This window comes from Rutidosis leptorrhynchoides, chromosome 6 (assembly GCF_046630445.1).
Source record: "Rutidosis leptorrhynchoides isolate AG116_Rl617_1_P2 chromosome 6, CSIRO_AGI_Rlap_v1, whole genome shotgun sequence".
NCBI lineage: Eukaryota > Viridiplantae > Streptophyta > Magnoliopsida > Asterales > Asteraceae > Rutidosis > Rutidosis leptorrhynchoides.
Genome location: NC_092338.1, coordinates 44,463,486 through 44,535,574, shown reverse-complemented (window position 1 = coordinate 44,535,574; position 72,089 = coordinate 44,463,486). Strand labels below are relative to the sequence as shown.

Sequence of the window (72,089 nt, the reverse complement as noted above, 5' to 3'; positions counted from 1 at the left end):
TCACTACAGTACCTACCCGTTAAATAAATTTCGTCCCGAAATTTTAAGCTGTTGAAGGTGTTGACGAATCTTCTGGAAATAGATGCGGGTATTTCTTCTTCATCTGATCTTCACGCTCCCAGGTGAACTCGGGTCCTCTACGAGCATTCCATCGAACCTTAACAATTGGTATCTTGTTTTGCTTAAGTCTTTTAACCTCACGATCCATTATTTCGACGGGTTCTTCGATGAATTGAAGTTTTTCGTTGATTTAGATTTCATCTAACGGAATAGTGAGATCTTCTTTAGCAAAACATTTCTTCAAATTCGAGACGTGGAAAGTGTTATGTACAGCCGCGAGTTGTTGAGGTAACTCAAGTCGGTAAGCTACTGGTCCGACACGATCAATAATCTTGAATGGTCCAATATACCTTGGATTTAATTTCCCTCGTTTACCAAATCGAACAACGCCTTTCCAAGGTGCAACTTTAAGCATGACCATCTCTCCAATTTCAAATTCTATATCTTTTCTTTTAATGTCAGCGTAGCTCTTTTGTCGACTTTGGGCGGTTTTCAACCGTTGTTGAATTTGGACGATCTTCTCGGTAGTTTCTTGTATAATCTCCGGACCCGTAATCTGTCTATCCCCCACTTCACTCCAACAAATCGGAGACTTGCACTTTCTACCATAAAGTGCTTCAAACGGCGCCATCTCAATGCTTGAATGGTAGCTGTTGTTGTAGGAAAATTCTGCTAACGGTAGATGTCGATCCCAACTGTTTCCGAAATCAATAACACATGCTCGTAGCATGTCTTCAAGCGTTTGTATCGTCCTTTTGCTCTGCCCATCAGTTTGTGGATGATAGGCAGTACTCATGTCTAGACGAGTTCCTAATGCTTGCTGTAATGTCTGCCAGAATCTTGAAATAAATCTACCATCCCTATCATAGATAATAGAGATTGGTATTCCATGTCTGGAGACGACTTCCTTCAAATATAGTCGTGCTAACTTCTCCATCTTGTCATCTTCTCTTATTGGCAGGAAGTGTGCTGATTTGGTGAGACGATCAACTATTACCCAAATAGTATCAAAACCACTTGCAGTCCTTGACAATTTAGTGATGAAATCCATGGTAATGTTTTCCCATTTCCATTCTGGGATTTCAGGTTGTTGAAGTAGACCTGATGGTTTCTGATGCTCAGCTTTGACCTTAGAACACGTCAAACATTCTCCTACGTATTTAGCAACATCGGCTTTCATACCCGGCCACCAAAAATGTTTCTTGAGATCCTTGTACATCTTCCCCGTTCCAGGATGTATTGAGTATCTGGTTTTATGAGCTTCTCTAAGTATCATTTCTCTCATATCTCCAAATTTTGGTACCCAAATCCTTTCAGCCCTATACCGGGTTCCGTCTTCCCGAATATTAAGATGCTGCTCCGATCCTTTGGGTATTTCATCCTTTAAATTTCCTTCTTTTAAAACTCCTTGTTGCGCCTCCTTTATTTGAGTAGTAAGGTTATTATGAATCATTATATTCATAGATTTTACTCGAATGGGTTCTCTGTCCTTCCTGCTCAAGGCATCGGCTACCACATTTGCCTTCCCCGGGTGGTAACGAATCTCAAAGTCGTAATCATTCAACAATTCAATCCACCTACGCTGCCTCATATTCAGTTGTTTCTGATTAAATATGTGTTGAAAACTTTTGTGGTCGGTATATATAATACTTTTGACCCCATATAAGTAGTGCCTCCAAGTCTTTAATGAAAAAACAACCACGCCTAATTCCAAATCATGCGTCGTATAATTTTGCTCGTGAATCTTCAATTGTCTAGACGCATAAGCAATCACCTTCGTTCGTTGTATTAATACACAACCGAGACCTTGCTTTGATGCGTCACAATAAATCACAAAATCATCATTCCCTTCAGGCAATGACAATATAGGTGCCGTAGTTAGCTTTTTCTTCAATAACTGAAACGCTTTCTCTTGTTCATCCTTCCATTCAAATTTCTTCCCTTTATGCGTTAATGCAGTCAAGGGTTTTGCTATTCTGGAAAAGTCTTGGATGAACCTTCTGTAGTAACCAGCTAGTCCTAAAAACTGGCGTATGTGTTTCGGAGTTTTCGGGGTTTCCCACTTTTCAACAGTTTCTATCTTTGCCGGATCCACCTTAATACCTTTTTTGTTCACTATGTGACCGAGGAATTGAACTTCTTCCAACCAAAATGCACACTTTGAAAACTTAGCGTACAATTCTTCCTTCCTCAATACTTCTAACACCTTTCTCAAATGTTCACCGTGTTCTTGGTCATTCTTTGAGTAAATAAGTATGTCATCAATGAAAACAATGACAAACTTGTCAAGGTATGGTCCACACACTCGGTTCATAAGGTCCATGAACACAGCTGGTGCATTAGTTAAACCAAATGGCATGACCATAAACTCGTAATGACCGTAACGTGTTCTGAAAGCAGTCTTTGGAATATCATCTTCTTTCACCCGCATTTGATGATACCCGGAACGTAAGTCAATCTTTGAATAAACAGACGAGCCTTGTAGTTGATCAAATAAGTCGTCGATTCTCGTTGTGGGTAGCGGTTCTTGATGGTAAGTTTGTTCAACTCTCGGTAGTCGATACACAACCTGAATGTACCATCTTTCTTCTTAACAAATAAAACAGGAGCTCCCCACGGTGATGTGCTTGGTCGAATGAAACCACGCTCTAAAAGTTCTTGTAATTGGCTTTGCAGTTCTTTCATCTCGCTGGGTGCGAGTCTGTAAGGAGCACGAGCTATTGGTGCAGCTCCTGGTACAAGATCTATTTGAAATTCAACGGATCGATGTGGGGGTAATCCCGGTAATTCTTTCGAAAATACATCGGGAAATTCTTTTGCAATGGGAACATCATTGATGCTCTTTTCTTCAGTTTGTACTTTCTCGACGTGTGCTAGAACAGCATAGCAACCTTTTCTTATTAGTTTTTGTGCCTTCAAATTACTAATAAGATGTAGCTTCGTGTTGCCCTTTTCTCCGTACACCATTAAGGGTTTTCCTTTTTCTCGTATAATGCGAATTGCATTTTTGTAACAAACGATCTCTGTTTTCACTTCTTTCAACCAGTCCATACCGATTATCACATCAAAACTCCCTAACTCTACTGGTATCAAATCAATCTTAAATGTTTCGCTAACCAGTTTAATTTCTCGATTCCGACATATATTATCTGCTGAAATTAATTTACCATTTGCTATTTCGAGTAAAAATTTACTATCCAAAGGCGTCAATGGACAACTTAATTTAGAACAAAAATCTCTACTCATATAGCTTCTATCCGCACCCGAATCAAATAAAACGTAAGCAGATTTATTGTCAATAAGAAACATACCCGTAACAAGCTCCGGGTCTTCTTGTGCCTCTGCCGCATTAATATTGAAAACTCTTCCGCGGCCTTGTCCATTCGTGTTCTCCTGGTTCGGGCAATTTCTAATAATGTGGCCCAGTTTTCCACATTTATAACAAACTACATTGGCATAACTTGCTCCGACACTACTTGCTCCGCCATTACTCGTTCCGACACCATTTGTTCCTTTCGTTCTATTAACCCCTGGTCCGTAGACCTCACACTTCGCCGCGCTATGACCATTTCTTTTACACTTGTTGCAAAATTTGGTGCAGAACCCCGAGTGATACTTTTCACAACTTTGGCATAGCTGCTTCTGATTGTTGTTGTTGTTGCGGTTATTATTGTTGTTGGGATGATTGTTGTAGTTGTTGTTGTTGTTGTTGTTGTTGTTGTTGTTGGGCCGTTTGTTGTAGTTGCGATTGATGTTGCGATTGTTGGGATAATTGTTGCGATTATTGTTGTAATTGCTGTTGTTGTTGTATTGGTGATTCTTATCACCGTTTTCCTCCCACTTTCTTTTGACTTGCTTCACATTGGCCTCTTCAGCAGTCTGTTCTTTAATTCTTTCTTCAATCTGGTTCACTATTTTGTGAGCCATTCTACATGCCTGTTGTATGGAGGCGGGCTCGTGTGAACTTATATCTTCTTGGATTCTTTCCGGTAATCCTTTCACAAACGCGTCGATCTTCTCTTCCTCATCTTCGAATGCTCCCGGACACAATAGGCACAATTCTGTGAATCGTCTTTCGTACGTGGTAATATCAAATCCTTGGGTTCGTAACCCTCTAAGTTCTGTCTTGAGCTTATTGACCTCGGTTCTGGGACGGTACTTCTCGTTCATCAAGTGCTTGAATGCTGACCACGGTAGTGCGTACGCATCGTCTTGTCCCACTTGCTCTAGATAGGTATTCCACCATGTTAACGCAGAACCTGTGAAGGTATGCGTAGCGTACTTTACTTTGTCCTCTTCAGTACATTTACTTATGGCAAACACCGATTCGAACTTCTCGGTCCACCGTTTCAATCCGATCGGTCCTTCGGTTCCATCAAATTCCAAAGGTTTGCAGGCAGTGAATTCTTTGTAGGTGCATCCTACACGATTTCCTGTACTGCTAGATCCAAGATTATTGTTGGTATGTAGCGCAGCCTGTACTGCGGCTATGTTTGAAGCTAGAAAAGTACGGAATTACTCTTCATTCATATTCACGGTGTGTCGAGTAGTCGGTGCCATTTCCTTCAAAATAGTCAAATGGAACAAGTTAATCATACAAAATATTAAGAGTAGTTAATAGTATTTCGTAGCATAATATGAACTCATTTATAAAAGCTTTTTCTTCATATTAGCGTTTTATAAGTTTAAATTCTGGTAGTACCTACCCGTTAAGTTCATACTTAGTAGCTAATATACAATTCAACTACTACAATTCTATATGAAAAACTGATTATAATAATATTTCGCGTTCAAACTTTTATACAATATTTTACAAACTTACAATACCGCTTATTTTACATAAAGCATGAAATATAGCACACAATAACTTTGATACAAGATAGTTGTGAAGATAATTCTAGCTAGTACACAAGTCGTTCAGCAAAGGCAATAAAGACACGTAATTCATACGTCCAGAAACAAGTCATGCATTCTGGTTTTACTAGGACTACTTCCCATCCTTGGTCTTGTGGAACATAACCGTTATGGCCGTTGATAAGACAGCGTGTTGTAACGTCGTCAAAGGGACGAGGGTTACGTAATGTCCAACAGTCCCGTAACAATCTAAAAACCTCATTTCTTACCCCAATTACCGACTCCGTCACTTGTGGGAACGTTTTGTTTAATAGTTGTAGGCCGATGTTCTTGTTCTCACTTTGGTGAGAAGCGAACATTACTAATCCGTAAGCATAACATGCTTCTTTATGTTGCATGTTAGCCGCTTTTTCTAAATCACGAAGTCCAATATTCGGATATATTGAGTCAAAATAATTTCTTAACCCATTGCGTAAAATAGCATTTGGGTTCCCCGCAATATATGCGTCAAAGTAAACACATCGTAACTTATGGATTTCCCAATGTGATATCCCCCATCTTTCGAACGAAAGCCTTTTATAAACCAAGGCATTCTTGGAACGTTCTTCGAATGTCTTACAAACTGATCTCGCCTTAAATAGTTGTGCCGAAGAATTCTGACCGACTCTAGACAAGATTTCATCAATCATGTCTCCGGGTAGGTCTCTTAAAATATTGGGTTGTCTATCCATTTTGTGTTTTTATACTGTAAAATAGACAAGAGTTAGATTCATAAAAAAAAAATATACTTATTAATACAAGCAATTTTTACATATATCATAAAGCATAAGCACACTATATTACATATATTACACCACACGAATACAACTATCTTATTCCGACTCGCTTGTTTCTTCTTCTTCGGTTTTGGTTCGTTTTGCCAAGTTTCTAGGGATATATGATGTTCCCCTAATACGAGCCGTCGTTTTCCACATTGGTTTAGAAAAACCTGGTGGTTTAGAGGTTCCCGGGTCATTGTTACAACTTAAGGACTTCGGGGGTTGACGATACATATAAAGTTCATCGGGGTTGAAATTAGATTTCTCTATTTTTATGCCCTTTCCCTTATTATTTTCTTTTGCCTTTTTAAATTCAGTTGGGGTAATTTCTATAACATCATCGGAATTTTCGTCAGAATCCGATTCATCGGAGAATTGGTAATCCTCCCAATATTTTGCTTCCTTAGCGGAAACACCATTGACCATAATTAACCTTGGTCGGTTGGTTGAGGATTTTCTTTTACTCAACCGTTTTATTATTTCCCCCACCGGTTCTATTTCTTCATCCGGTTCCGATTCTTCTTCCGGTTCCGATTCTTCTTCTGGTTCTGACTCTTCTTCCGGTTCCTCTTCGGGAACTTGTGAATCAGTCCACGAATCATTCCAATTTACATTTGACTCTTCATTATTATTAGGTGAGTCAATGGGACTTGTTCTAGAGGTAGACATCTATCACATAATATCAAACGCGTTAAGAGATTAATATATCACATAATATTCACATGTTAAAAATATATAGTTTCCAACAAAATTTGTTAAGCAATCATTTTTCAAGTAAACACGGTCGAAGTCCAGACTCACTAATGCATCCTAACAAACTCGATAAGACACACTAATGCAAAATTCTGATTCTTTAAGACCAACGCTCTGATACCAACTGAAATGTCCCGTTCTTATTGATTAAAAACGTTCCATATTAATTGATTTCGTTGCGAGGTTTTGACCTCTATATGAGACTTTTTCATAGACTGCATTCATTTTTAAAACAAACCATAACCTTTATTTCATAAATAAAGGTTTAAAAATCTTTACGTAGATTATCAAATAATGATAATCTAAAATATCCTGCTTACACACGACCATTACATAATGGTTTACAATATAAATATGTTACATCGAAATCAGTTTCTTGAATGCAGTTTTTACACAATATCATACAAACATGGACTCCAAATCTTGTCCTTATTTTAGTATGCAACAGCGGAAGCTCTTAATATTCACCTGAGAATAAACATGCTTTAAACGTCAACAAAAATGTTGGTGAGTTATAGATTTAACCTATATATATCAAATCGTAATAATAGACCACAAGATTTCATATTTCAATACACATCCCATACATAGAGATAAAAATCATTCATATGGTGAACACCTGGTAACCGACATTAACAAGATGCATATATAAGAATATCCCCATCATTCCGGGACACCCTTCAGATATGATATAAATTTCGAAGTACTAAAGCATCCGGTACTTTGGATGGGGTTTGTTAGGCCCAATAGATCTATCTTTAGGATTCGCGTCAATTAGGGTGTCTGTTCCCTAATTCTTAGATTACCAGACTTAATAAAAAGGGGCATATTCGATTTCGATAATTCAACCATAGAATGTAGTTTCACGTACTTGTGTCTATTTTGTAAATCATTTATAAAACCTGCATGTATTCTCATCCCAAAAAATATTAGATTTTAAAAGTGGGACTATAACTCACTTTCATAGATTTTTACTTCGTCGGGAAGTAAGACTTGGCCACTGGTTGATTCACGAACCTATAACAATATATACATATATATCAAAGTATGTTCAAAATATATTTACAAGACTTTTAATATATTTTGATGTTTTAAGTTTATTAAGTCAGCTGTCCTCGTTAGTAACCTACAACTAGTTGTCCACAGTTAGATGTACAGAAATGAATCGATAAATATTATCTTGAATCAATCCATGACCCAGTGTATACGTATCTCAGTATTGATCACAACTCAAACTATATATATTTTGGAATCAACCTCAACCCTGTATAGCTAACTCCAACATTCACATATAGAGTGTCTATGGTTGTTCCGAAATATATATAGATGTGTCGACATGATAGGTCGAAACATTGTATACGTGTCTATGGTATCTCAAGATTACATAATATACAATACAAGTTGATTAAGTTATGGTTGGAATAGATTTGTTACCAATTTTCACGTAGCTAAAATGAGAAAAATTATCCAATCTTGTTTTACCCATAACTTCTTCATTTTAAATCCGTTTTGAGTGAATCATATTGCTATGGTTTCATATTGAACTCTATTTTATGAATCTAAACAGAAAAAGTAAAGGTTTATAGTCGGAAAAATAAGTTACAAGTCGTTTTTGTAAAGGTAGTCATTTCAGTCGAAAGAACGACGTCTAGATGACCATTTTAGAAAACATACTTCCACTTTGAGTTTAACCATAATTTTTGGATATAGTTTCATGTTCATAATAAAAATCATTTTCTCTGAATAACAACTTTTAAATCAAAGTTTATCATAGTTTTTAATTAACTAACCCAAAACAGCCCGCGGTGTTACTACGACGGCGTAAATCCGGTTTTACGGTGTTTTTCGTGTTTCCAGGTTTTAAATCATTAAGTTAGCATATCATATAGATATAGAACATGTGTTTAGTTAATTTTAAAAGTCAAGTTAGAAGGATTAACTTTTGTTTGCGAACAAGTTTAGAATTAACTAAACTATGTTCTAGTGAGTACGAGTTTAAACCTTCGAATAAGATAGTTTTATATATATGAATCGAATGATGTTATGAACATCATTACTACCTCAAGTTTAGTAGGTAAACCTACTGGAAGTGACAAGAAATGATCTAGCTTCAAAGGATCTTGGATGGCTTGAAAGTTCTTGAAGTAGGATCATGACACAAAAACTAGTTCAAGTAAGATTTTTACTCGAATTAAGATAGTTTATAGTTATAGAAATTGAATCAAAGTTTGAATATGAATATTACCTTGAATAAGAAAGATAACCTACTGTATATAACAAAGGTTTCTTGATCCTAGATGATTACTTGGAATGGATTAGAAAGCTTGGAAGTAAATTAGTAAACTTGAAGGGATTTTTGAAGTGTTCTTGAAGTGTTCTTCCTATGATGATTATAGTTTGATTCTTGAAGTGATTTTTGATGAAGATGATGATTAACTACTGGAAAAATACGTTCATAATAGTGTGTGTGTGTTGAGAGAGAATTAGAAAGAGAATTGGAAGTGAAATGGAGTGAATGATGAGTGGTAATTGGTGAGTGGGGTTAAAAGGAGTTCTAGTTAGTTGACTAGCTCATGGTAGAAGTTAAAATTGATTAGTCATACATGAAATAATCAAGAGTGGAATCCCATGCTAGTTCCTATTGGTATATACCTATAGTAAGTACGTTTTGAAGCTGTGTATAATACGGGTAAGAATACGACTAGAATTCTTGATGAAAGAAAAGAATGGGAAAGTAACTGTAACCATTTTCGTTAAGTATGAGTGTTTTGATATATGTCTTGAAGTCTTCCAAAAGTATTTTAATACATCTAAATACACTACATGTATATACATTTTAACTGAGTCGTTAAGTCATCGTTAGTCGTTACATGTAAGTGTTGTTTTGAAACCTTTAAGTTAACGATCTCAATTAATGTTGTTAACCCATTGTTTATTATATCTAATGAGATGTTAAATTATTATATTATCATGATATTATGATATATTAATATATCTTAATATGATATATATACATTTAAATGTCGTTACAACGATAATCGTTACATATATGTCTCGTTTCGAAATCCTTAAGTTAGTAGTCTTGTTTATATGTATATAACTCATTGTTAATATACTTATGGAGATACTTACTTATCATAATCTCATGTTAACCATATGTATATCCATATATATATCGTCATGTCGTTTTTACAAGTTTTAACGTTCGTGAATCGTCGGTCAACTTGGGTGGTCAATTGTCTATATGAAACATATTTCAATTAATCAAGTCTTAACAAGTTTGATTGCTTAACATGTTGGAAACATTTAATCATGTAAATATCAATCTCAATTAATATATATAAACATGGAAAAGTTCGGGTCACTACACCAACCCTGCTTTTTATAATAACCATATATCATCATTTACATAAATAATTCACCAATGCATCGACTCCGAGCCATCATTTTACCAACCCTTATGACTGAAAAATGAGTCAATCACATACATTAGTTCCTACCCATTTTTACCTTCCTGCTATATCCATGAGATGATAAAAAAAACTCAAATGAAAAATAATAACAAAAGCAACTTATAGAATCACATATAATCTCTCAGCGGATTAAACTATTACCTAACTTTTAGACTCTAAAACAACACTAAGCAACTACATACAATGACAAGTCCACCTTCCAACCTTGAGTTATGATTTATGCAGGTTGCTAAGTTGCTACCTGGGTAACATATTATGGGTCAACCTGACCCGTTTTGACCCTCCCACTTTTCCATCTCTAGTAGTAACTATAAACCATAATTACAAAAAGATTACAAAGTAACGACCTACAGTTCGTTTTTACCACCATACTAATGAAATTCCCTTGTAACAAATGATCTCGTACCATTACACCAATAAAAGACCTTTTTAACTACCTTCATACCTTAAATTTAAGGTTAAAGGGAAAATTCAATGAATTTTCACATTCTGATGCAAAATTTCACACGTAATATATAGATTCAAACTCTCTCATAATCGATTTGTAATATTGTTACAGAGTCATACTTATACACAACAATCAAGTTCAAAATTGCAAAAATAATACACACAAATAGCATCGAGATTCAATAACCGAGAGTCATTTATCAAACTAAAACTAAGCACCTAAGTTACTCATAATTTTAGTATTAATTATCCTTAAATTTACACATTTCATCCTACTGGTAAAAAAAACGAATACAGATAGATCTGTATATATTGAGTACTATAACTCAGATCCCTATTACATAATCAAGCAACCTGAATGAAAATTTGAGCATTAATACTCGTTAAATCGACGCATTCAAAGTCAATATGTTACAAATATCTAAATACAAAAAATATGATATAATGTATAGATATAGAATTTGTATATATCAATTAGTAAAATAAATAATACCTGAAGGAAAAAATACATCAGCGTAAGGAAGACTGGAAGAGTAATGGATTCAAGCAAGCAACTATTCTTCTTTCCAACAACACAAACACACAAAGGCCAAAACTCTTGAATTTTGCTCATCGCCACAACAAAAGCAGAGCCGTTTCAATTTTGACTGGTATACCTACACACAAAAATCAATTGATAAAAAAACCTTAGACACGATCAAACCCTAATTTTGGGCCAGGTCTTCAGTCCATTGAAAGAAAAATACAAACCCTAAATCAAAAATACAAATCACAAAAAAAAAAAAAAAAAAATACACGCCGTCAAAAATAGAAAAAAAAAATACAAACGCAAAAAAAAATGCAAATCACAAAAAAAAAAAAAAAAAAAAAAAACAAACCTCTGATTGAAACGCCGTTAACCCTAAATCTTTCCAAACTCTAAATCGTTGCAAACATACGCCGTCTTCATGTGTATTCCATATATGATTATTATATAAGTAAAAATTAGGTTAATGGGCTTTTTGATAGGGACACGTGTTTCTTTACGGGAATTAAGAAGCATTTAGAGTATTAATTTAAAAATTACACGTGGAAAATGAAAGGGAGGGACATTGTCAGACTGACAAGTTGTAGCGACCCCGACAAATCGTCAAGTGACGGCGTCGACTACGTGGGTCCCATTACCTGGTCATAAGTCTTTATGACAATGTTTGACCAAAATATGTCACCCTCATTTCAAAATAAAGATTGTTTTCAAAGTTTACAAGAATTGTTCAACCAAAAGTTAAGTTACAAGGTTATAAGTACATTTGAAATCTAGGCGACACGGTTTAAAGTAAAGTCAAAAGACGCTCCAATTAATGCATGTATACTCGACATCCAATGCAAGTATCAAATAGTGAGCGGAAGCATGTATCACATATCGTGCAAGACCTGAGAAAAACATAGAAATCTGTCAACGAAAACGTTGGTGAAATCATAGGTTTAAGTAAGTAAGTGAGTAAAAGTAAGTAAGTCGAACCACAAGGTTTGCAAAGTTGAAATAATAGTAATACATTCCAAAAGTTAATATTCACGAGCACCCAATTATCAAAGCTTAACATTCCATCCATTGTATACCCCATCCATAGTGCTAGAACAAACACTGATTCTCGAAAATATATTTCATCCGTAGACGGTAGCGAACCGTCAAAGATGAGGGTTGTCAAACCCATATGGCCATATAACATAAGTTCTCGCTTACACCCGTCAAGTGTAACTAATGATAATCGAATTGAGGCTTTTTGTTCTAAACTCGTATGTAGAATGTTTGTTTTCCCGTTCTTGTGTTCACTTAGTTCAAAAGAATCGTTTATGTTTTCTCATCCCAAATATAAGTTCAAAAAGAGTAAAAGTGGGACTATGATCTCACCTTTGATTGCAAGAGTGAAATAGTACTTCAACAAGTAAACGTGCAAAGAACAATGCTAGTCTCGACCTAAACAATTAGGTTGTATCAATAACGATAGTCACGAAGGGTCAAAGATGTTCAATTAGTCCTATGGCTCGTTACGACTCGATTATGTAGCATGTGAAATCAAATTGTCAAGTTTCATGCAAGGTACAAGTATATAAACAAGTTAGGAGGGTTGCATAATCATTTGGTTAAGTTTGACAAAAAGTCAAACTTTGGTCGGTCAAAGTCAACAAAAAGTCAACACGTTCGGGTCGGGTCCCGGACAAATTTTCTATGCTAATTATTCATATACAAGTATATTAAAACAAGTTTCATGTGAATCGGAGGTCGGTAACTAGTCAAACATTTCGCGTGAATTGGGACCAAGAGGTCAGAATCTGTCCAGCATAATCTGCGCGCCGCGCGGCTAAGGGGCGCGCCGCGCCACCACCTGTACAGACATTTTTCTGTTTTGCAAAACTATGCACGAGCCAAAATCAATTTTAACACAAAACTTGACCCGCAAACACTTATAACGCCTATCATACATCGTTGGAAAGGTATTTTGACGAGGAATGCAACTAAACACATATCATCAATCAAACTTGCACTTAAAACAACCAAAAACCGCAATTAATGTTCCATAATCAATGCATACAAGTCAAAATTGCAATTTAATGATTTGGCAACCAAATTACATGAACGATATGCCGTTTCGAAGGTAATTAAGCATACAACACAACCTAACACTTACAAGTAACATTAACAAGCATTTAATGCATCAAAAATTCAATTTACTTCTATCAAACCCTAACCCAAAATCACAAATTCAACAATCTTGCATATGAAACTAATCCATGTCAACCTACATACCAATTTGAAGCTAGTGATGTTAGGAACACAATTAAAACGTGAACTTTCATCATTCAACAACATATGAACACCTAAAACTCAAGATTAAGCAAGCATTCTTTCAATATGAACTAGTTACACCAAAATAGCAAGAACAAGCATACAAAACACATAATCAAACTAGACTTGAGCCATAGACACTAATTAACAACTTTATAACTCAAAAATCTCAAGAACACATAAAATTAGTGATTTTAGAAAGTTACCCAAATGAGATGAAGTTGGTATCAAATTGAAGAGGATGAAGAGAGGATTCCAAATATGTATTTTGTTTTGGTTGAAGCTTCCAAATCCGAATTTAGATGATGATTCTTTGTAGTGGTGTTTGAGAGAAAATTGGAAAGTATAGAAAGAAAATGGAAATGAAAATGAAAAGGAAAATGGGGAGGTGGGTGTTGACTAGTCAAGCTAGTCACATCTTTACTCCAATGGCGAAACTAGTCCCTCGCGTTCGGTTGCGGGTGCGTGAATTGACCAAACGAATTATTTTAAATTACACGGAAGTACGGGAGATATTAAAAATCCGATAACGAGAATATTTAAAATGTTACTTAACAAAGGATACGAATCTAGATATGAAGGGTATTATTTAAAAAGAAAAAGACGGGCGTTAAAATAATTTAACGGAAAAAATGCGGGATGTTACATTATCCACACCTCAAAAGAAATTTCGTCCCGAAATTTAGTTGGAAAATAATAATCGATGCCTCTCACTCGAGACCGGAGATGTCAATGCTATGAATAAGTGAAGGTACGTCCTTGAGTGTTCTCATGAATTTGGATTTTTACGATCCCCGGTTTCAACTGGTTTTCCTTTGAAGAGAAGTTTGTCTTCAATAGTTGGTGCATTTAGAAGAATTGCACGTTCCTGTTCCGCAGGACACGTTTCTATGTTTGTTACACGAAATGTAAGGTAAACGGAAACTTAATTGAGTCGGAAGTTCTAAACGGTAGGAAGCGGTTCCAATACGCCCCAAGGTTTCAAAAGGTTCAATATTGCGGCTATAGCCTTTCTCGATTTCCCAAAATGGATTACACCTTTCCAAGGTGCGGTTTCTCAATATTACGCGGTTACACACTGGGATTTGTGAGGTTTTCATCTAAGTTTGGTATAACTCTTTTGGCGACTACGGATCGTCTCGAGCCCTCCTCGGATTTGAATGATTTCAATTGTTGTTTCTTGATGGAGTTCAGATTTCGGTGGTTGATGCTTTGGTTAAATGAACAGGGGTATGACATTAGCGGTCATATAGGGTTTCGGAAAGTGCGCGTGAACACACGAGTGGTAACTACTGTTGTAAGAGTGATCTACTAAAGGTGACAATACGAGTTTGTGACATGTCTTTCTAAGACGTAAATCGTTCATTTGCTCGGTTTGTCAGTTTGTGGGTGGTACGCGGTACTCATGTCTAAGCGGGTTCCCAAGGTTTCTTGTAAAACTAGAAGTGAAACGAGTATTTCGATACGGAATAATTGACAAAGATACACCGTGTTGGAATAGAATATCTTAAGATACGTTTGAACAAGTTAGTTAGGGTTCGAAAAATGTTCGTTAGGACTATTCACCCTCGTGGCGAATACTTATGTAATATGAGGAGTTTCTCTATCCATGGAGAAATGTTACAAGGAGTTTCTTTAAACGGAAATGCGAACGGTAAAGATAGTAGTGAAATGAGGACTTAGAATAGGATGAGTTTACATCTCGAGGTTGCCATAACGTGCCTCTAGTTGTCAAAAGTTGAAGTCTGAAAGAGAAACGAGGTAGTATACGTAGTTGTATAGTTCGGGGTTGAATAATAGTTGACCGATTATCAGAAACACAAGGGCGTTAAGTCAAAGAAGAGTGAAGTATCGTTGGATTGTGTGCTATCTTAAATTCCAGTAATATCAGACGGTGACGGTGAAATAACAGAGGTATGTAGTGTGGTACGTGATGACGAGAAGATTGATCGGATCCACAATTTAGTATTCGAATTCTTCGTGTAAAATAACGAATTTTAGTTATGTTGATTTTTGAGTCGAGAGAGTATGCCTTTCGGCGTTCAAATAGAAATATTTCCATGTTCGAGTTCCATCTGTTGCTATACGATTTTAACTAGAAATGTTGGTGTGAAGAATCACGCTCAAGGTTCGAACACGGAGAGGTTTAGAGTTTTCCTTAGTGAGTTAACGAGTTTAAAAGTCGTGTGACACCGTGTGATACCATTCTGTAACACCCCAGCTTAACATGACCACAATATTGTCCACTTTGCCCGCAGGCGCACGGCTTTTTCTTGGCGATAACACACGAGAAAAGTCAGAAATGAATCTTCGGTAACAACCGGTGAGATCTAATATTTTTACGAATATAAGTCTGAGTTGGGAGAGTTTCCTGATTACATGTGGCTTGATTTCGAGATTGATTGTAATGCCTTGACCATTAGCATCATGGTCTAGAAAATTGGACTTCGTTCAACAGAAATTCTCACTCAGAGAATTTGGTATAGAGTTGCTCTTTTCTCAAAAGTTCGAGCTTAAGATGGTGATGTTGTTCGTTTTCCTTCTTTACTTGAATAAGTTAAGATGTCATCTATAAATACGATAACAGATTAGGCTATATGAATTTGCATACGCGGTTCAAGAGGTTTATGGATACGGGCGAGCCCTAAATAAATCAAACGGTACTAAGAGAGATTTACAACTAACGTTGCGAGTTCGGAAAGTGGCTTAGGAGACATCGTCTCACTTAACCCCCAATTGATGATAACCGGAACGGAGGTCGATTTGGAACATACGGGATTCGTGCAAATAATCATGAGGTCATGGATGCGAGGGAGAGGGTATCGGTTTCCAACCGAAAATTTCTTAGTTCACAATAATCTATACATAAATGTAGGGCAACAATTTCTCCTTAATGAATAGGTTTTGAGTTCCTTAGTTCTATTGGTGTCGAGTTCAATTTCTTAACGTATATCCTCCGATAATATTTATAGGCACACAATATTTTTCCGTTGGTCGCTTAAATCGCCTAAATAGTATCTAGGGGAAAAGATGGAAGGTAATGAGTACAAGTCAAAGTCTTGGTTGTAAAACGTCTAGCGGTAATCGAATCGAACAAGTATGAAGTATACGGTTTGTTGTGAAGAAACGTACCCGTGACTAGTCCATCGTCGTCTCGGGCATCCTAGGTGTCGATGTTGAAAGTTCAATGGCGTGCGTTGGGGTTGATTTCTTCTTTGGGCACACATTCCTAAAATGACCCAGTTGGCCACACTCAAAGCATGCACCCGTCCTGTGTGCGTTGGGCACCCTTCGAGCGACGGTAACGGTACCCTTACAGACATGGGCCACATGGCCACTTCTTTGACACTTGACGCAAAATGGTTTGCCACATTCACCAAAATGATGTTTGCGACACTTGTTACAGTGAGGTAGGGTTCCGGCATACCCCCTTCTTGCCGCCGGGGGTGAAAGGCTTCTTGGAGATGTTGTTATTGTTGTGGTTGCTTGGTTGCGAGGCTTCCCATTTTCTTTTGTTGTTACCCGGGTGGTTCTCGACCATTCGTACCGGTGCTTCCATTTCATTCACCGTTTCTAAATTTTGGTGGGCCTTTGTTAAAGCCTCTTGTAGGTTAGTGGGTTGGGATGCCATTACCCCGTGTTGAATGCTCTTAGGGAGGTCATCCATGTAAAGTTCGACTCTTAGGGATTCGGGAGTCATGAGATTTGGACACATTGAGACTAGTTCGGTAAACCGTTGATTATAAGCTCCGAGGTCATTCCCGACCATTCTTAAATTCCTTAGACCCTGTTCGAGCCTTCGAGTTTCGTCACGCAGAAAATATTCGGTGATCATTCTCTCTCTTAATTCGGTCCATGAGAGTGTGTGGGCTTCATCGATACCCACCGATTGTACGTACTTGTTCCACCACGAAAGAGCAATGCCGGTGAAAGTGAGGGTGGAAAACTTGACCTTATCTTGGTCTCGACAACCGCTTGTGTTAAAAACGGTCTCCATTTGTTCAAACCATTGGGTGAGAACAACCGGTCCTCCGGTTCCATCGAAAGTGGGAGGGTTGTACTTCATGAAGTTCTTGTAGGAGCAACCTTCGCTTGAATTACCGGCTCCACGATTGGTGTTGTTGGAAAAGTGATCGGCCACGGCCGTACCCACGGCGGTGGTTATCATTCGTTGAAGAGCTTGTTCTAGAGTTTCGAGAGGGGTATTGTGTTGACCTTGGTGAGCCATTGTTCCTTCATGACACAAGAATATCGTTGATTAGTATTCTTAAAAATACTAACCGTGATATGGAATAAGGATATAGAGAAAATTTTTCCTTGACTCGCCTTAAATTCTTTATGTCATAATGTCGGAACGTCCATGTGAATCACCGTAATATAATCCCGGAAATTATATTACCCTGATTCTCATGTGCATTTAACATTACTTCATAAAGTCAAGGTGGCGCGTCAACAAAATTTATCAACGTAAGATCAAGATCGAATACGAGTTAGATATGATAGAAGAGTTCGAGTATAAATGCACAAATAGTCAAGTAATTCCTACTTCAGTCTATATGCCGGTTGTAGTCTAGATTCACCTATGTACCCTATGACTCGGGGTGAACACAAATGAACTCTAAATCCCTACAACCAAGGCTCTGATACCACTTGTAGCGACCCCGACAAATCGTCAAGTGACGGCGTCGACTACGTGGGTCCCATTACCTGGTCATAAGTCTTTATGACAATGTTTGACCAAAATATGTCACCCTCATTTCAAAATAAAGATTGTTTTCAAAGTTTACAAGAATTGTTCAACCAAAAGTTAAGTTACAAGGTTATAAGTACATTTGAAATCTAGGCGACACGGTTTAAAGTAAAGTCAAAAGACGCTCCAAGTAATGCATGTATACTCGACATCCAATGCAAGTATCAAATAGTGAGCGGAAGCATGTATCACATATCGTGCAAGACCTGAGAAAAACATAGAAATCTGTCAACGAAAACGTTGGTGAAATCATAGGTTTAAGTAAGTAAGTGAGTAAAAGTAAGTAAGTCGAACCACAAGGTTTGCAAAGTTGAAATAATAGTAATACATTCCAAAAGTTAATATTCACGAGCACCCAATTATCAAAGCTTAACATTCCATCCATTGTATACCCCATCCATAGTGCTAGAACAAACACTGATTCTCGAAAATATATTTCATCCGTAGACGGTAGCGAACCGTCAAAGATGAGGGTTGTCAAACCCATATGGCCATATAACATAAGTTCTCGCTTACACCCGTCAAGTGTAACTAATGATAATCGAATTGAGGCTTTTTGTTCTAAACTCGTATGTAGAATGTTTGTTTTCCCGTTCTTGTGTTCACTTAGTTCAAAAGAATCGTTTATGTTTTCTCATCCCAAATATAAGTTCAAAAAGAGTAAAAGTGGGACTATGATCTCACCTTTGATTGCAAGAGTGAAATAGTACTTCAACAAGTAAACGTGCAAAGAACAATGCTAGTCTCGACCTAAACAATTAGGTTGTATCAATAACGATAGTCACGAAGGGTCAAAGATGTTCAATTAGTCCTATGGCTCGTTACGACTCGATTATGTAGCATGTGAAATCAAATTATCAAGTTTCATGCAAGGTACAAGTATATAAACAAGTTAGGAGGGTTGCATAATCATTTGGTTAAGTTTGACAAAAAGTCAAACTTTGGTCGGTCAAAGTCAACAAAAAGTCAACACGTTCGGGTCGGGTCCCGGACAAATTTTCTATGCTAATTATTCATATACAAGTATATTAAAACAAGTTTCATGTGAATCGGAGGTCGGTAACTAGTCAAACATTTCGCGTGAATTGGGACCAAGAGGTCAGAATCTGTCCAGCATAATCTGCGCGCCGCGCGGGTAAGGGGCGCGCCGCGCCACCACCTGTACAGACATTTTTCTGTTTTGCAAAACTATGCACGAGCCAAAATCAATTTTAACACAAAACTTGACCCGCAAACACTTATAACGCCTATCATACATCGTTGGAAAGGTATTTTGACGAGGAATGCAACTAAACACATATCATCAATCAAACTTGCACTTAAAACAACCAAAAACCGCAATTAATGTTCCATAATCAATGCATACAAGTCAAAATTGCAATTTAATGATTTGGCAACCAAATTACATGAACGATATGCCGTTTCGAAGGTAATTAAGCATACAACACAACCTAACACTTACAAGTAACATTAACAAGCATTTAATGCATCAAAAATTCAATTTACTTCTATCAAACCCTAACCCAAAATCACAAATTCAACAATCTTGCATATGAAACTAATCCATGTCAACCTACATACCAATTTGAAGCTAGTGATGTTAGGAACACAATTAAAACGTGAACTTTCATCATTCAACAACATATGAACACCTAAAACTCAAGATTAAGCAAGCATTCTTTCAATATGAACTAGTTACACCAAAATAGCAAGAACAAGCATACAAAACACATAATCAAACTAGACTTGAGCCATAGACACTAATTAACAACTTTATAACTCAAAAATCTCAAGAACACATAAAATTAGTGATTTTAGAAAGTTACCCAAATGAGATGAAGTTGGTATCAAATTGAAGAGGATGAAGAGAGGATTCCAAATATGTATTTTGTTTTGGTTGAAGCTTCCAAATCTGAATTTAGATGATGATTCTTTGTAGTGGTGTTTGAGAGAAAATTGGAAAGTATAGAAAGAAAATGGAAATGAAAATGAAAAGGAAAATGGGGAGGTGGGTGTTGACTAGTCAAGCTAGTCACATCTTTGCTCCAATGGCGAAACTAGTCCCTCGCGTTCGGTTGCGGGTGCGTGAATTGACCAAACGAATTATTTTAAATTACACGGAAGTACGGGAGATATTAAAAATCCGATAACGAGAATATTTAAAATGTTACTTAACAAAGGATACGAATCTAGATATGAAGGGTATTATTTAAAAAGAAAAAGACGGGCGTTAAAATAATTTAACGGAAAAAATGCGGGATGTTACACAAGTCAGATGTGAACTCTACGCTTTGTAAAAGGTAGAGAAGATTATATGTGCATATTATAGTGTACATCATTAAAATTCATTATTAATTATTCGTTGATGATTTTTTATTTGTTTACATCATCCTTATTTAAAATTTGATCGAATGAGTTGGTACAAATTGGTCAACTGTTTCATAGAACACGTAAAGGCCGATAAATATAATAAGCATAAATATAAACATAAACATAAACATAAACATTATATTTAAAGACAACACGCACCACATTTCTTCTTTCTTAAATATTTATTTCGTTTTCCGCAAAACTACGTTTATAAATCGTGGCTATCTTTTGACTTGAAAGTTTCAAATGGGAGAGAAGAATTTGATATGAGAACTTTCAAAAGTCGTTTTTAACAACAGTACGTGACTATCTAGGGGACTTAACCATTCACGCGTTCATCTCTCGCACTTGCATAACTCGCCTCCAACTGCTGTTCAGAAGAATACCCGATCTAATCCGAGAATATGGGCGGTAACTCCATCCCCCACTGCACCGCAACAGGATGTGCGAAAGGATTTGGGTGAAATTCAAGGGTAAATGGGCCTTGTGTGCAACGATGCCCACACGGGAGTCGAACTTCTAACCTTTCGCTAAGAGAGACAAGCCACTAACACATGATGAAAAAAATACTTTAATATATTTAATTATTTTCCGGACCAACAAAAAATCAAATTAATCGTATTAATCATTAAAACATAATCGAATTAATTAAACCAAATATATAACTTGCAAGTTTAGCTAAAAAAAATCAAATTACTCATCAAACTAATCATATTAATTGTCAAATCTGAACCAAATCAATTAAATCCAAATATAAGTGAACACAAGTCTTGGTGTATTTTCAGCGTGAAATCAGTGTCGACGCAATTTAATGCCGGGATACCACCATCCATGACTCCCTTCCGGTGTTAAACCAATGTCAAATTCTAACGTTTGGTCTCGACATTAGCTAGTTGACGCTGAACAATGGCTTGAAATGTTTATTCTATTAATTTTTTGTTATTAAAAGGTATTAAATACTATGAAAAATGAATTAGACATTGAAATTAGACATTGAACGATTTTTTACTTTTAGTTTAGTGTTAAATTTCATTCAGTCACGACACTGAAATTAGATACTCAATTCAGTGTCACGAAAACAAGTGTTCTAATCGCTAGTTTAGTTAACATTTTTGTACAAAATCAAAATTTACATTTTACAACTAACACCATGAAGAGTGTGAGAGAGAGTGAGTGGAGAGAAAAAGAGAGAAATGAGGTAATCATTAGTGATTTTGAAAAAACAACAAAGAAGCGTGTGAGAGAGAGTGAGTGGAGAGAGAAAGGGAGAGATGAGGGAATTGCAGATAACGGTGGCACGGCAAGACGACGGGATAGGTACAACGGTGGCTTCCAAGATTGATTAACAAAACTTTTCGGAATCTATTTGACATCGTTTATGTTTTTCAACTTCCCCGAATGTTGGAACGTAACTGACTTATGGAGATGCTTCAAACCAGTCGGTGATATTAGGGACATATATGTCGCCGGTAAAAGGTTAAAAAATGGTAGCAGATTCGCATTCGCTAGATTCGCTAACGTAGACAATGAAGATCAATTACTGACCGCACTTGAGAAAATCAGATTCAAAGAGAATCCAATAAGAATTTTCAAGGCTAAGGAAAGGGATGATTCTGCTACTTTTCGAGACAGACAAACACACAGAAGTCGAAAGGAGGAAACACAACAGTTCACAAATGCCTTCAGAGATCATCGCAATTTTAGAGAGGTGGTTAGGAATCCAGAAAATGACTTGAGGTTTAAACTAAACAAACTTCATGAAGGAAAAGAAGATCTTAGAGACAAACTTAACTCGTCGAAGATAGAAAAGAATGATAGATCAAACAAGGTTGGGGGTATCGTCACCGAAAGCAGAACCCTAAACCTAAAAGGCATTGAACCTAAAGTAGATCTACTGGGAAGGACTATGTTATGCGAGTTAAAGAGTCTTGAGTTGCTGTATCAGTTTGTTGATCTATGCAAAGCAGAGGGTATGCTAGAAGTATCTATAAAATACTTGGGGGGTTTGAGCATCATGGTTATATGTGGTTCGTCAAGCGAAGCTACATCCATCTTCAATAATAAATACCACGCTATACATAAGTGGTGTGAGTCAGTCCGTATGCTAGATAAGTTACATCGTTTCCCAGGAAGACTAGTGTGGTTAGACATCAAAGGTGTTCCGGTTACAAGATGGTATGAAGACACCTTCAGAACCATTGCATGTTGGTGGGGTAGAATATTAGAGATGGAGAATTGTTGCATTGAGGAGGGTAACCAAGATCTCACATCTGGAAAGGTGCTTATTCTCACTCGAAACAACACTAATTTAATTAGTGCAGAGGTTAATTTGATCGATGATAGTGAGATGATATATGTAAGTGTCAAAGAGGATACTAGCAGAGCCATAACACTGAATTTTGTTCAAGAAGAAATTCAAGAAGAGAACATGTCGACTAGGTCGAATCATGATGATGATGCAGAGGATGATAGTGAGTTCATTAACAACACCCTAGGAGATTCTGATGATGAAGACAGTTTGTTTGAGTTTGATCCAAAAGATGAGAGACCAGGAAGTCATAATTCGCCAAAAAATAATCAAGTTCATAGTCATGGTAATATACCGGAAAAGAATTCCGGTAGAAGCAATCGGAACCCTAGAGTAACACCTGCCGAAGATGAAGAGTCTTATTATTGGAATCTAGGTAACCTTTTTCAAAATAATCATGATGACAGCTGTATAGTGAAATACCCCGTCCTAATCCATCTGGACGAAGTCTTCAACAGTTGGTCCCATTACGAGGTTCTGACCTCTATATGCCATGAACGACTCCATGTAATATGAGCAAATGCACAGCGGAAGATTTCTTTCATACCTGAGAATAAACATGTTTTAAAGTGTCAACCAAAAGGTTGGTGAGTTCATAAGTTTATCATAAAATAATAAAATTCATCATTTTGATAGACCACAAGATTTAAATGCTGCATGGTACAAATGGGCCCGAATCCTATACCCACCTGTAATGTACGTGCTATATCTTTTAAATACAGTACACCTTTCTTGTGTACGAAACTATTTTTCATAAATCTTAGTAACCGTACACGTATCTCATGTACAAAATATAATACACATAACCTGTGTATAAAAATCATTCTCTCGATACATAACATTCATATCAATTGGTGGCAATTATCATGTCCACATAATTCAATGGTGGCAATTATCATGTCCACATAATTCAATGGTGACAATTATCATGTCCACATAATTCAATAATAATCCGCAGAATTTCTGTCTGCATAATAATTCATGCGAGGAATGTTTTGATTGTGTCTATCTCGTCAAACATTTATAAAAGCATTTCATGTATTCGCAGTTCAAAATATATTTCAAAAGCATTTAATAAAGCAGTTATAAAAACAGCGCATGTATTCTCAGTCCCAAAAATATAAAGAGTAAAAGAGAGCAAATGAACTCACAATCCAATATTTTGTAGTAAAAATATTCATACGACGATACTGAACAATGCAGGGCTGGCCTTGGATTCACGAACCTATATTAATTATACATATATTAACACATATAATCGTAATTGAACCAATTTATTTATTATATCCTTAATTTATATCTTATGTATATTTAATTTGTATATATATATTCAAAATGGTTAATATTTATATAGTTATATTATTGTATTTATATACATACTTGTTTAATATTATATTTAAAAATCGATAATTTGTTATTTGTAAGTATTTATATAACAAATCTTAATAAGTTTGATATATATAGTTATGTGAAATTTTAATTTAAGTATAGTATATATAATAAGTGTAGTTTATGTACGAAATATTTATCTGCTTAAAAATGATAGTGTTGATATTAATGATTTACTAATAATAATAATAATAACCTTATTAAAAAGGATAATATTAATGATAGTTTTTATAATAAATCTCATAATAATGATAATAAAAGTAGTTTTAATAAAATGAACAATTTAATAATAATAATAATAATGAAAATATTTCTTTTTGATATTAATACATAATACTTAGTAATAACAATTGTAACATTCTTTAATTATGGTAATCTTAATAATAATACTTATCGTACACATAATCCTAATATCATCCAAAATCTTTCTTTTTACACTTACTAACTTTTACATATATTCACTTTAGTTATATTCATTATCTTTTATATTCAATAATTTACAATAATAATAATAATAACAATGATAAGGGATAACTAATACTTATTAGTAGTAATAATAATTAAAATCTATAATATTTAGTGTTAATAACAAAAATTAATAGTAACATATTAATAATAACATAAATAATAATAATAGTAATAATAATAATAAATAAATAAAATAGTAAGGACTACCTCATAAGAATGAATTCCATAAAAAAAATAGCCTATGCCCGGGCTCGAACCCGTGACCCCTCGTTAAACACAAGAGTCCCTGACCACCAGATCTGCTATGCTTTTCTGATTTAACCCGGGTTTACAACTATATACACGTTTATCTAACATCTCATCTCGTCATCAACCATCAAAATACCAAATCATCATCATCATCATTTCAATGGATTTTCACAATCATCTCTAATCATCTTTCTATCCTAATTATTATCATAATACACGACATTACTCTATCCACCATATCATAATCAAAAATCACCATCTTTTTAATCTATTTGATCCAAAAGTCTCGGTTCAAAAATAGATTATGGTGGCCTCATCAAAACAGCTCATGTCCCAAAATACTAAATCAAAGTTCATGGCCCAACTAGTTAGTCAAAGAACATAGATAACTCGGCCTAAAAACACGGCCCACACAAAAAGAAATGGCAGCCCATTCGGCCCAACAACTATATCATGTTACGGTCTAAAAAAATGGCGGTTTATAAGAATTCTGGTAACAATCCAAATTCATTTTCCTTTAATAAACATGTGAGGTCATTTTGGTTGGTAAATGTCGGTTATAAAGGAAAAAGGAAAAGGAAAGTGAAATCATACTCCTTTATTCGATTAACCCTCATTGTTATTTTCTTTTAAAAGCAAAACAAAAGAGGACACTAGGAAAAATAGTCCCGATATTTTATCATAAGTGTCATGATCATCAACCTTCTTATATACCAAACGAATTGTATAATATGAACATTTAATCATTGTCGTCTTCCATCATCGCTATAGTAAAAAAAATAAAAATAGAAAACACGCGCAATACCAATAGGAACTGCAGTTTAAATGGAGTGGCTGTTGTGATGGTTCGAAATAGAAACAAAATATATTAGCGACTGGAGCTGCAACAGTGTTTGTAACAGAAACATGAAGATGATTGTTTGGGTTGTTGGGACTGAACCAATATTTAAATGAACCAACTGCAGTTGTTCAAAAGTGGGTGTACGTGTTCGGTTACAAAGTGAAACAGCATCTGCAATAACATGTATACGATAATGGTGGTGGTTTCAAAGTAGTTTCAAGGTGATTTCTTGAAATGAAGTGGGTGGTGGTATTGTGGTTTGTCTTGCTCGGCAGAAACACGGAAACACTAAAGATGGTTCGATGGTTGTTCATAGTTGTGGATGGCGAAAGAAGATTGACCGGTGGTGGGATGGCGGGGATCAAGGTGATCGATAATAGAATGGTGGTGGTTATATATGTACGTGGATATATATATATATATATATATATATATATGGATAATTGGTGATCTAGTTGGTTAATAGAGAAGAAAGGTGATCGAAGATCGCTCTTGAGTTGTGGTTCGAACACGATTTCATAATCCTGTATTCATGGTTTGGTGAAGGTTTGGCAGAAAACAATAAAGAAGGAAATGAAGATGCTTTCTATTTCTAAATCTATGTGTAAATATGTCTAGTGTGCATGTATATATATATATATATATATATATATATATATATATATATATATATATTGAGAAAGGTACTGATGGTTGAATAAGGTGAAGAAACATAGCATCTTGGTCCCGAGTTTGTTATAAGTCATCAATCGACAAATCTTTATGTAATTATATAAGTTTAAAATATTAATATAATATTACATATATACTCAAAGTGGAAATGATAGGAATTGAAAAGAACTCGTACAGTGAACCTTAGATATTAAATCACTTCACGGATACCTATAACTTTAAGTCAATTATTCACAAATTAAAAATAGTAAAATTCAATCGGTAATTGGATTTTTGAATCCAACTTTCGTTTATATGTTCCATCACTGAAGAAATCAATAATATAATATAATTATAATATAATTTAGAGTATAAACATGTGATAATGTTAGCCGTCGTCTACTATTTCATTTACGGACTGACATTCGTGCTCTATTAATAAACAGTGGTGGATAAAGTATTCGGAAGAATCCCAAATTTTTAGATTAACTATATTTATTTATTTTGGTCATTATGGTATAAAATTCAGTCATTAATTTAATAAATAAAAATTACATCGACCGTCTCTCTCCTTTATGGGTAAAATATAAAAAGTGTTAAAATTAAATAATTATATCCTAAATATACTTTTAATAAGCCTATAACTTATATAACATATTTTCGTATCACCGTTTATTTTAAAATTACATAAGTTCGAATTTAACTTGCTTAATATAAATCGGAACATCAAATGAGTATTACAATCATTTAATATTTATTATTATTTTTTTTTTAATATACTTTATTTATATTTAGATATATTTTAAATAATAATTATTATAATATCTTTTATTTTATTTTATTTTACATAATTAAAAATAACAACATATAATACTTAAAATTATATTCTTCCAACTATTATATATATATATATATACACATACATACACAAAACTATTTACAATTAACTGTTTGTGAATCGTCGAGAATAGTCAAAGGTCAAATGAATATATGAACTTAGTTTCAAAATTTTCTAGACTCAACATTACATACTTTGCTTATCGTATCGAAATCATATAAAGATTAAGTTTAAATTTAGTCGGAAATTCCCGAGTCGTCACAGTACCTACCCGTTAAAGAAATTTCGTCCCGAAATTTGGGTGAGGTGGTCATGGTTAACAATAAAAATATTTTCATGACTCATATGAGCTAGAAATTAAAGTTTTTTCACTATTGATTAATAAGGATAAAATAATTCGATTATTCGAAGAGTACGAATGAAGCTATCACGAAGGAATGAAATGAGTAATTGCAAGTTCGTCTTAGCCGGTGATGTAGTCACGGTTGAATTTAGAAATTAATGTACGTCTTAACTTTTGACATAGTCACTGTTGGATTTCGAAATTCAAGAGATTTAAAAGAAAATCTTCGAAATCTAAAAGATTTGATTCTTCGGTGAATAAGGAAATTAAGATCTCTCTAATTAAATACGGTGACCTGCCTCGATTGTTACGTCTGATTTTTCCTTTATAAATTTAAACTCTTCCGTTCCATTATTCTCACCATTCCTATACTTTCTTTCTTAGTTCATACATCCAAAGATTGTGAAAATGCTCAATCCAGTTCTAATCCTTGATATTTTCCTAATTATCATTTCTGTCATCCTTCTTTTTAATCTTCCACCAGAATAATCTGTTTACTTCTACTATTACCTTGGGGTGATACTATTCTTAATTATACCGTGTTTTTGTATTGCTATTCGTATTAATATCCACGGTTTGTAACCTCCTTGTTGTTATTGGGCTTTATATCTTCCCTTATACTTCGAAGTGATTGCTTCTGTTTTCTATAATCATTGTCATCCCCAGTTAATACTCCCTCCTATTTGCTGCGATTTATATTCCAATTTCTATTTCGGAGTTTTGTCCCTTCGTTTCTTCTTCTTGCGGTTGGGCATCTCTTGTAATGGTCCAGAATTCGTAGATATAAGTTTCAGAATGAACATTGTCAATGTCCTAAGAAAGAAACGGTAATAGCATAATTTGACTTGTCAAATTACCAGAATCACTGAGAATAGAACTATCAAGAATATACTTTCTTGATATGTTCAGAAGTTAAGCAGAATGAAAGAGTTATGTAACATGGCATGTGATGACGTTATGATCTGTGAATCATCACGTCCCATTAGAACTCAGCATGACTTACTGTAATATAATCACGTTGATCAAGTGTCATTATATTATACTAACTCATGCTTCAGTTCCCAACATTACTTCAATAACATTCATATTTTAAGCTCGAAAGTTTACATCATATAGAAACTAACAGTTTCTATATGATGTAATACTGATAGCACGAAGAGATAAATGATTTCAAATAAGAATATCTTCAGATATATCGATGATATTTAAAATAAAGGTACAATAATATCTTAGAATTTTTGAATCAAGTTGTGATGAAGAAATTCATTCATAATTTATACTCGAATTTTGAAGAAATTTAGAAATTAAAGTAGTTTCCTTTATGATGTAACATAGATAGCAGGAAAAGATAAATAATTTTTTTTGGGTAAGAATATTTATGAAAATATCCTCAGAAATATCGAAAATATTTATGATGATATTTTGGAATTTCTAAGTTCGATGATTGATAAAGAAAGATTTTTCGCAAGATTTTAACACGAGTACGGAGCTAGATGTTCGTTGAAGGTTTTATCGGATCCAGAATTACCTGGATTCTTTGAATACAGGGTTTGGTCCTTGTATTTGTCCTTGGTTTCCTTCGTGGTTAGCTCAATTCGTTTTTCAGTTCCAACTTTTCTGAGCTTTTCCAACATACTATTGTTTACCATCAAACTTCCGATGTTTAAGGTTGTTTACGGTTGTCTACGGTTTCTGCTGCTTCATTAAGCTTTTTCAATATTCAGAGTATTGATTTGTGACTGAGTGCTTTTCAGAATTTCAGAATGAAAGATCATAATTCTAAGAGATAAATGTCATACATATAACTGTTGATGTAGATATGCGGTGAGTTTTCAAAGTACTGATTGCTGATTCCCGTAATTGGTATGTCAGTTCTCGTTACAAGATGCGGATGAGTATATTCTAGAATTTTAATGAACAATTATAATGATTCTACGGAGAAACTTAAGTCAATGAGTAATGAAGTTGCTGGTAAGTTTACTGTTAATGTAGTGGAATATAAACGGTTCTCCGGTAACAATGGCGAAAAGACAACGTATATATTATGGTTATAATAAGGTTGTTTCGAACGAAAGTTGAAGTTGACTTGTTGAAGCTGTGACAAAATTGGCTACTTTGGGAAGGGATTGCAAAGTTATTTTCGGTAATAACAACGCTAAAGGAGCTAGCACAGATACGTTTTAAACTTTTACTCAGGTTCCTAGTGTTTTCAGGTGCATAACTATATGCATCAATCTTTTCTTTCGTAGGTGAAGTGCGGTTGGTTCATCCTCTCGATTGAGATGTTTTCAAGAATCATGAAAGGGTTGAATGTAGATTGTAATCGTCGAGATACAAATGAGGTTTAAGATGAAATCAAGTGGCAAACTTGAAGAATTGTTTAGTTTCATATGTTATAAATAATATTTTAATTTATTTTAATTGTCCAATGTTGGTAGTCATCAGTTGATAGTCCACAGTTAGCAATTCACTAATTCATATATAATATTCGAATTAATTAATAAGTATCGTGACCCGTACACATGTCTCAGACTCGATCACAACTCAAAATATATATATTATTATAGAATCAACCTCAACCCTGTATAGAGAACTCGATCATTACTGCATATAGAGTGTCTATGGTTATTCCAAATAATATATATATATATATATATATATATATATATATATATATATATATATATATATATATATATATATATGCGTCGATTTGATATGTCAAAACCTTGTATACTTGTCCCGATATTTAAAGTGCGTAAAATAAATACAGAAATTAAATGACGATAAATAAAATGCGTAAAGTAAATAACATAATTTAAATGACGATAAATAAAATTGCGAGAATTAATTTGCGATAAAATAAATTGCGATAAATAAATTGCGATAAATAACATGTAATCAGTTAGCTAGGAACAATTAGCTAGGAACAGTTAGCGTGGATTCTTAACAAAATTTCTCATAGTTAATTTGTTTGTTTCTAACAAATTTTATTTTGTCAAATGTTTTCTTCATTATGCCACTTGTTGGATTCTGATAGGTCAAACTCCAAATATGAAATTTAATGAACATGGTTACTCTGTGGTGAACGGATTCATATAGCCGTGGATGTGAGTAGGATAGTAAATGACTGTTGAATCAGATTCGAAGAATGTACAGTGTAACTTATTAATGCGAAATCTAAATATTTATCGGGTATTACCTACCCGTTAAAATATTTTCACCATTTACAGTTGTACAATAAAAAATTTAATTACAATTTTTATGAAAACATATATACATATATATTTTCTTCAGACGAAATCATGGATTTAATGAGTCAATTTGATATTAAACTCATTTGATTTACCGTTAGAATAAGAATATATAATCTCTAAAACATTAAAGATTACATAATTGCCATGTCGAACGAAGATAAATGATGTAGAACAATTCGCAGATTGATGATTATGCTCGAGGTACATAATGAGATGTTGAGGTGTGAGATGTTGAACTTGGGTTGTTGGTGGTACTGGTACTGTTACTAATGGTACTGTTGGTGCCGGTGATGTTGCTGAAGCTGGTACATTTTGCACCATATTTTCCAAATTTATTTTTTCGAGCGCGAAGTTCGTTGACTTATTCTATTATTCCGGGATGATTGTCGGTCGGAACGAGCGGATGAATAAGGTTTAGAATTTTAGATAGAATATAATCGTGTTGAGATATTCGGGAAATGAGGGTGAAAATGGTGTTTCAGACTGATTCGCCGGTAAGTGCTTCAGGTTCATCGCTAAGAGGTAAATTCGGTTGGTGAAAAGGATCGCCTTCTTCATGTCTCCATTGATTAAATCGGCTACGAACCCATCAGATGAATTGGGGATGACTGATTGATTGATTCATTCTGGTGACACTGCTTTCGGAGCTTAGGTGAATATCCATGTCGGAATAGCTGTCGGAATAACTATCGGAATAGCTATCGAAATCTGAGGGACTCGAACTGGTGGAGGGATTCATCTTGTACGATCAGATGAAGGATTTTCGATAAGAATTAGATTATAGGGTGTAGATTAGTACCCTGCAATACATAATTTACATATGCATATATAATACTAAAATCTCATAAGTTACGGAGGAATCTACGATAGCTGTCAGGAAAAGTCTATAGTAACGGATACGCTAAGATGTGAATTTTGTCTATACACTATCGATGCACTAAATGCATTAAGACGTGTTTAGACTTAAGATGATAAGAAAGTGATTCCCTAAGAATGATAAGCAGGTAATTTTCTAAGGATGATAAGCAGATGATTTCCGACTAAAAATGATAAGCAAAACTTTTGACATGCAGACACGGTCGAAGTCCAGACTCACGAATGCATCTAAACAACTATCAGTTTGACACACTAATGCATGACCTGGTTCACTAAGACCACCGCTCTGATACCAACTGAAATACCCCGTCCTAATCCATCTGGACGAAGTCTTCAACAGTTGGTCCCATTGCGAGGTTCTGACCTCTATATGCCATGAACGACTCCATGTAATATGAGCAAATGCACAGCGGAAGATTTCTTTCATACCTGAGAATAAACATGCTTTAAAGTGTCAACCAAAAGGTTGGTGAGTTCATAAGTTTATCATAAAACAATAAAATTCATCATTTTGATAGACCACAAGATTTAAATGCTGCATGGTACAAATGGGTCCGAATCCTATAACCACCTGTAATGTACATGCTATATCTTTTAAATACAGTACACCTTTCTTGTGTACGAAACTATTTTTCATAAATCTTAGTAACCGTACACGTATCTCATGTACAAAATATAATACACATAACCTGTGTATAAAAATCATTCTCTCGATACATAACATTCATATCAATTGGTGGCAATTATCATGTCCACATAATTCAATGGTGGCAATTATCATGTCCACATAATTCAATGGTGACAATTATCATGTCCACATAATTCAATAATAATCCGCAGAACTTCTGTCTGCATAATAATTCATGCGAGGAATGTTTTGATTGTGTCTATCTCGTCAAACATTTATAAAAGCATTTCATGTATTCGCAGTTCAAAATATATTTCAAAAGCATTTAATAAAGCAGTTATAAAAACAGCGCATGTATTCTCAGTCCCAAAAAATATAAAGAGTAAAAGAGAGCAAATAAACTCACAATCCAATATTTTGTAGTAAAAATATTCATACGACGATACTGAACAATGCAGGGCTGGCCTTGGATTCACGAACCTATATTAATTATACATATATTAACACATATAATCGTAATTGAACCAATTTATTTATTATATCCTTAATTTATATCTTATGTATATTTAATTTGTATATATATTCAAAATGGTTAATATTTATATAGTTATATTATTGTATTTATATACATACTTGTTTAATATTATATTTAAAAATCGATAATTTGTTATTTGTAAGTATTTATATAACAAATCTTAATAAGTTTGATATATATAGTTATGTGAAATTTTAATTTAAGTATAGTATATATAATAAGTGTATTTTATGTACGAAATATTTATCTGCTTAAAAATGATAGTGTTGATATTAATGATTTACTAATAATAATAATAATAACCTTATTAAAAAGGATAATATTAATGATAGTTTTTATAATAAATCTCATAATAATGACAATAAAAGTAGTTTTAATAAAATGAACAATTTAATAATAATAATAATAATGAAAATATTTCTTTTTAATATTAATACATAATACTTAGTAATAACAATTGTAACATTCTTTAATTATGGTAATCTTAATAATAATACTTATCGTACACATAATCCTAATATCATCCAAAATCTTTCTTTTTACACTTACTAACTTTTACATATATTCACTTTAGTTATATTCATTATCTTTTATATTCAATAATTTACAATAATAATAATAATAACAATGATAAGGGATAACTAATACTTATTAGTAGTAATAATAATTAAAATCTATAATATTTAGTGTTAATAACAAAAATTAATAGTAACATATTAATAATAACATAAATAATAATAATAGTAATAATAATAATAAATAAATAAAATAGTAAGGACTACCTCATAAGAATGAATTCCATAAAAAAAATAGCCTATGCCCGGGCTCGAACCCGTGACCCCTCGTTAAACACAAGAGTCCCTGACCACCAGATCTGCTATGCTTTTCTGATTTAACCCGGGTTTACAACTATATACACGTTTATCTAACATCTCATCTCGTCATCAACCATCAAAATACCAAATCATCATCATCATCATTTCAATGGATTTTCACAATCATCTCTAATCATCTTTCTATCCTAATTATTATCATAATACACGACATTACTCTATCCACCATATCATAATCAAAAATCACCATCTTTTTAATCTATTTGATCCAAAAGTCTCGGTTCAAAAATAGATTATGGTGGCCTCATCAAAACAGCTCATGTCCCAAAATACTAAATCAAAGTTCATGGCCCAACTAGTTAGTCAAAGAACATAGATAACTCGGCCTAAAAACACGGCCCACACAAAAAGAAACGGCAGCCCATTCGGCCCAACAACTATATCATGTTACGGTCTAAAAAAATGGCGGTTTATAAGAATTCTGGTAACAATCCAAATTCATTTTCCTTTAATAAACATGTGAGGTCATTTTGGTTGGTAAATGTCGGTTATAAAGGAAAAAGGAAAAGGAAAGTGAAATCATACTCCTTTATTCGATTAACCCTCATTGTGATTTTCTTTTAAAAGCAAAACAAAAGAGGACACTAGGAAAAATAGTCCCGATATTTTATCATAAGTGTCATGATCATCAACCTTCTTATATACCAAACGAATTGTATAATATGAACATTTAATCATTATCGTCTTCCATCATCGCTATAGTAAAAAAAAAATAGAAAACACGCGCAATACCAATAGGAACTGCAGTTTAAATGGAGTGGCTGTTGTGATGGTTCGAAATAGAAACAAAATATATTAGCGACTGGAGCTGCAGCAGTGTTTGTAACAGAAACATGAAGATGATTGTTTGGGTTGTTGGGACTGAACCAATATTTAAATGAACCAACTGCAGCTGTTCAAAAGTGGGTGTACGTGTTCGGTTACAAAGTGAAACAGCATCTGCAACAACATGTATACGATAATGGTGGTGGTTTCAAAGTAGTTTCAAGGTGATTTCTCGAAATGAAGTGGGTGGTGGTATTGTGGTTTGTCTTGCTCGGCAGAAACACAGAAACACTAAAGATGGTTCGATGGTTGTTCATAGTTGTGGATGGCGAAAGAAGATTGACCGGTGGTGGGATGGCGGGGATCAAGGTGATCGATAATAGAATGGTTGTGGTTATATATGTACGTGGGTATCTATCTATATATATATATATATATATATATATATATATATATATATATATATATATATATATATGGATAATTGGTGATCTAGTTGGTTAATAGAGAAGAAAGGTGATCGAAGATCGCTCTTGAGTTGTGGTTCGAACATGATTTCATAATCCTGTATTCATGGTTTGGTGAAGGTTTGGCAGAAAACAATAAAGAAGGAAATGAAGATGCTTTCTATTTCTAAATCTATGTGTAAATATGTCTAGTGTGCATGTATGTATATATATATATATATTGAGAAAGGTACTGATGGTTGAATAAGGTGAAGAAACATAACATCTTGGTCCCGAGTTTGTTATAAGTCATCAATCGACAAATCTTTATGTAATTATATAAGTTTAAAATATTAATATAATATTACATATATACTCAAAGTGGAAATGATAGGAATTGAAAAGAACTCGTACAGTGACCCTTAGATATTAAATCACTTCACGGATACCTATAACTTTAAGTCAATTATTCACAAATTAAAAATAGTAAAATTCAATCGGTAATTGGATTTTTGAATCCAACTTTCGTTTATATGTTCCATCACTGAAGAAATCAATAATATAATATAATTATAATATAATTTAGAGTATAAACATGTGATAATGTTAGCCGTCGTCTACTATTTCATTTACGGACTGACATTCGTGCTCTATTAATAAACAGTGGTGGATAAAGTATTCGGAAGAATCCCAAATTTTTAGATTAACTATATTTATTTATTTTGGTCATTATGGTATAAAATTCAGTCATTAATTTAATAAATAAAAATTACATCGACCGTCTCTCTCCTTTATGGGTAAAATATAAAAAGTGTTAAAATTAAATAATTATATCCTAAATATACTTTTAATAAGCCTATAACTTATATAACATATTTTCGTATCACCGTTTATTTTAAAATTACATAAGTTCGAATTTAACTTGCTTAATATAAATCGGAACATCAAATGAGTATTACAATCATTTAATATTTATTATTATTATTTTTTTAATATACTTTATTTATATTTAGATATATTTTAAATAATAATTATTATAATATCTTTTATTTTATTTTATTTTACATAATTAAAAATAACAACATATAATACTTAAAATTATATTCTTCCAACTATTATATATATATATATATATATATATATATATATATATATATATATATATATACACATACATACACATACATACACAAAACTATTTACAATTAACTGTTCGTGAATCGTCGAGAATAGTCAAAGGTCAAATGAATATATGAACTTAGTTTCAAAATTTTCTAGACTCAACATTACATACTTTGCTTATCGTATCGAAATCATATAAAGATTAAGTTTAAATTTAGTCGGAAATTCCCGAGTCGTCACATATAGAGACTCCAAACGAGTCTGTTCCCGAGACCAATTTTAACTCGGAGGATAATGTGAATGGTAAAAATAGTGTTCCAGCCCAAGCTAGCCCAATACATAACGAAACTAGTTGGGCCAACTACAGCCCAAATACTTCAAGTCCAAAATCAAGGAAAAATTCTACTGATTGGGCCAAAGCAACTAGTGATGGGATTAATTCAAAAGAGCCCAGCTCAAATTCTGAAGATGGAGAATCTATTATACCTGATCGATTGAATATTCGAGAAAAGGCATCCAAAAGGGATAAAATTACAAGTGCAAAGAGAAATGATTGTTGCTGGTCAAATATTTGCAGATGGAAGACTTCATCCAGAATGATTCACATGAAGAATGCTGCTAGAAAAGAAAAAGTTAGCAGTCAGCCTCTTCGATCTAGATGCACTATGTGTGTTGAATCTGAGCAAAAGTCGAAGTCAATTCCGAAAAGCAACCCTAAAAGACAAGAATCGATGAAAGCTGGACCGAATAAAAGCAAAGATAAAGACAAGAATGTTCCAGCTAGCTCTTATGCCTCTATCAACACAGAAGGGGTAAAGGATTTTGGGGGAAGACTAGGTTTGAAGTGGCAGGCGAAACCACCTGCTCTGTAAGTTTATCTTTCTGTATCGCAATTTTAATTGTCATTATGAAGCTTCTGTCATATAATGTTAGAGGATTTGGTGTCGGGAAGGAAAACAAATTTGGTTCAACCAAAAAATTGCTTTTGAGAGTGAAACCTTCTTTCGTTGCAATCCAAGAAACAAAATTGCATTCTGTAAAATTTTCATGGATACAATCTTTGTGGGGATCATCGGAGTGCGATTTCATTCAACAAGAAATGGTAGGTAAATTCGGGGGGCAATTATTAATATGGGATACGAATGTGTTTGATGCTATTGATGTCATTAAGATTGATTGGGTTATTGGAATTCGAGGTAAATGGAAAGCTAATGAAACCATTCTCAACGTTCTTAATGTATATGGACCGCATGAGGATGATAAAAAACAAAAGTTATGGGATTCAATTGCAAGTTTGATTTCGGGGAGTAATGAGGCTTGGGCAATTTGCGGTGATTTTAATGAAGTTCGTGTAGAAGCGGAAAGATTTAATTGTGAGTTCATAGCATACAGGGCAAAAAGATTCAATGAGTTCATAGAAAACAATGCTCTGCTAGATATTCCTCTCGGAGGTAGGGCGTACACCCGTGTAAGTGATGATGGCATTAAGTTTAGTAAACTTGATCATTTTTTGTTATCGGAAAATTTCTATACACTGTGGGAAAATATCTCGGCTGTGGTGCTAGATAGGTTGGAATCGGATCATTGCCCGATTGTGTTAATGGATGACGACAAAAATTTCGGGCCAAAACCTTGCAAAGTCTTCGATGTTTGGTTAGAAGGTGCTGAGGCAGAGCAAATCGTAAAAGATGCATGGAATGAAAAAATGGCAGGCTCACGTAAGGATAGATGCTTGATGAAAAAACTAAAAAAGGTGAAACTTGCTCTTAAATCTTGGAGTACACAACAATTTGGACAAATTGATGGGGAAATAGAAATGTATAAGAGCACAGCTAATTCGCTGGAACTTAAGGCAGAATCAATCAAGCTTAATACACAAGAGATGGACCTTTGGAAAAACTCGAGGAAAAAGTGGTTAGAAAAAGAAAGAATCAAAACAAGTATGCTCAAACAAAAGGCACGGGTAAAATGGGTTTTGGAGGGTGATGAAAATTCAAGATTTTTTCACTCGATTATTCGTAATAAAAATAATAGGTGCAATATTCGTGGCGTGTTAATCCATGGAATTTGGAATGATAGTCCAGAAGCGATAAAAAATGAAGCTTTCAAACATTTTAGCCGTCAATTCTAAGAGCCTGCCATTGAAAGACCATCTATGGATGATTTGAGCTACCCTAGTATCAACAGCGAAGATTCTATGTTGCTGGAAAATCCTTTTTTAGAAGCTGAGATTTTAGAGGCCATTCAAGATTGTGGGAGCACTAAAGCTCCGGGACCGGACGGGTTTAATATGCGATTTTTAAAAAAATTTTGGGGTGTTATCAAAGATGATCTAGTTGATGCAATGTCATGGTTTTGGGAGAATGGTGAAATTTCTAAAGGTTGTAACGCATCCTTCGTCACGCTCATTCCGAAAAAAGTAGATCCGTTGGGGTTTGGTGATTACCGGCCAATAAGTCTTATCGGGAGTTACTACAAGATCGTCTCTAAAATCCTCTCCAACCGTATTCGAAGAGTTCTACCATCCCTTGTTGGCTTGGAGCAAAGCGCGTTCCTAAAGGGGAGATTCATTCTTGACGGTGTGTTGATCGCAAACGAGACGATTGATTATGTTAAGGCTAGCAAGAAAAAAGGTTTCATTTTCAAAGTTGACTTTGAAAAAACTTTTGATAGTTTGAATTGGAACTTTCTTTTAGAGGTCATGAAAAGTATGGGTTTTGGAAATAGATGGAGGAAATGGATCTTAGCGTGTCTCAAATCGGCCTCAATCTCAATACTAATCAACGGATCTCCAACGAATGAATTCTCACTTGGTAGAGGAGTAAGACAAGGAGACCCGTTATCGCCTTTTCTCTTCATCATCGCGGCGGAAGGTTTAAATATTCTCACAAAGGCGGCTTTGGATAAAGTATTATTCAAAGGGATTGAGGTCGGGAAAGATAAAGTTTTAATCTCACATTTACAATATGCGGACGATACTATTTTCTTTGGTGAGTGGAGTCGAGCTAATGCGTATAACCTTATGAAGTTACTCAAATGCTTTGAATTATCTTCGGGTTTAAAAGTAAACTTTCTAAAGAGTTGTGTTTATGGCGTTGGAACAAATGAAAGTGATATTGTTGATTTAGCTCATCTTATGGGGTGTCAAGTTGGTAACTTTCCCTTCACTTACCTCGGGCTACCAATCGGTACAAAAATGAAAAAACTTAAAGATTGGAAAGTGGTAATTGACAAATTTAATAGTAGACTCTCGAGTTGGAAAATGAAATCGATGTCATATGGTGGAAGATTGGTTCTTATTAAATCGGTACTTTCGAGCCTCCCGTTATACTACTTCTCACTCTTCCGTGCCCCGTCGTGTGTACTAAAATTACTTGAGAGTGTAAGGCGTAACTTCTTTTGGGGTGGGCAGGGTTCGGACACCAAAATGTCTTGGGTAAAATGGGACAACACCTTAAATACTTTCGGGAATGGGGGGTTAAATATTGGGTCCTTAAAAAGCAAAAACCTTGCTTTGTTGGGAAAGTGGTGGTGGAGGTTTAAAACCGAAACCGACGCACTTTGGGTTAAAGTGGTTCGTAGTATTTACGGCTCTAACGGGGGCCTAATGCCGGGAAGTGACCACACTCATTTTTCGGCATTAGGTGTGTGGTACAATATTGTTTTAGCAGGAAAAGATATTGAAGACTTGCAGGTTTCTTTCTACAATTCTTTCATCAAGACAATTGGTAACGGTGGGTCTACTTCATTTTGGCATGATCATTGGATCGGGGACGACAAGCTTTGCACGTTATTCCCGAGACTTTATAGATTGGAGCAGGCCCCGGACGTTACTGTCAAAGACCGAATGGCTGAGCACGGTTTCAGTTGGAATTGGAGGCGTATGTCGTCTGGAAGAGCAGCAGGCGAGTTAGAGTTTCTTTGCAACATTCTGTCTTCGTGTTCGATTGATCACAGGAGTGTAGATAAATGGAAGTGGTCCAAGACATTTAATGGAATTTTTAAAGTCAGTGTCCTTGCCTCAGAAATTGATGAACATATTCTTACTTCAAATCCTTCGACCCAATGTACGCTTCGGAATAATCTAGTCCCAAAGAAAGTCGAGATTTTTGTGTGGCGTGCATTAAGGAAAAGGTTACCGGTAAGAATAGAACTTGACAAACGGGGCTTGGATCTTAAAAGTGTACGGTGCCCGCTGTGTGACGATGGAATGGAAACGGTTGAGCACACTTTCATCTTTTGTAAACAAACTTTAGATATTTGGGATAGAGTATTTAAATGGTGGAATATTGGCCCCTTCTCAAGCTTCTCGCTCCAAGAAATTTTCGAAGGTAAGGGTCCAACAACTTCATCGAGTCTCGGCTTGAAAATATGGCAAGCCGTGGAATGGACCTGCGCTTACTTGATTTGGGAAAACCGAAACCATATGGCGTTTCAAGGAAAAGGTTGGAACGGTCATATGGCGCTTAACGAGATTCAACTCAAATCGTTCGAGTGGATAGCAAATAGATCGAAAGGAAAAATGTTCGAGTGGCACAAGTGGTTGCACAATCCAAGCGACTATTTTCATACAATCTAGGTTCTTCTGGTGTTGCGGATGCATCCTTTGCATCTCTAGTTCATAGCAATCTCCTGTTATATGTATAGTTCGTGCTTTTTAGTCTAGGTTTCCTTCGTGTTTTTGTTCCTTTCCTTGTTGCTACATAGATGCTGCTATGTAAAATGTATCTTGGTTTGGTTCTTTAATAAAAGCTTGTTTTTCAAAAAAAAAAAATTTACATTTTACAATTTAGTTATCAAAAATATTTCTCCACGAGTATCGTCACATCTTCCAACTGCTAACATTTTAAACTATTTCTTGCCCTAGAGTCTTCCTCAAGAATCATGAACATATGAACTCTCCCAAAATTTAGGGTTTCATTTTCAACCCTCACAACAACCAGCAATCATACTTTCACAAAATTATGCCTACATTCACAACAATTGCGTTAGAGAATTTACTCGAACACCGTAATTCCACCAAGAATTCAAATTCCATTTCAAATTCGTCGACATTAAATTTTTCAAATCACAAAGAACAAGTACTAGAAGAAGAAGAAGAAGAAGAAGAAGAAGAAGACGAATTGAGATTGAAAGAGAAGAAGAGGTTGAATCATATATACATATCACCTGCGTTATATGCAACACCTGAACCTACTCCAATTTTGGATTATAATTCATCGTCTGGTTCGGTTTCGCCGTCTCCGTACGTGTTTAATCGGAAAGGACGTGGTGGCGGTGGTGGAAAGTCGGTTAATCGGAGAGTCGATGGATTTGAAGTTGAATCTGGTGGTGGAGAGGTTGAAAATGAAATTTGTTTAGCTGTCGGAGGGGGTCGAAATGAAAATTTCTTTGTTGATGGTGAAGAAGGTGATGATGACGATGAAGATTTTGGGGATGCAAGATGTGATTCGATTAGTGTCGCTAGTTCGAGTGAATTGAATGATCCTGGGAAGTTGTTAGGGTTTGAGAATATGAGTGTTGTGTCTAATCAAATTGGGGAGTTTTATGATGCTATTGAAGGTACGAAATTAGATATATACATATATAATATATATGTGGTTTTGATTGATTTGTATGCTTATGTTATATCTGTTCATTTCATGTCTTGAAAATGAGTGAACTAATACTATAAAACTTTCATGTTAGTAGCAGGATTTACCCATTTATGTATAAAGAAATACTTTTAGTTAAATTTGATTACTGGCCTAAAGAAATTATTGTGAAGTATAATTTTTTGAGTAGTCTTGCTTAATCTGGTGTTTTTGCACAGATTTCTCCTCGGATGGCTCTACGTTGAGTCTAGCTTCCTGTAGTCGCAACCTAGTATCAGAACTGAATACCACAAGACTTAATCTTATCGACGAAACTGAAAAACGTAAGACGGTTGAAGATAATCTTGCTACAATGTGTGCTCTTTGGCAAAGAGTCGGAAAGCTTCTACTTCCTCACAATAGTCAAACATGTCTTGCACCTTCATCCGATATCAGTCCTATGAGGTTTGATATAAATGAAGTGAAACAGTTCTCGCAGGAAGTTATTTTTGCTAGATTTGTGGCTGAAGCCATGGAGAAGGCTGAATCAAGGGCAGAAGCTGAGTTGGCTGCCGATGTCATCGTAGAATCTAAAGACAAAGAGATTTCGCGGCTGAAAAATAGGCTGCAGTATTATGAAGCAATGATCTATGAAATGTCCCAAAAGAATCTTGAATCAATGGGTATATACTATATAATCCCTTAAATCCTTATTTCGCAAAGCACGGTCTAAGACTATTTATAATGCAATCTCAAACACACCCTTTAACGTGTACAAAATCTGATTACAAATATTGTACTTAAATCATTTATTTATAAATTTTCTATTTTGGGTAACTTTTGCAGAGGTGGCGCGAAGGCAGAGAGATAGGAAAAGGGGGCGGAAAAAGTGGTTATGGAGTTGTATAGGGATGTCCATTGTCATTGGAGCTTCTGTCGTTGCTTACTCGTACGCTCCACATTATCAGGCATTGGATAGTGTTGGTGATATAGAGCCAGAAGCTGTTCATGATTAGCGTGTATTAGGATATTATTAGGGGTGATGTTACTTGTGAAACTTGTTTGCATCGAGAATAACACAACGTTAGAGATTTATATGACCAAAAGGTTTGTTATGGAAGTAATGAACCATTGAACCGGTCATGTAGCTCATAAAAGTGCTGTTCACAATTTTGCTACTGGTTATAGTAGTTGGATTTGGTTTAGTCTTGGTGATGATATATTTAGTTTGTAGACGAAATGGAGATAGTGAAATCCTTGACATGCCTTCTCTTATTTGCCGCACTGTGTGTGACATGGCTTTTATACTTGTCTATTGTATTTGTATAATTTGTCAAATATATTATTAATGAAGTTTCGACCGTTTTTTTTTCTTTTAAAATGCCCATTTTTTCTCCCATATTTTACTCAGAGCCCATAAAAATAAAAATTTGACAATTTACCCTCGCAAGACGCAAGGGCGCTGCCCTTTGCGACCTTGGACGCAAGGTGACTCTTATTTCCTTGCTTCCCGGGGACGCAAGGACGCAAGGTGCCTCTTGCGACCTTGCTTCTCGGGGACGCAAGGACGCAAAGTGCTTCTTGCTCCTACCTGATGTCATAATCAATGTTTTCTTTCAGACATTTCATCAAACACCTTACGTGCATATCTTTGTTTTGCTCTATCTCTTTGTTTGATTCATAAACGTTAGCTTCGAATCTTACTACATGTATATATGCGTCAGGAAATTACAAATATATGAGGTTTAATTTACTAGTTAACTAATTAATAGGTTGAATTAATACGTACTTGATAAAATTGTAGTTGTTCTGACCTTGATGCGAGCTCCAACCTTTTTTTTTTTTTTTTTTTTTTTTTAATATACGCTCCATGTATGTAAGATTGTGCGTGAATGCAAATCCTGGAACTCCTCTACATTCATGCAAAAATTGTTCATTTCACTTGAGATATCATGATTATTATTAATTATTAATATATAAATAAAGCTATCATAATCATATTACGAAGTACTAATCAAGCTTAATTGTTATGCACGTAAGGTGTTTGATGAAATGTCTGAAAGAAAACATTGATTATGACATCAGGTAGGAGCAAGATGCACCTTGCGTCCTTGCGTCCCCGGGAAGCAAGGTCGCAAGAGGCACCTTGCGTCCTTGCGTCCCCGGGAAGCAAGGGAGCAAGAGGCACCTTGCGTCCTTGCGTCCACCGGGGAGCAAGGTCGCAAAGGGCACCTTGCGCCCTTGCGTCTTGCGCGGGCAATTTGTCAAATTTTTATTTTTATGGGCTCTGAGTCAAATATGGGAGAAAAAATGGGCATTTTAGTGATAATCCCTTGTTGAAATTACTTGGCTCAAACATGACCAGATTCGCCCTTTTGTATGTATGTGTTGGACCAGTTTTTGAATAGCTGCTTAAAGATCAGCTCATAAATATACATCAGTTAAGTACTCAATGTTTGAAAGCCCTTATAGATCCATCAACAGCAATATTTTCACCTTTGTGTTCCAAACACAATTTCCAACAGCAGCATGGTTGGGGCACTGACATCCTTGCAAGAGGTCTCATGTTCGAATCTTGTGGTGATCAATGAAGAGGGTATGATACAGTCAGGGAGTAATCATCATGGGCTGTGTAGAGTAAAGTATGAAGTTTAGTATGGTTGGGGTCCTGATATCCTTGCAAGATATCAGGGCCCATGATGTCTCTAGTTATCTTCTGGTGGCCAAGGTAGGGTAAGAAACAGTCTGGAGTAATCCTCATAGGTTGCAGACAGTAGCATATGAGGTTGGATTACTCTGTCTCCCTGATAACCCGAATAGCGAAAACTAACTTTTTAGTATGACCCGTGGAATGTAAGAACACATGATAGAACTGAAGTCGCCTGAGAAACTAGAATCAGCAAGTGATTTGGGGACATACATATTTAAACCCTCAAAAGTAGACCTGGCAATTGTGACCCATACTCTCAAATTCGGGTCAAATGGGTCAAGCTTTTAGGTTAATTGGGTCTTGAGAAAAATTAAGCCTAACAATGTAAATCAAAACTTAAAAAAAGATCCAAATCAGTTTCTCTCCAACCTATTGAGTCCTATAAAAAAAATTAAGGAACGGGTCTAATGGGTATCAATACTCAAAGATCAATAAATAGAAATGGGTCTAATGGGTTTTGTGAATGGGTCAAATGGGTCGAGCACAAAAAGTTGCATCTGTCAAAAATTAATGAAAGCAGTCATGGTTATATCATTTATTATGTACATTAATAGTTCTTATGTATATATAATAAATAATAATAACTAATATAATGTAATAAATGTAAAAAAAGCGATGTAACCCATTTGACCCAACTGACATGTGACCCGTTTTGACCCGTTACCCAAACCGACCCAACCTGACCCATTTTGACCCGTTTAAAAAATTGACCCATTTGACCTATGACCCATTTCAACCCAAAACCATTTTGACCCGTTAACCAAACCGATCCAACCTGACCCGTTTCCCAGGCATAATTTTTTTTAACTAAACTCGAGATTATATATTTGGTTACCCCACCCAATTGTTGGTCAAAATGTCAAAATGACAAGAAGACCAAAAGGGAAAAAAAAAACAAAACAACCCCTAAAAAATACTCCAATTTACACCACAAACCCTTAAATTAAGGGTATAAAGTGTAAAATTAATATTTTATTTAAAAATCTTAATTAAACTTCACCCATATTTTCAACGGGCCATATCTTTCAGCTCGCCTCGCGTTAAATTTTTTCGAACCCACCGTTCAACTCAAAAAAATCTAGCGAACACAACGGGACTAACTACACGCGAAACGGACACTTCTAAAAAAAACTAAATACCTCGGACTATGTTCAATACTCAACGGACAGTTATCACCTACTTTATACTAGATTCAACCAGCTACAAGATATAAATGATTCACCACACCTCATGCACCCAATATGGTAGAAACACAGTCAGAGTAGTAAGTAGCTCAAGCAATTAGTAACCCTACAACTGTCATCTCTGAAAAACCAACCGTACAAAGAGACCCTTGCATTCTAAAATCGTACCAGGAACCACCACCCTCATTATATAACTAATGAATGAAGGAGCAGGTACTAAAATGGTAACATTAGACATCATTTAGTTACTCATAAATTGGACGTTAGAGGTGGTAATTTGGGTGGGTCAGACACATATATGTTTGTACATGTCAAAACATGCCAGGTCTGGTGGAACGAAAATACTTTTCACAAGGTTTTAACACACTTTTTTAGGTAACTACCAACTACTAGTGCTGAATTTGATTGCAAGCACCAATATTTTACTTCGGGTATGTAAGGCAGCAAATAGGCACATGATTAAACTGTAAGCAATCTTTTACTAAACCTGAAAATGAGTTCAAAAGTAAAAACATTAGGAGCGCAATCAATCTGCTGATTCATAGCATATGTCTTCTTCTACTGAGTTGTTCCGAGTGCTAAATCATGCCAAGTATCAGCTCCATCGACTTGAACCGCCTCATGATCTGATATAAAAGAAACAATAATCAAACAATATATGCATCTGTCAGAAATTTGGTAGGTAAATCACATTATGTATACACCTTTACATATGAATGATAGCCAACCAAACTATATATGTATCTAGTTTTTCTGGTGCCTCATTTTTGCTATTTAAATCAACCCTAGTTTCATAATAATGTCAAAAAAATATTATTATGGAGTAAATAACAAAGCTAATAATGACAAAAACTGATCATTCATCTTAGGGAGACATTCAATAATTCAATAATAATAATAATAAATTAAAAAGAAAAAGAAAAAAAGTTACTAGAATCTTCAGCATCATCATTCCGAGGTACGAGTGCAGCAGGTAATGCTAGATCTGTTCAAAATTAAAATTAACCGGTTGATATTTTTGTTAACTACCGGAGTTTATTAAAAGTTTTTAAAAAAATAAATAAATAAATAAAAAACAAGATTGAAATTACCATCGTGAGGGAGAGTATCACGCATCCATTCATCGTCAACGACGTCAATTAAGATCCCAAGGCTTAACTCTTCTGCCATTTAACTAAACAATCGTACAAGAATCATATTATGTTTCAATCATAATAACGAAAATAATTTTAATTTAATTTATAAGAATAAAAATAGAAAGAGGGGTTACACTGGGGAATTCTGATTGATGCAAAATCGAAGAATTGAAGAAACAGAACGACCAACGCTTGACGGTTCCTTGTTAAAAGTCTGAACAAATGTAGTGTAGTTATTTCCGGTGAGCTAGTAATTTATTCAAAAACCGAGCGACCAAAATGTAACCACATAAATACAGCTAGTGGGGGCGAACTGACTTTCCGCCGGTTCTCCACCCTTGATTAGTACTAATTACATAGTTAATTATTGAGAAATTAATTATTTATCTTTTTTTCTCGTTTTGTCGAGGAACGACAAAAACTAATTATGTGATTGATTTGTAATAAGCGTGAAAGTAATTATTCATCATTTTTTATTTTACTTTTAGTCTTGTCGAGAGAAAAGACCTAAATGCTTAATCAATAAAGTAAGAGGTATATCAACGATTGGTACAAACTATTTAATAAAATAGGAAAAACTATTTATATAATATATATATATATACATATATATATATACATATATATATACATATATACATATATATATGTATGTATAATAACAATAAAACAATTATTAAAAATGAGTTACGTAGTTAATTTATAATAAAAAAAAAGTTAAACAATAATAAAGTGAAAAATTATGTGATTGGTTTAATAATAATAATAATAATAATAATAATAATAATAATAATAATAATAATAATAATAATAATAATAATAATAATAATAATAATAATAATAATAATAAAAATAATGAATAGTTATTAGATAATAAAAATTATATGGTCGATTAATAATGGATGAGAAGTGTGTGAAAAGTTTGTGGTAGGTTTATAAAAGCTATAAGGTTAACTATTATAGAGGTTGTGGTTGAATTATAAAAAAATAAAAAGTTTGGTGTGCATTTGTGAAGCTTGAAAATAAAACAGTTATTAAAAAATAAGTTACGTAATTAATTTAAAATAAGAAAAAAAGTTAAACAATAATAAAGTGAAGAATTATGTGATTGGTTTAATAATAATAATAATAATAATAATAATAATAATAATAATAATAATAATAATAATAATAACAGTAATAGTAATAATAACATTAATAATGAATAGTTATTAGATAATAAAAAGTATTTGGTCGATTTATAATGGATGATAAGTGTAATGGTGAATTTATGAAATGTGAAAAATTCGTGGTAAGTTTATAAAAGTTATAAAGTTAATCATTATAGAGGTGTGGTTGAATTATAAAAAAGTAAAAAGTTTGGTGGTTAAATTATAAAAAAGTAAAAAGCTTGGTGTACATTTGTGAAGCTTGAAAAGTTCACTATTCATTTTAACTATGTCTTTTAGATATATAGGTATAATTAAATTTTCATTGAATTTTTACAGGCTACCATTAATAATTAAATTTAATCATCATTAATTCATTATTCATTAATACGTATTAAATCATTGTAAAATAAAATAAAATTTTATATATTGTATATATCAATACTTTATTACAAGTATTTACGATTTTCAAATTGTATCACACTTTATATTGTGTTAACCATAGTCAATAACTTAAAGATATTAATAACTTACTATTAATATTTTATAGTTCCTAATTGATAATTAAAGAATATTACTAACGGTAGTTCGTAGAGCTATCGTTAATACGCATTAAACACATTTATATGGGAAGTGATATGTACACAACTCAAAATTGTTATGTACACAACCTTCATGTTTTACAGTGTTGTACTGTACAATACTGTCAAACATCATGGTTGTGTACATAACAATTAGGTTGTTCACATATCATCACCCCATTTATATAGTTTACTCGTAACTTTTCAATAATGCTTATGTAATTGTACATAAATTTAAAGTGTGTTAATGACAACTTTTAAAATCATCATTAACAAAATTAGTGATTACATTATTTAGTTGATTATTTAATCTTTGTCATTGCTTATCAAGAAAGAAAATCCATTAAGCCATGATTAAAGTTGTCTTGTCGAATCAATCAAACGAGCCACAAGCTCTTCTAAGTCCTTCTAGAAAAGGTATGGAGTCCCGTGTAGAAGAGCTCTCAACCAACAGATCAAAGGTACACATGTTGATGACTCCCAAGAGCTTTTATCGACAGAGTCGTTTGGCACCTTCATGTCGACTCATCGAATCCTGAGGTTGAAGACGGATTCAAAGGTTTGGTTGTTCGCCAATTCAAGTGGTACGTAAGTTGGGTTTAAAACGTCGCGAGATAGTTCGGTTCTATGAACGTTAGTATTAAAGGGAGCACTGAGTAGCATAGAGTACTCTTACAATTGATATATAACTATTTTTCATGTGTAAATGAAATGATTCATCTATTAAAATTAAAATATTTAATTAAATATAAATAATATTGAAAAATTTGTTGTAATTTAGTGATAGATAACAACTTTTGTAGCCTAATTCTCAACTATAGATTATTAAAGAAGAAATGAGGAAGTAAGAATTATTATTGAAGAATTGTATGTAGCATCCTTATATCTCACTCGATATTTATAGTACTAAAATTAACTATACAATTGTTGTCTTCAATTATGTATGATAATGATAGGTGAAACAATAATCAATAATTCATAATTTTATTGTACAAGTTGTCATTCAAATTTGACTTTCATAACACTCCCCCTTTGATGACAACTTTATTATTATTTACAGATCAACTTATACTGGCTCGTTAAAAACCTTGCTAAAGAAAACCCATTGGGAAAAAACTTTAGCTAAGGGAAAAAGAGTCCAGCATAGAGTTGACTCCCCCTCAAGTAGACATCGCTGAGGCGTTAAATCCTTTTAACATGTCTCATGCCAATATTGTGAACATGCGTTCTGAAAATAGCAGTTGGAAGTGCTTTAGTGAAAAGATCGGCAGAGTTTTTGCTGGATTGAACATATCTCATTTCAATCTGGTTATCTTTTACAAAATCTTGAGTATATGAGAAGAATCTGAGGTTTTCATCTGAAACTGTATTGTAGTGACCCGAACTTTTCCATGTTTATATATATTAAATGAAATTGTTATTTACATGATTAAGTGTTTCCAACATGTTAAGCAATCAAACTTGTTAAGACTTGATTAATTGAAATAGGTTGTAACATCCCGCATTTTTCCATTAAATTATTTTAACGCCCGTCTTTTTATTTTAATAATATCCTCAGTATCTCGATTCGTATCCTCCATTAGCTAACATTCTTAAAATATTTTCGTTATTGGATTATAACATCTCTCGTACTCTCCTGTAATTCAAAATAATTCGTTTGGTTAATTCACGCACCCGCACCCGAACTAGAGGGACTAAACTTGCAAAGAGGCCAAAGATTTGACTAGGTCAACTAGTCAAACCTTCAACCTCCTCCTCTCATTTTCTCCCTTTCTCTCTTTTCATACTTCCATTTTTCCTCTCAAGAACTCAAACAAGATTCATCATCTAATTTCGGATTTGGAGGCTAACATCAAAACAAATTACATATTTGGAATCCTCTCTTCATCCTCTTCGACTTGATACCAATTTCATCTCATTTGGGTAACTTTCTAAAATCACTAGATTTTGTGTTCTTGATGTTTTTGAATTATAAAAGTGTTAATTAGTGTCTATGGCTCGTGTATAACATGAATATATGTTTTGTTTGTTCGATTTGTTGATTTGAGTAACTAGTTTGAACACTTGAAAATAGGTTTGCTTAATCTTTGATTTTGGAAGATTAAATGTTGTTAAATTGTTAAAGTTCATGTTTTAATTGTGTTACTAGTATCACTAGCTTCGTTTTGATGCGTAGGTTGATTAAGAAAACTTCAAATACATGATTTGTGATTTTTGTGAATTTTGATTAGGGTTTGATGAACTTGAAATGAACTTTTGATACTTTGAATGCCATGAAATGTTGTTAGTAAGTGTTTAGTTGTATTGCATGAGTAATTACCTTCGAAACGGCATATCATATGTGTGGATTGGATTCCCGAATCATGTAATGCATTTCAAGAACTTGAAACTTTGAAAATGGACCTTGAATGACCACTTGGTGAGAAATCGGTTATTGTAAATGATGTTTTCGCTTGATGAAAAGTAGTTAGTTGTGTTCCTTGTCAAAATACCTTTCCGATGATATAAGATACATGTTTTAGTTGTTTGCGGGTCATAAATGGTGATTGTTTGAAGTTAGGTTCGTGCATAAAACTTAAAAACTGCCAGATTTCTCTACACAGGTAATGGCGCGGCGCGCCAATGTGGTCTGTCCAACTTTGTCGATTTTTGAATAATGTTTGCTATGCTACGCACCTCCGATTCACATGTAACTTGTTCTAACATGCTCATATATGATTTCTAAGCTTAGGAAAATAGTTCGGGACCCGACCCGACCCCATTGACTTTTTCGTTGACTTTGACCAAGTTTGACTTTTAGTCAAACTTAACAAAACACTTATGCAATCGTTCTAATCTTATTTTATACTTGATTCTTGCATGAAACTTGATAACGTGATTCACATGCTATTTATTCGAGTCGTAACGAGCCATAGGACTAATTGAGCACATTTCACCCGACCTTGTGTCGTACCCGGTAAATTGATACAACTTACTTGTTTAGGTCAAGGCTAAGCAACTTTCATGCACACGTTTACTTTGTGAAGTACTTTTATACTCGTGCACTCGAGGTGAGATCATAGTCCCACTTTTTCAACAACTTTTATATTTTTAAATCGTGGGCTGAGAAACATATACGTTACATACTTATATACATTTCATATGTATATATACCTTTCATACTTTTATACATCGAACACGAATACGAATACAAAGATACGGACGAGTTTGAACGAAAATCCTCAATTCAATTATCATTAATTACATCAGATGGTGTAAGCGAGACTATGTTGTGTGGATCCATACGGGTTTGACTAACCCTCATTCGGACGGTTCGCTACCGTTAAGCGAATGAAATATATTCTGGTACGGTGTATGTTCTAACACTTTTATGCTGAGGTAAATGATACGGTTAAGCTTTGATAATTGGGTGCTCGGTAAACAACAATACTTATGGAATTCAAACGATTCGGAAAATCGACTTATACTATAACTTGTGGTTCAACTTATTTTACTTACATACTCATTTACTAAACCTATGATTTCACCAACGTTTTCGTTGACAGATTCTCCTATGTTTTTCTCAAGTTTTGAATGCTTAAGTGATACATGCTTCCGCACTCTTTTGGTACTTGCTTGGATGTCGAGTAAACATGCATATTTGGAGCATCTTTTTGGCTACTTTTAAATTGTGTCGCATAGGTTTCAATTGTACGTTTAATATTGTAATGTAACTAGCCGTCGAACTTCTTTTGTAAACTTGAAACACCCTTTTACATTGAAATGAATGCGACATATTTTGGTCAAACGTTGTCTTAAAGACTTATGACCATGTAATGGGACCTACGTAGTCGACGCCGTCACTTGACGATTTGTCGGGGTCGCTACAAGTGTTTCATATAGACAATTGACCACCCAAGTTGACCGGTGATTCACGAACGTTAAAACCTGTAAAAACTATATGATGACATATATATGGATATATATATATATATATATATATATATATATATATATATATATATATATATATATATATATATATATATAGTTAACATGATATTATGATAAGTATGTATCTCATTAGGTATTTTAACAATGAGTTATATACACAAAAAATGAGACTATTGAATTAAGAAACTCGAAAACGATATATATAACGATTATCATTATAACAACGTCTTACTAAATACATATGAATCATATTAAGATATTGATACACTATGTTTAATCATGATAAACGATAAGTAAACATATCATTAAGTGTATTAACAATGAACTACATATGTAAAAACAAGACTATTAACTTAAGGGTTTCGAAACGAGACATATATGTAACGATTATCGTTGTAACGACATTTAAATGTATATATATCATATTAAGATATATTAATTCATCATATTATTATGATAATATAATATTTTAACATATCATTAGATATAATAAACAATGGGTTAACAACATTTAACAAGATCGTTAACTTAAAGGTTTCAAAACAACATTTACATGTAACGACTAACGATGACTTAACGACTCAGTTAAAATGTATATACATGTAGTGTTTTAATATGTATTCATACACTTTTGAAAGACTTCAAGACACTTATCAAAGTACTTCTACTTAACAAAAATGCTTACAATTACATCCTCATTGATTTTCACCAACAATTCTACTCGTATGCACTCGTATTTGTACTCGTACAATACACAGCTTCTAAACGTATTTACTATTGGTATATACACTCCAATGATCAGCTCTTAGCAGCCCATGTGAGTCACCTAACCATGTGGGAACCATCATTTGGAAACTAGCATGAATGATTACATAAAATTACAAACTAATGGAGCCTTTATGAACACCCCATATTCACATGAAGTATTACACACACAAACACTTTCATTTTCAATTTTTCTTGAATCAAACTCATCTATCTCAAGTGTTCTTCCATTGTTCTAAGTGTTATTCATCATCATCATCAAAATCTAGCTCAATCTAGTTCATAAATCCATACATAAACCAAGTTATAAAACAACTACTCAAGAACACACCAACAACACTTCCAAGTTTGCTAGTTTACTTCCAATCTTGCAAATTCATTTTGAGTGATCATCCAACCTCAAGAAATCCTTCTTATTTACAGTAAGATATCTTTCTAATACAAGGTAATACTCATATTCAAACTTTGATTCAATTTCTATAACTATAACAATCTTATTTCGAGTGAAAATCTTACTTGAACTTGTTTCGTGTCATGATTCTACTTCAAGAACTTTCAAGCCATCCAAGGATCCTTTGAATCTAGATCTATTTTTTTCATTTCCAGTAGGTTTATCCACAAAACCTGAGGTAGTAATGATGTGACGACCAGAAAATTTCCGACCAAATTTAAACTTAACCTTTATATGTTTCCGACACGATAAGCAGAATTTGTAATGTTGAATCTCAAAAAGTTTGGAACTACATTCATGTAATCAATTACCCTTTGACCGTGTTCGAAGATTCACGAACAATTATGAGTATATAGATATGTATATATAATATATAATATTAACTGAAATCATTAACAAAGTATTAGATATATGATACTTTACATGAACGTATTTGTTTCGATATATTTATCAACAGAATTAAGAGATAATATCAAATGATTGAATTATTAGATACATTATGATATGATTACGGGCCTATGTTATGAGGTCCACTGTGATTTAAGAAATCTATTCTTTTTGACAACATTCAGAAAATGGTAAAGTGATTTATAAATAAGAACAAATGTGTCAATTAACGAGAACTAGACAAGGGTTAGTAGAAATTCCTGTTTAATTTTCAAGGCATGTTTTATAATATTTTCCTCGTGACCTTGATAAGATAACTGTGTTAACTTTCATTTTATTTAATATGAAAATAAGAACGTGGAGTGTAAATAACTTAGATGTTGAATATCGACAAGTTAATTAACTCGACATTTTTCATTAAGATGATTTCATACGTTTATTTAACCTTTGGACTTTATCCCATGCATCACCAACAGACTGTAATTTAAAAACTTGAAACCTATTATGAATATATATAATTCTACTTTTCTAAAATGTTTTATGATATAACGATTTCCATTATTTTAACCTTTTAACAAAATGATTCTTAAATATATTTAGTTTTGGAAAATAAAATTATCATATTTATTTGATTTAGTTTCAAAAGTACAAAAAACGTTTTCAGTTTAAAAAGAACTTTATTATTAAAACGTATATATCTTTTATAAATATCTAGAACCACTTTTGACAACTCATTACTTAACCAGTATGATAAAGATAACGATATTTATATTTTATTTTATTAAATATATATATAACGATTTAAATTAATATTATATATATTTATACGCGTATTATACGTATATATTTTTATAGTTTTAATATACTTTAACTTTACCTTTACTTTACTTTTACTTTACTTTAACTTTAATAATTCATACTTTAATAATTCACTTTAATAATTCATACTTTAATAATTCACTTTAATAATTCATACTTTAATAATTCACTTTAATAATTCATACTTTAATAATTCACTTTAATAATTCACTTTAATAATTCATACTTTAATAATTCACTTTAATAATTCACTTTAATAATTCATACTTTAATAATTCATTTTAATAATTCATACTTTAATAATTCACTTTAATAATTCAAAAATCTATTATAAATAGAATTGAATAGGTTTCATTATTTCATAGAAACTTGAAAATATATTTCTCTAAACTCTCTCAATCGAATTACATATATATATTTTCTTTGTATTATTTCAAGATATTATTAGTATACATAAAATACTATGACGAAGTTATACTCAGACTATTTCAAAATAAGTTTTCAAACGGGATAGAGCTAAGGAAATTATGGGTTATAGCTATGGAGGTTATGGGTATTGATCGAGGGTATTGCTCGTGAGGTCAACCTAACGTTTATCATTTTCGTTGCGTCTACGTACTTTTCCTGCAATATTGAATCACAATATTGATACGTTCGTGAATCCGAGACAAACCCTGCACTTGTTCAGTGCCGTCATATACATAATTGCTACGAAATACAGTATTGTGAGTTTCATTTGCTCCCTTTTATATATATTTTTGGGACTGAGAATACATGCGCTGTTTTTATAAATGTTTTACGAAATAGGCACAAGTACTAAAACTAATTCTACGTGGGTTTAAACCAGAAATATACCCTTAGCTTGGTAACATTAAACTACTTGTCTATGTACGGTAGGCTCGAATCCTAAAGATAGATCTATTGGGCCTGACAAACCCCATCCTGACTATGGGATGCTTTAGTACTTCGAGGTTATTTTAAACACACCTGATCTGGTGTACTTCAGAGGGTAAAACATGAACGTTAAGGCTTGTTACCGGGTGCCTACAACTTATAGAATACTTTTAAACACTTGCGAGTGTACGTATATTTATGGAAACTGAAATCTTGTGGTCTATTACTATTACAGAAATGATTGATTATGATAAACTAATGAACTCACCAACCTTTTGGTTGACACTTTAAAGCATGTTTATTCTCAGGTATTAAAGAAATCTTCCGCTGTGCATTAGCTCATTTTAAGGATATTACCTGGAGTCATTCATGACATACTTTGAAAGACGTTGCATTCGAGTCGTTGAGTTCATCAAGATTAATATTAAGTCAATTATAGTTGGATGTAATATGAAATGGTATGCATGCCATCAATTTTTGATATAAAGAAAGTTTGTCTTTTAAAAACGAATGCAATGTTTGTAAAACGTATCATATAGAGGTCAAATACCTCGCGATGTAATCAACTATTGTGAATCGTTTATAATGTATATGAACGGGTCCTTTCAGTTGGTATCAGAGCGGTGGTCTTAGTGAACCAGGTTATGCATTAGTGTGTCTAACTGATAATTGTTAAGATGCATTAGTGAGTCTGGACTTCGACCGTGTCTGCATGTCAAAAGTTTTGTTTATCATTTTTAGTCGGAAATCATCTACTTACCATCCTTAGGAAATTACCTGCTTATCCTTCTTATTCTAGACACGTCTTGCTGCATTGATTGCATGAATAGTGTATAGACAAAAATTCATATTTTAGCGTATCTGCTAAATCATATCTTATCGTATCTATTACCGTAAACTTTGCCTAACATATTCCGTAAATTCCTCCGTAATCTATGAAATCTTTTGATCTATATATATATATATATATATATATATATATATATATATATATATATATATATATATATATATATATATATATATATATATTCTATGTAGTTAGAATACCACCCGATAGCCGGAAAATCATTTCATATCGAAAAATCCTTTATCAAATTGTACGAAATGGAATTCGTCATCAGTTCAAGTTCCTCGGATTCCGAAATGGAATCCCACTCAAGTTTCGAAAGCAGTGTGACTGGAATGGATCAACCAATCAGCCATCATCTATTCTGGATGAATTGGGGATGGGTTCGTAGCCTCCTTAATCATTGGAGACAAGAAGAAGGCGATCCTTTCCATCCACCACATTGCACTCTTGGCAATGAACCTGTCCGAAACACCATTTTCTCTCTCATTTCCAGAGTATCTCGTCATGATTATATACTACACCAAATTCTAGATCTTATTTATCCGCTCGTCCGAACCGACAATCACCCCGGTGTAATAGAAGAAGTAAACGAGCTTCGCGCTCGGGTAGTGGCTTTGGAGAATATGGTGCAAAGGTTACAAACACCAGCAGCAGCACCAGCAACATAACCAGTACCACCATCAACAACATCAACAGTATCATTACCACCACCAACAACAACCGCATCGCAAACCTCAACTTCACAATCTATCCCATGAACATCGACGTCATACGCCTGTAGATACTAAGGAATACCACAACAATGAAGTATTGATTCATAACTTCATTGGAAAAACATTCTACGATGATTATGCAATTTCTAAAGTTTAGAAATTATCTATCCTAGCCTTAACCATAAATCAAGTGAGTTTAATTTAATATTAACTCATTAAATCTATATTACATCTGAAGAAATATACACATATATTTCCATAAAGACTGTAATAAATTTTTTTTGTACAAAATATTAATTGTGACATTTTTTTAACGGGTAGGTAATACCCGAGAGATATATAAATTCACAATTAATATATTACATTCTTCGAATCTGATTCAGCAAATCATCCATTATACTCCCTACTTTCACAACAATATACATTTTTTTATAGAAATCAAAACAACCATACTCATTCAAAAATCTAATTACATATTCTGATTTTGAAATCGCCGAATTCAATTCAAGTTATAACCGGTATCATCACTCTTAGATTCTTACATCTTTCAAAGCTATACTTTAACTTCAAAACTGTGTTAGAACATCGTATGTATATTAACGATTATAATCTGTGTTCAAGCCCTTTAAAATACCCGAAGACACTTCAAATAATGAACAATCGAGATGATGATCCAACCACATGTTATCCACAGTTACGTACCTGAAAAACTCTTGAAACCAAAGTCATAATTTAACATGTATCCATGTCAGACCTTTTGGCATTTACTAGCTAAAATAACTTTTCAATCCCTTCTAAAAATAGACGATTTTGTCACAGCTCCAGCAAACCAACTTCAATTGTTCATTCGAATAAGCCTTATTTATAATGATTACCCCTTCATCATTATTACCGGGGAACCTTTCATATCTCGCCACATTAGCAGTAAACTTATTAACAACTTCATTGATCTTTGACTTTCCGAAAAATCTTTATATTTATCAAAACCCCATCATTTACTCATCTGCATCTTGTAACGAGAATTGCCATACGAATCATCGGAAATTAGCAATCAGTATTTTGAAATCTCGCAGCATGTCTACGCCAACAATTATATGTGTCTATCTTCTGAACTTATATACTTTGAATGTGAAGTTTCTGAAAAACACCCTAAACTGCGAACTAGTTCTCGAAATACTGATGAAGCAGCAAAAACTATAAACGACCTTAACAGTAAAAAGTTTGATGATAAAGAGTAGTGTGTTGGCAAAGCTCAGAAAAAGAGAAGATTTGGTACTGAAAAATACGGATTGAGCAAACCATGAAGAAGGCTGTGGATAAATCACAAGGACGAAATCTACCTTCAAAGAATCCAAATGATTTCGTGTCTGCTGAAGTCATTATCGAATACCTTGCTCCTGACTCTAAACCCTTACGGACAATATTCTTCATCATCCTCTGATATTAGAAATTTTAAGATATCATCGTATCTTTCATTATAAATATCCTCCATATTTCTGAAGATATTTCCATAATTATTCTTATCTGAAATCATTTACCTCTTCGTGCTGTCTGTATTACATCATAAAAGAAACTATTTTAGTTTCTAAATTCTGAAACTTTCGAATTTAAAATAGGAATATTTTTGAAGTAGTGTTGGGAACTGAAGCATGAACTAGTATAATATAATGACACTTGATCAACGTGATTATATTACAGTAACTCATGCTGAGTTTCTAAATGGAACGTGATGATTCACAAATCATAACGTCATCATGTGCTATGTTACACGACTCTTGTATTCTCTTTAACCTCTAAAATATCAAAAAAATATTTCTTGATGATTCGGCCTTTTCCGAGGTATTCTAGTACTTTAATAATTCACTTTAATAATTCATACTTTAATAATTCACTTTAATAATTCATACTTTAATAATTCACTTTAATAATTCACTTTAATAATTCATACTTTAATAATTCACTTTAATAATTCATACTTTAATAATTCACTTTAATAATTCACTTTGATAATTCATACTTTAATAATTCACTTTAATAATTCATACTTTAATAATTCAAAAATCTATTATAAATAGAATTGAATAGGTTTCATTATTTCATAGAAACTTGAAAATATATTTCTCTAAACTCTCTCAATCGAATTACATATATATATTTTCTTTGTATTATTTCAAGATATTATTAGTATACATAAAATACTACGACGAAGTTATACTCGGACGATTTCAAAATAAGTTTTCAAACGGGATAGAGCTAACGAAATTATGGGTTATAGCTATGGAGGTTATGGGTATTGATCGAGGGTATTGCTCGTGAGGTCAACCTAACGTTTATCATTTTCGTTGCGTCTACGTACTTTCCTGCAATATTGAATCACAATATTGATACGTTCGTGAATCCGAGACAAACCCTGCACTTGTTCAGTGCCGTCATATACATAATTGCTACGAAATATAGTATTGTGAGTTTCATTTGCTCCCTTTTATATATATTTTTGGGACTGAGAATACATGCGCTGTTTTTATAAATGTTTTACGAAATAGGCACAAGTACTAAAACTAATTCTACGTGGGTTTAAACCAGAAATATACCCTTAGCTTGGTAACATTAAACTACTTGTCTATGTACGGTAGGCGCGAATCCTAAAGATAGATCTATTGGGCCTGACAAACCCCATCCCGACTATGGGATGCTTTAGTACTTCGAGGTTATTTTAAACACACCTGATCTGGTGTACTTCAGAGGGTAAAACATGAACGTTAAGGCTTGTTACCGGGTGCCTACAACTTATAGAATACTTTTAAACACTTGCGAGTGTACGGATATTTATGGAAACTGAAATCTTGTGGTCTATTACTATTACGGAAATGATTGAGTATGATAAACTAATGAACTCACCAACCTTTTGGTTGACACTTTAAAGCATGTTTATTCTCAGGTATTAAAGAAATCTTCCGCTGTGCATTAGCTCATTTTAAGGATATTACCTGGAGTCATTCATGACATACTTTGAAAGACGTTGCATTCGAGTCGTTGAGTTCATCAAGATTAATATTAAGTCAATTATAGTTGGATGTAATATGAAATGGTATGCATGCCGTCAATTTTTGATGTAAAGAAAGTTTGTCTTTTAAAAACGAATGCAATGTTTGTAAAACGTATCATATAGAGGTTAAATACCTCGCGATGTAATCAACTATTGTGAATCGTTTATAATGTATATGAACGGGTCCTTTCAAATGATGTTCATAACATCATTCAATTCATATATATAAAACTACCTTATTCGAAGGTTTAAACTTGTAATCACTAGAACATAGTTTAGTTAATTCTAAACTTGTTTGCAAACAAAAGTTAATCCTTCTATCTTGAATTTTAAAATCAACTAAACACATGTTCTATATCTATATGATATGCTAACTTAATGATTTAAAACCTGAAAACACCGTAAAACCGGATATACGCCGTCGTAGTAACACCGCGGGCTGTTTTGGGTTGGTTAATTAAAAACTATGATAAACTTTGATTTAAAAGTTGTTCTTCTGGGAAAATGATTTTTCTTATGAACATGAAACTATATCCAAAAATCATGGTTAAACTCAAAGTGGAAGTATGTTTTCAAAAATGGTCATCTAGACGTCGTTCTTTCGACTGAAATGACTACCTTTACAAAAACGACTTGTAACCTGTATTTTTGACTATAAACTTATACTTTTTCTGTTTAGATTCATAAACTTAAGTTCAATATGAAACCATAGCAACTTGAATCACTCAAAACGGATTTAAAACGAAGAAGTTATGGGTAAAACAAGATTGGATAATTTTGCTTGTTGTAGCTACGTGAAATTTGTAACAAATCTATTCAAATCTTATCCTAGCTAACTTTTATTGTATTATACATGTATTCTAATATAATATGTAATCTTGGGATACCATAGACACGTATGCAAATGTTTTGACATATCATATCGACCCATGTATATATATTATTTGGAATAACCATAGACACTCTATATGCAGTAATGTTTGAGTTAGCTATACAGGGTTGAGGTTGATTCCAAAAATATATATACTTTGAGTTGTGATCTAGCCTGAGACGTGTATACATTGGGTCGTGGATTGATTCAAGATAATATATATCGATTTATTTCTGTACATCTAACTGTGGACAACTAGTTGTAGGTTACTAACGAGGACAGCTGACTTAATAAACTTAAAACATTAAAACGTATTAAAAATGTTGTAAATATATTTTGAACATACTTTGATATATATGTACATATTTGTTATAGGTTCGTGAATCGACCCGTGGCCAAGTCTTATTTTCCGACGAAGCGAAAATCTGTGAAAGTGAGTTATAGTCCCATTTTTACTATCTAATATTTTTGGGATGAGAATACATGCAGTTTTGAAAATGATTTACAAAATAGACACAAGTATTGAAACTACATTCTATGTTGAATCGTTATACCGGATATCGCCCTTGTTGAACTTGGTAGCCAAAGAATTGGTGTTTATTATAATTACCACCAATTGACGCGAATCCTAAAGATAGATCTGATGTTATGCGAGGTGTATATAAAATAGCTTTATTTTTGCAACGAAATACTATTAAATATGATACAATTTTACACAAGATATTTATTTATTTATAGAATGGATAGACTTAAACCTTGCTACAACACTTATAGGCAGTGTACCTAATCGTACAGTAGTGTAGTTTTTAGTAAGTCCGATTAGTTCCACAGGGAATCTTTAATTAAAGCTTAACGCTATATTAGTTTAAATTTATAAAAATACAAAATATATATATATATATATATATATATATATATATATATATATATATATATATATATATATATATATATATATATATAAGTAATATTATTATTATAAAGGGGGGTTTTTACCGTTTAATGACCGGTTTGTCGATTTTAATACTTAGTCGCAGTTAAAACCAAATGTAAAATATGAAATAAATAAAAGACTTAATTTAAAGCGTAAAGTAAATAATGATAATGAAATTGCGATAAATAAAAGTGCGATAAAATAAACTTGTGATAATTAAAAAGTACGATAATTAAAAGTGCAATTAAATACAATAACAATAAATAAAAGTGCGATAATTAGAAGTGCAATTAAATATAAAATAAAGTAAATTAAATATGAAATAAAATAATTATGCTTATTTAAACTTCCGTAATCATGATGTTTGACGTGTTGATTTTAGTTTTATGCCCATGGGTTAATTGTCCTTTGTCCTGGATTATTTAATATGTCCATCTGGTTTTTGTCCATAACAGTCCATCAGTCATAAATATAAAGTGCGAGTATCCTCGTCAAATTATCCTTATACCCGAATTTATATATTCCAACTAATTGGGGACTTAAACTGTAACAAGGTTTTAATACTTTGTTTAATAATTACACCAGGTTATTGACTGCGTGTAACTCAAGGTTTTAATACTTTGTTATCAATTATGTCAAGTGTCCTTGTACATAATTTTACCCCTGTTTTAATAATTCTAGTAACTATTAATCCATTCCCGTGTCCGGTTAAATGAACGATTATTCGTACATATAAATACTCCGCCTATCGTGTCCGATCGAGTGTATATGGTTATTTATAGGGACGTCCAATTGTAAATCTTTATATTAAAATTAACAAACTATCATTTAGTTAAACAAATATAAAGCCCATTAATAGCCCATAGTCTAATTTCCACAAGTGTCGTTCTTTTGTCCAAACCCCAATTATGGTACAAAGCCCAATTACCCAATTTTAGTAATTAGCCCAACATCATGATTACTTCGTTTTAAATAAGCATAATAATAACTTAGCTACGAGACATTAATGTAAAAAGGTTGAACATAACTTACAATGATTAGAAATAGCGTAGCGTTACACGGACAGAATTTCGACTTACACCCTTACAACATTCGCTAATATACCCTTATTATTAGAATTAAAATTAAAATTAAAATTAAAATTAAAAAATATATATATATTACGTTTACATATAGAGAAAGAGAGATTTTATGGATATTTTTACTCGTCGAACTGCGTTGCTTTTATAGGCTGTTTCAAAATTGGGGGCTCCGCGAGTCGCGGCCCATTTGGTCTTCGAACTCCGCAAGTCGCGGAGTTCCATTTTACAGCTCACTCAACTTTAGCTCTTTGTTTGCCGACGATTATATATATAAATAAATATAATATATAAATAATTTTAGTAATTATTTAAATATTATATTATATTTATGTGCATAGTTGACTTGTAATTTTTAGTCCGTTGCGTCGAGCGTTGAGAGTTGACTCTGGTCCTGGTTCCGAATTTTCGAACGTCCTTGCGAATAATTTAATATCTTGTACTTTGCGTTTTGGATCTTGTACTCTTGTAATTTTGAGACGTTTCTTATCAATAATTGGAACCTCATTGATTGTATTTTGTACTTTTGAGCTTTTTGGTCGTTTGCGTCTTCAATTCGTCGAATCTATCTTTTGTCTTCACCTTTTATTATTTAAACGAATATCACTTGTAAATAGAACAATTGTAACTAAAAGCTTGTCTTTCTTGAGGAATAATGCTATGAAATATATGTTCGTTTTTAGCATTATCAAATATTCCCACACTTGAGCGTTGCTTGTCCTCAAGCAATATAGTCTTGAAATACTAGAATCACTTCTTTATTCTTCACACTTTGTACATTAGTGATTTCTTTACGGCGGTATAAACAATGGTAGTAACGATGTGGTTTACAGTCCCACATGACTATAAAAATTTAGATCCTTTAAGAAATTGGATCTTTATGAAAACATTTGATCTTTTGAAAATTAAATCTAGTTTTTACCCTAGATAAGTTTTCCAGAATAACCCTTCACCGGTGTTTGCAAATTATTTTTGTGGGTTTGGTGGGTTTCAGATTTGAAAACTTTAGCTCAAAACTTGTGGTTTTGTGTCACCCACTTGCTAACCTTGTATTGGGAAAGCAACACGTCCAGTATACTTGCTCCGAATATTACCTTTAGATAAACTACCGTCCGGTTGTAAAGGAAAGCGTTGAACAAGCAACTGTTAATGCAATGTCCCCTGACATACTTTTAATTATGGTCTATAACGTGTCGGACGCAATTACCATCCTTTGTAGGAGCAATAGTTGAAATGTCCCGTTCTTATTGATTAAAAACGTTCCATATTAATTGATTTCGTTGCGAGGTTTTGACCTCTATATGAGACGTTTTTCAAAGACTGCATTCATTTTTAAAATAAACCATAACCTTTATTTCATAGATAAAGGTTTTAAAAAGCTTTACGTAGATTATCAAATAATGATAATCTAAAATATCCTGTTTACACACGACCATTACATAATGGTTTACAATACAAATATGTTACAACAAAATAAGTTTCTTGAATGCAGTTTTTACACAATATCATACAAGCATGGACTCCAAATCTCGTCCTTATTTAAGTATGCGACAGCGGAAGCTCTTAATAATCACCTGAGAATAAACATGCTTAAAACGTCAACAAAAATGTTGGTGAGTTATAGGTTTAACCTATATATATCAAATCATAATAATAGACCACAAGATTTCATATTTCAATACACATCCCATACATAGAGATAAAAATCATTCATATGGTGAACACCTGGTAACCGACATTAACAAGATGCATATATAAGAATATCCCCATCATTCCGGGACACCCTTCGGATATGATATAAATTTCGAAGTACTAAAGCATCCGGTTCTTTGGATGGGGTTTGTTAGGCCCAATAGATCTATCTTTAGGATTCGCATCAATTAGGGTGTCTGTTCCCTAATTCTTAGATTACCAGACTTAATAAAAAGGGGCATATTCGATTTCGATAATTCAACCATAGAATGTAGTTTCACATACTTGTGTCTATTTTGTAAATCATTTATAAAACCTGCATGTATTCTCATCCCAAAAATATTAGATTTTAAAAGTGGGACTATAACTCACTTTCACAGATTTTTACTTCGTCAGGAAGTAAGACTTGGCCACTGGTTGATTCACGAACCTATAACAATATATACATATATATCAAAGTATGTTCAAAATATATTTACAACACTTTTAATATATTTTGATGTTTTAAGTTTATTAAGTCAGCTGTCCTCGTTAGTAACCTACAACTAGTTGTCCACAGTTAGATGTACAGAAATAAATCGATAAATATTATCTTGAATCAATCCACGACCCAGTGTATACGTATCTCAGTATTGATCACAACTCAAACTATATATATTTTGGAATCAACCTCAACCCTGTATAGCTAACTCCAACATTCACATATAGAGTGTCTATGGTTGTTCCGAAATATATATAGATGTGTCGACATGATAGGTCGAAACATTGTATACGTGTCTATGGTATCTCAAGATTACATAATATACAATACAAGTTGATTAAGTTATGGTTGGAATAGATTTGTTACCAATTTTCACGTAGCTAAAATGAGAAAAATTATCCAATCTTGTTTTACCCATAACTTCTTCATTTTAAATCCGTTTTGAGTGAATCAAATTGCTATGGTTTCATATTGAACTCTATTTTATGAATCTAAACAGAAAAGTATAGGTTTATAGTCGGAAAAATAAGTTACAAGTCATTTTTGTAAAGGTAGTCATTTCAGTCGAAAGAACGACGTCTAGATGACCATTTTAGAAAACATACTTCCACTTTGAGTTTAATCATAATTTTTGGATATAGTTTCATGTTCATAATAAAAATCATTTTCTCAGAATAACAACTTTAAAATCAAAGTTTATCATAGTTTTTAATTAACTAACCCAAAACAGCCCGCGGTGTTACTACGACGGCGTAAATCCGGTTTTACGGTGTTTTTCGTGTTTCCAGGTTTTAAATCATTAAGTTAGCATATCATATAGATATAGAACATGTGTGTAGTTAATTTTAAAAGTCAAGTTAGAAGGATTAACTTTTGTTTGCGAACAAGTTTAGAATTAACTAAACTATGTTCTAGTGATTACGAGTTTAAACCTTCGAATAAGATAGCTTTATATGTATGAATCGAATGATGTTATGAACATCATTACTACCTTAAGTTCCTTGGATAAACCTACTGGAAAAGAGAAAAATGGATCTAGCTTCAACGGATCCTTGGATGGCTCGAAGTTCTTGAAGCAGAATCATGACACGAAAACAAGTTCAAGTAAGATCATCACTTGAAATAAGATTGTTATAGTTATAGAAATTGAACCAAAGTTTGAATATGATTATTACCTTGTATTAGAATGATAACCTACTGTAAGAAACAAAGATTTCTTGAGGTTGGATGATCACCTTACAAGATTGGAAGTGAGCTAGCAAACTTGAAAGTATTCTTGATTTTATGTAACTAGAACTTGTAAAATATATGAAGAACACTTAGAACTTGAAGATAGAACTTGAGAGAGATCAATTAGATGAAGAAAATTGAAGAATGAAAGTGTTTGTAGGTGTTTTTGGTCGTTGGTGTATGGATTAGATATAAAGGATATGTAATTTTGTTTTCATGTAAATAAGTCATGAATGATTACTCATATTTTTGTAATTTTATGAGATATTTCATGCTAGTTGCCAAATGATGGTTCCCACATGTGTTAGGTGACTCACATGGGCTGCTAAGAGCTGATCATTGGAGTGTATATACCAATAGTACATACATCTAAAAGCTGTGTATTGTACGAGTACGAATACGGGTGCATACGAGTAGAATTGTTGATGAAACTGAACGAGGATGTAATTGTAAGCATTTTTGTTAAGTAGAAGTATTTTGATAAGTGTCTTGAAGTCTTTCAAAAGTGTATGAATACATATTAAAACACTACATGTATATACATTTTAACTGAGTCGTTAAGTCATCGTTAGTCGTTACATGTAAATGTTGTTTTGAAACCTTTAGGTTAATGATCTTGTTGAATGTTGTTAACCCATTGTTTATTATAACAAATGAGATGTTAAATTGTTATATTATCATGATATTATGATATATAATATATCTCAGTATGATGTATATACAGTTAAATGTCGTTACAACGATGATCGTTACATATATGTCTCGTTTCGAAATCATTAAGTTAGTAGTCTTATTTTTACATATGTATTTCATTGTTAATACACTTAATAATATATTTACTTATCATTTAACATAATTAACCAAGTGTATCAATATCTTAATATGATTCATATGTACCTAGTAAGACGTTGTTATAACGATAATCGTTATATATATCGTTTTCGAGTTTCTTAAATTAATAGTCTCATTTTTATGTATATAACTCATTGTTAAAATACCTAATGAGATACATACTTATAATAAAAACATGTTAACTATATATATAACCATATATATGTCATCGTATAGTTTTTACAAGTTTTAACGTTCGTGAATCACCGGTCAACTTGGGTGGTCAATTGTCTATATGAAACACATTTCAATTAATCAAGTCTTAACAAGTTTGATTGCTTAACATGTTGGAAACATTTAATCATGTAAATATCAATCTCAATTAATATATATAAACATGGAAAAGTTTGGGTCACTACAGTACCTACCCGTTAAATAAATTTCGTCCCGAAATTTTAAGCTGTTGAAGGTGTTGACGAATCTTCTGGAAATAGATGCGGGTATTTCTTCTTCATCTGATCTTCACACTCCCAGGTGAACTCGGGTCCTCTATGAGCATTCCATCGAACCTTAACAATTGGTATCTTGTTTTGCTTAAGTCTTTTAACCTCACGATCCATTATTTCGACGGGTTCTTCGATGAATTGAAGTTTTTCGTTAATTTGGATTTCATCTAACGAAATAGTGAGATCTTCTTTAGCAAAACATTTCTTCAAATTCGAGACGTGGAAAGTGTTATGTACAGCCGCGAGTTGTTGAGGTAACTCAAGTCGGTAAGCTACTGGTCCGACACGATCAATAATCTTGATTGGTCCAATATACCTTGGATTTAATTTCCCTCGTTTACCAAATCGAACAACGCCTTTCCAAGGTGCAACTTTAAGCATGACCATCTCTCCAATTTCAAATTCTATATCTTTTCTTTTAATGTCAGCGTAGCTCTTTTGTCGACTTTGGGCGGTTTTCAACCGTTGTTGAATTTGGATGATCTTCTCGGTAGTTTCTTGTATAATCTCCGGACCCGTAATCTGTCTATCCCCCACTTCACTCCAACAAATCGGAGACCTGCACTTTCTACCATAAAGTGCTTCAAACGGCGCCATCTCAATGCTTGAATGGTAGCTGTTGTTGTAGGAAAATTCTGCTAACGGTAGATGTCGATCCCAACTGTTTCCGAAATCAATAATACATGCTCGTAGCATGTCTTCAAGCGTTTGTATCGTCCTTTCGCTCTGCCCATCAGTTTGTGGATGATAGGCAGTACTCATGTCTAGACGAGTTCCTAATGCTTGCTGTAATGTCTGCCAGAATCTTGAAATAAATCTGCCATCCCTATCAGAGATAATAGAGATTGGTATTCCATGTCTGGATACGACTTCCTTCAAATACAGTCGTGCTAACTTCTCCATCTTGTCATCTTCTCTTATTGGTAAGAAGTGTGCTGATTTGGTGAGACGATCAACTATTACCCAAATAGTATCAAAACCACTTGCAGTCCTTGGCAATTTAGTGATGAAATCCATGGTAATGTTTTCCCATTTCCATTCTGGGATTTCGGGTTGTTGAAGTAGACCTGATGGTTTCTGATGCTCAGCTTTGACCTTAGAACACGTCAAACATTCTCCTACGTATTTAGCAACATCGGCTTTCATACCCGGCCACCAAAAATATTTCCTGAGATCCTTGTACATCTTCCCCGTTCCAGGATGTATTGAGTATCTAGTTTTATGAGCTTCTCTAAGTACCATTTCTCTCATATCTCCAAATTTTGGTACCCAAATCCTTTCAGCCCTATACCGGGTTCCGTCTTCCCGAATATTAAGATGCTTCTCCGATCCTTTGGGTATTTCATCCTTTAAATTTCCCTCTTTTAAAACTCCTTGTTGCGCCTCCTTTATTTGAGTAGTAAGGTTATTATGAATCATTATATTCATAGATTTTACTCGAATGGGTTCTCTGTCCTTCCTGCTCAAGGCATCGGCTACCACATTTGCCTTCCCCGGGTAGTAACGAATCTCAAAGTCGTAATCATTCAACAATTCAATCCACCTACGCTGCCTCATATTCAGTTGTTTCTGATTAAATATGTGTTGAAGACTTTTGTGGTCGGTATATATAATACTTTTGACCCCATATAAGTAGTGCCTCCAAGTCTTTAATGCAAAAACAACCGCGCCTAATTCCAAATCATGCGTCGTATAATTTTGTTCGTGAATCTTCAATTGTCTAGACGCATAAGCAATCACCTTCGTTCGTTGCATTAATACACAACCGAGACCTTGCTTTGATGCGTCACAATAAATCACAAAATCATCATTCCCTTCAGGCAATGACAATATAGGTGCCGTAGTTAGCTTTTTCTTCAATAACTGAAATGCTTTCTCTTGTTCATCATTCCATTCAAATTTCTTCCCTTTATGCGTTAATGCAGTCAAGGGTTTTTCTATTCTGGAAAAGTCTTGGATGAACCTTCTGTAGTAACCAGCTAGTCCTAAAAACTGGCGTATGTGTTTCGGAGTTTTCGGGGTTTCCCACTTTTCAACAGTTTCTATCTTTGCCGGATCCACCTTAATACCTTCTTTGTTCACTATGTGACCGAGGAATTGAACTTCTTCCAACCAAAATGCACACTTTGAAAACTTAGCGTACAATTCTTCCTTCCTCAATACTTCTAACACCTTTCTCAAATGTTCACCGTGTTCTTGGTCATTCTTTGAGTAAATAAGTATGTCATCAATGAAAACAATGACAAACTTGTCAAGGTATGGTCCACACACTCGGTTCATAAGGTCCATGAACACAGCTGGTGCATTAGTTAAACCAAACGGCATGACCATAAACTCGTAATGACCGTAACGTGTTCTGAAAGCAGTCTTTGGAATATCATCTTCTTTCACCCGCATTTGATGATACCCGGAACGTAAGTCAATCTTTGAATAAACAGACGAGCCTTGTAGTTGATCAAATAAGTCGTCGATTCTCGGTAGTGGGTAGCGGTTCTTGATGGTAAGTTTGTTCAACTCTCGGTAGTCGATACACAACCTGAATGTACCATCTTTCTTCTTGACAAACAAAACAGGAGCTCCCCACGGTGATGTGCTTGGTCGAATGAAACCACGCTCTAAAAGTTCTTGTAATTGGCTTTGCAGTTCTTTCATCTCGCTGGGTGCGAGTCTGTAAGGAGCACGAGCTATTGGTGCAGCTCCTGGTACAAGATCTATTTGAAATTCAACGGATCGATGTGGGGGTAATCCTGGTAATTCTTTCGGAAATACATCGGGAAATTCTTTTGCAATGGGAACATCATTGATGCTCTTTTCTTCAGTTTGTACTTTCTCGACGTGTGCTAGAACAGCATAGCAACCTTTTCTTATTAGTTTTTGTGCCTTCAAATTACTATTAAGATGTAGCTTCGTGTTGCCCTTTTCTCCGTACACCATTAAGGGTTTTCCTTTTTCTCGTATAATGCGAATTGCATTTTTGTAACAGACGATCTCTGCTTTCACTTCTTTCAACCAGTCCATACCGATTATCACATCAAAACTCCCTAACTCTACTGGTATCAAATCAATCTTAAATGTTTCGCTAACCAGTTTAATTTCTCGATTCCGACATATATTATCTGCTGAAATTAATTTACCATTTGCTAATTCGAGTAAAAATTTACTATCCAAAGGCGTCAATGGACAACTTAATTTAGCACAAAAATCTCTACTCATATAGCTTTTATCCGCACCCGAATCAAATAAAACGTAAGCAGATTTATTGTCAATAAGAAACGTACCCGTAACAAGCTCCGGGTCTTCCTGTGCCTCTGCCGCATTAATATTGAAAACTCTTCCGCGGCCTTGTCCATTCGTGTTCTCCTGGTTCGGGCAATTTCTAATAATGTGGCCCGGTTTTCCACATTTATAACAAACTACATTGGCATAACTTGCTCCGACACTACTTGCTCCGCCATTACTCGTTCCGACACCATTTGTTCCTTTCGTTCTATTAACCCCTGGTCCGTAGACCTCACACTTCGCCGCGCTATGACCATTTCTTTTACACTTGTTGCAAAATTTGGTGCAGAACCCCGAGTGATACTTTTCACACCTTTAGCATAGCTGCTTCTGATTGTTGTTGTTGTTGCGGTTATTATTGTTGTTGGGATGATTGTTGTAGTTGCTGTTGCTGTTGTTGTTGTTGTTGTTGTTGGGCCGTTTGTTGTAGTTGCGATTGATGTTGCGATTGTTGGGATAATTGTTGCGATTATTGTTGTAATTGCTGTTGTTGTTGTATTGGTGATTCTTATCACCGTTTTCCTCCCACTTTCTTTTGACTTGCTTCACATTAGCCTCTTCAGCAGTCTGTTCTTTAATTCTTTCTTCAATCTGGTTCACTAGTTTGTGAGCCATTCTACATGCCTGTTGTATAGAGGCGGGCTCGTGTGAACTTATATCTTCTTGGATTCTTTCCGGTAATCCTTTCACAAATGCGTCGATCTTCTCTTCCTCATCTTCGAATGCTCCCGGATACAATAGGCACAATTCCGTGAATCGTCTTTCGTACGTGGTAATATCAAATCCTTGGGTTCGTAACCCTCTAAGTTCTGTCTTGAGCTTATTGACCTCGGTTCTGGGACGGTACTTCTCGTTCATCAAGTGCTTGAATGCTGACCACGGTAGTGCGTACGCATCTTCTTGTCCCATTTGCTCTAGATAGGTATTCCACCATGTTAACGCAGAACCTGTGAAGGTATGCGTAGCGTACTTCACTTTGTCCTCTTCAGTACACTTACTTATGGCAAACACCGATTCGACCTTCTCGGTCCA

At 33.8% G+C, this 72,089-nt stretch overlaps 2 protein-coding genes across 2 annotated transcripts; both read left to right on the top strand.

The window, feature by feature from the left end:
• Positions 1-36,868: 36,868 nt before the first annotated feature.
• On the top strand, positions 36,869-38,092 carry LOC139853599 (uncharacterized). The gene has a single exon (XM_071842980.1). The coding sequence runs from the start codon at positions 36,869-36,871 to the stop codon at positions 38,090-38,092; it is 1,224 nt and encodes a 407-aa protein (XP_071699081.1).
• A 2,701-nt stretch (positions 38,093-40,793) lies between these two features.
• On the top strand, positions 40,794-42,904 carry LOC139853242 (uncharacterized). Its single transcript, XM_071842616.1, has 3 exons — positions 40,794-41,523; positions 41,774-42,217; positions 42,381-42,904. Exons 1-3 carry the CDS (start codon positions 40,926-40,928, stop codon positions 42,548-42,550), a joined length of 1,212 nt encoding a protein of 403 aa, XP_071698717.1. The 5' UTR covers positions 40,794-40,925; the 3' UTR covers positions 42,551-42,904.
• The last annotated feature ends 29,185 nt before the right edge of the window (positions 42,905-72,089 follow it).

Excerpts from the sequence above, each read along its gene's own strand:
- LOC139853242 (XM_071842616.1), top strand. The coding sequence starts at position 40,926 with ATGCCTACATTCACAACAATTGCGTTAGAGAATTTACTCGAACACCGT. Across the intron at positions 41,524-41,773 it reads GTTTTATGATGCTATTGAAG|ATTTCTCCTCGGATGGCTCT; the intron begins GTACGAAATTAG and ends GTTTTTGCACAG. Across the intron at positions 42,218-42,380 it reads AAAGAATCTTGAATCAATGG|AGGTGGCGCGAAGGCAGAGA; the intron begins GTATATACTATA and ends TAACTTTTGCAG.
- LOC139853599 (XM_071842980.1), top strand. The coding sequence starts at position 36,869 with ATGAAGCTTCTGTCATATAATGTTAGAGGATTTGGTGTCGGGAAGGAA.